The sequence below is a fragment of the Rhododendron vialii genome, chromosome 7a, assembly GCF_030253575.1.
Source record: "Rhododendron vialii isolate Sample 1 chromosome 7a, ASM3025357v1".
Classification (NCBI taxonomy): domain Eukaryota; kingdom Viridiplantae; phylum Streptophyta; class Magnoliopsida; order Ericales; family Ericaceae; genus Rhododendron; species Rhododendron vialii.
The window spans coordinates 12,852,901-12,918,813 of NC_080563.1; the positions used below are offsets into that span (position 1 = coordinate 12,852,901).

The window sequence follows — 65,913 nt, forward strand, 5'->3', positions numbered from 1 at the left end:
ATGTACCTGATGAGTTGTACAAGGCCCGATATAGCTTATTCGGTCAGCAGACTAAGCAGATACACGAGTAATCCAGGTCGTAATCACTAGAAGGCAATAGTCAGGGTTCTGCACTATTTAAGGTATACTCGTGATTTGGGGTTGCACTTCACCAGATATCCAGCAGTACTGGAAGGGTATTGTGATGCAAACTGGATATCCGATATGAAGGACTCAAAATCCACAAGTGGATACGTCTTTATACTTGGTGGTGCAGCTGTTTCTTGGAAATCCTCCAAACAGACGTGTATAGCACGTTCAACGATGGAATCAGAGTTTATTGCTCTAGATAAAGCATCTGAGGAGGCCGAGTGGCTCCGTCAGTTTTTGGAGGATATTCCAAGATGGCCGAAACCTGTGCCAGCAATCAGTATCCATTGCGACAGTCAATCTGCAATTGGTAGGGCACAGAGTAATATGTATAATGGTAAGTCTAGACATATTCGACGTAGACATAATACCATTAGACAACTACTCTCAAGTGGGGTTGTCGCTATTGATTATGTGAGGTCAAAGGACAATATTGCAGATCCGCTAACCAAAGGGTTAAACCGAGAGTTAGTTGAGCAAGCATCGAAAGGGATGGGGCTAAAGCCACTACGCTCATAGTTACCGCGGGGGTAGCCAACCTAGCTGACTGGAGATCCCAAGATCTAGGTTCAATGAGACTATCTTTCGCGAGTAGCTGAGAACGATCACTGAGGAGACTCGGTCTCCTGCCCATTCCTATGGTGTAAAATAGTGATACCTGTAATTGGAAAGAGGTTAAGCATTGCTTTTAATGACTCCTATGCGCTGGATTGCCAGGCGGGGTATAGCAGGATACCCTTTATAGGAAGGTCACCTATGTTAGTATGAAGTGGGGCCGCTTCTTTGAGAATTGTGGCAAAATTCTCGAGAAAATACTCGCAGAACCAGGTAGGGGGTGTCATGGCCAAAATGAACCCAACAGTGAGAACTGAACTACGTCAGGAGAAGTCCTGTGTGACGTCTATTGTCTCGGTTTACATCGACGGCGGAACAGTTCAAAGCGGGACCGCACACTGGTTTGCCAGTAAATCCGATAGGCTATCACAAGGGAAGGTTCCAGGCCAAAAGCCACCTATCCTATGCAGGAATTATCTGTTGTCGCTCTCTCGGATCAACTTTGTACTCTGCACCAGATGCCTGCCAATTCCATTCATGGGGGGGATTGTTGGAAATTTACGGAATTTCGGTTGAATGAAACCGGGATTTTGGAGGGTCTTCCGAGGCAACCAGTCCCGGGTTCGTTGTATCTGGACGCACCACCACAATCAATAGACGTATTGATGTGTGTGGCCGTAACTCCCGCAGCATTACTCCTCCCCATGATGGCCATGATGCTGTTTTATTCTTGTAACCTCCAAGCAATTGATGGCAGCATAATGGCTGAATTCATTTCAGCAATTGATGGCTGTATTCACCCCTTCTGCCTCCTCCACTCTATATAAAGGAGGCTCACGTTTGGAGGAATGATAAGAAAATTCCAGCACTTCCAATAGTTCCAGAATATTGTTCTTTGAGAGAGAGTGACAGGCGGTAGTTAGTTCGCCAAGGCGGTCGACGGCGGTGTTCCGACGGCTTGCGGTTTAGCCGAGCCAACCCTGGGAGGAAGACGCCGAACAAGAACCTACAACACCGACGGTAGGCGGCGAATCTTTCTTAAGGAGACTGTGGTATCACACAGGACTCGGTTTGATTTTCATTCAATCTGTTTGTATCTCGTTTCATAATCTGTCTATTGTTATGTATTCTGTAATTTCGAATTATCTATGGAATTGTTCTCTGGAATTTTTCTGTTATTGCCGTATTTTTCCCAACAAATCACAACTCCGAGTAAGATGGAACATAGTTCCGACCTAAAACATTGGAGGTGAACCACCCTATTGCACTGGAGCACAAACCCGACAAGAGCCTCTCTCATACTATGGTTAAGATGAAAAAATGGTAAAAGGACATAATAAGAGAACTAAACAAAGATTAAACTTAGTGCCTCTAACCGAGGAAAGATACCAGATCCAAGGTCATGGAGCATGCCAGAGATGAAAAACTAGAGATATAAAGGAATCACCGCAGTGAGACCTCCTGCGATATGAATGGAACCGACAGTGCCAATAAGGTTTAGGAGTCGAAAGAATTGTCCAGTACTGGATATCTGCATGTGCTCTGTCGATTTCCGGAGATAGATTAAATACAGTACACAGGTTGCAACCTACACTAATACTATCATGTAAGGGATAAAGTGGGGAAAAACCTACTCAAGCTCAAGTTGTGTCATGCTTGTTAACAGATTATGCAAGTTCAGCAGGATAAAGAAGCTAATCTTTGAAACCAAGGCAACACCGATGCTGATAACTGATCAAGTAACTAAGAATTCCAATCAAGTACCACACATAAATTAATGCAGAATGTGATTCCTCTGATTCTTATTTCCATCCAGACTAGTGCAGATTCAAAATTAAAATCGCTGCAACTCTCCGAAATTGATAATAATAAGTTTGCGGGGACGAATTTCACATGCAACCTTGCTTTTCCAATCACATGGAGACAACACATTTTTCTCTTTGCAACGGCCTCTGCTGGCAGTAGTCACCTTGGAAGTTGGAACCGACTAACCAAGGTCTAATTCAACAAACAGCCAAGGAAACTTTTCGTATTAGAAACCAGAAATTAAATTGCTCTGATGCACCAACATTGAGCATTTTGTTACAAATTCCTCACAATTAATAATGGTTCTTAATAAGACTTGCCACCATAAAAGGAACACAAAAAACAAAGTCAATGGGGTGTTTGATATCCCCTTCCCATTGCCTGCAATCTCATCAGTAGCCGAAAAAATGGCTTTGGCGATGTGGGTTTCGTCAGTGGGGACAGTCTTGCCATGGTACTCCAAATGGAGCTCTGGTTGAGCATGTGGGTGGTGTTGGAGCCTCATAATGAGGGGAACTCTGGTGCAAATGCCTTGGCCGCGGGGAAGACTTATTCCGGCAAGCGATTCCAAAACGCTCGATTTTCCAGCTGATTGGTCACCGACTCGGAAAGTGGATGCCTTCTTGTGCCACTTTTAGATGGCAGAGCTTATCGACTGCGTCGAGCAGAGGGCGGAGCCGCTTGTTCAACGAAAACATCAACGGAGGGTGGACTGGAACGAGAGCAGTTGATTCTTCTTCAGCAACTGATGCAAGTGGCTGTGCATCGAAAGCCACTGGGGCTTTTGCGTTGCCTTCTTTCTGCTGCAACCCTGTCTTGCTATGCTTATTTTTTGAACCCATAAGCGTAACTAAAGCCACATAATTTGCGTGCCTGTGCCGTGCACATGAGAGAGCGCAGGAGGATCTTAGAAACACATCCCAAATCACCACAATTCGCGAGAGCAATGACTAAGAGTGCGAGCGTAGTGTGAGGATTAAGAGTGAGAGCGCATGACATTTTGAAAGATTATGCGACTAAGCTGCAACCATCATACTATCATTTACCATTGTTTACCATAAACAAACATGAATAAAAAAGATAGAAAATAGTAGGTGACTCAGAATTAAAGCATGTCCATAAACCTCTAGTCTCAGACTTCAACTAATCGACATGTAGAAGTCTTATGCACCCAAGCAATCTAGGAAAGTCCTTGCAGTAAAATTGAGATGTCATAAAATAAATTTTTAAAGACTACTAGTAATACTTTGATGATCATATCTGGTGACCACATTGTGAATACCAGACATTCTAATCAAAAAAGTCATCAGCCCATCGCTGGTCCGAGATTGTAGTCGTGCTAATTAAACCTCTTGAACTTTGAACTTTTGCAAAGGCTGGCTATGTTTCACCGGCTCTTTTGTGGTTTTTGTGTGGTTGTAGTCCTTATTGTCACGCCTAGGGAAGGCCATTACGGCTGGTCAACTCCTTTTCCACCCTTTAAAGTAGTAAAAAAAAAAACACAGAGTCTAAGGATGGTTCCCTGCAAGGCTGCAACACACAGAGGGCACATCTCTGTGCCAGATTATTTTTTGGAGCTAATCTTTGAACCCAAGGCAACAACAAGCAGAACCGTTCTACTCACACGTACTACTTTTACACATACATTGCACAGATTTTTTGTGGGGCCCATTATGGGGCCCATTTTTTGTTTAAGCAACTTCATAAAAAATCAGCTCAATCGGATACATGTAAGTGCTTGAACCAATCTTACAATTTTTCATTCTCCGGAATTCTAAATGAAAAGTTGTAAGATTGGTTCAAGCATTTACATGTATCCAACTGAGCTGATTTTTTACGAGATTTCTTAAAAAAAAATTAAAATTAATGAACGGCTCGGATCATTTTGTGGGATCTCATAATGGGCCCCACAAAAAATCTGTGCAAATGTATGTGTAGAAATAGTCTGTGTCGGAAGTGTTTTCCCAACAAGAAGGCCGATAACTGATCCTTCTTTTCTTTTTGTTTGGATAATAAGGCCGATAACTGATCAAGTAACCAAGTATTTTAAAATAATTGGCAACCAATCAACCACACGTAAATAAATTAATCGAGAATGCAATTCCTCTGATTCTTATTTCCATCCAGACTTGTGCAGATTCAAAATTAGTTTCTCTGCAACTCTCCAAAATTGATAATAAGTTTAATTTGCTGGGACGAATTTCACATGCAATCTTGCTTTTCCAATCACATGGAAACAACATTTTGGGGTTAGTCTTCGAGACTAACAACATTTTCTTAAAAGTATTTCTCACGACTTCACTTTCACTTACGTACTACAATGGTACTTCTCTAGATTTTTGAATGAGAATTGAGGCCCCTATATGATAAATGATATTTTAGAGTATGTTAGAAGTTGGAACATATGAAAAAGAAAGGAAAGAAAAATTAAATAAAAAAAAAATCCCACCACTAGTTTGGTTGAGAAAGAAATTGGAAGGAAAATAAGAAAAGTAAGTTTTGAGCTGGATGACAATAGTTAGGGTTTTGTTTTGAGCTATATTGGTTGGGTTTGTCCTATTATTTAGGCTTTCAGGCTCTTTAGGTGTTTGGTCTTTCATTTAATTATCTAGTTTTTAGGCCGAATGGTGTGGATTTCGTCTCAATGGATTTTCTGTGTTTGGTTTCTTGTCAAACTTGGGGATTGGGTCTCGGATGCGCATAGGATTACTCTTAGTGTTGTAGATTGTTTTGATCTCGGGCTAGAGGTTTGATGCCATCGTTCTTTATTCTTATTAATCTTTGTAATATTTTCAGAGATTAATAAAAAAAAATTCCTTGACCAGCTTACTTTCTTTTCCGTTTCTTTCCACAATTTCCAACCGAATCCTTGACTTTGATTGGTTGGGGTTTTGAGTGATCTTTTCTGGGTAATGAGTAGAGATAGATAAATAGAAAAATGAGAGTAACAATTTGAAAGAACTTATGGGAGACCGTGCGCAAAGAGAAAGGATTGGGTCTCTAGACCCAAACGGAACACAGTCTTAAGGATTACACCATATAAATAACAGCAATGCTACAGACACATCCAAGTTTATATCGGTTCTTACATCCTCTCTCACAAGTGTTGGTGGGACCCACAACATTATTTGGAGGGTGCCGCCATCATTCGTGAGAGAGGATGTGTTCCTAGCTTCTTCTTTTTTTTAAATAAATAAACATGAAGGGCCTACATGTAACTTTCCGAAACCCAAACGCGGCGAACCGTACAGCGGAATTCTTCGTTGCTAAGGAGTTGGACCACAGTTTTCTTCTTTGAGAAGGAGTTGATTATGACATCATCCCATCAACCCATTTCACAACAAAGTTAAAGTAGAGAAAATGGGGAAGACCTCTTAAAAAGGAATTCAGACCTTGTTTGTTTTAGGATTGAAGAGTGTCGGGGACAAAAAAAATACTCCTTAAAGTATACATGAACGGTTCAGATGCACTAGCTCTTCATGTACACTTTAAGGGTATTTTTTTTTTTCATTTTCTTTGCACCTAGCATTTCTCTTTAGGATTCGGTCCATGAAAATTGACTTAGACCGTTTTCTCCAGTTGGCTCATTTCTTGGGTATATTTTGATGATCTAAATTGTTTGTAAGTTTGGAGTTTGTCGAAAACATTAATCACATCGAAATTCAAGTTGATTAGATATTGTTTAATATGATTTCGAAGCACTTTTTTGTTTTTTAGAATATAACAGGATTACAACTGAATTGGAACCATTTAACATACTTATCTCAAGACAAATGCATTCCAAAATTATATCAACCGGTATTTAATCAACGTGATTAATGTTGTTGACGAGTTTCGAAACGTTAATAGTTTGGATCATCGGCCTTGTTCGTTTTGAGATTTTGTGAGAGGTTTTTAGAGTAGTAAGTGGAGATAGATAAATAAAAAAAAGTGTATTGAATATCATGTCCAGAGTATTTGAGTACCCCGAAGGAACAAGGTCCAAAATGGACTTGGAAAGGGCCTACAAACAAGCTAAAAAAGCTTCCCTCCCCTTGTTTGGTTGAGAAAGATATTGGGAGGAAAAATAACTAGTAAATTTTGAGAATAACTTTCCTCTACTTTTTCCTCACTTTTGTACCCTTAACCATTTTTTCTTTCATTTTCACTTCTTTTCGCAAATTCCAAACGTTAGACTTTATTTGGTTTGAATTCTGAGTGATTGGATAACGAGCAAAGAGGAATAGATGGAGAAATAAAAGTAATAATTGGAAAAAAAATACTTAAGAATTACACCATATAAATAAGAGCAATGATATCCAAATTTACATAATTTCTTAGATCCTCTCTCACAGGTGGGACCCATAACATTATTTGGATGGTCCCACCATCACTTTGTGAAAGAAAATGCAAAATTGGTTTGTGTTCGTAGCATTTTTGTATAAATAAATAAACATGAAGGGCCTACGTACAACTTTCCAAAACCCAAAAAGCCGCAAACCGAGCAGTGGATTCCTTGGTCGCTAAGGAATCCTTGGTCGCTAAAGAGTTGGTGGAAAGTTTTCTTCTTTGTTAAGGTGTTGGTTAGGACATCATCATGATGACACCATCCCATCCTCTAGAGAAAGGAGTTCAGTTTCTCCGGCTGCAGTCCACGAAAATGAACTAGACCGTCCACTCCAGTTGGCTCGTTTCTTGGGTGTATTTTGATGATTCAAATTGTCTGTAATTTTATAGTTTGTTGAGAAGTACATTAATCACATCAAAATTTAAGTTGATTAGATATGGTTTAATATGATTTCCACACACCTTTTTTTTTTTTAGAATATAACAAGATTACAATTGAATTGGGATCATTTAACGCATATATCTCAAGACAAATTATATTTTGAAATTAAATCAACAGGTATTAATTAACGTGGCTTTTGGTGTGATTGATGTTATGTTGGAGTTTTAAAACGTCATTAGTGTGGATCATCAAATGGACTCAAAAGGGCCTATAAACAAGCTAACTAGACGGCTTTAGTCCAATATTTTCATGAACCGGAGAGGATCATCTTTCCCTATCCAAACAAGTGTCATGGAAAAAAGTTTTGCGCGTACAAATTACTCATTGGATTTGTCTTAGGTCTCATAAAGATGAACGGTTTCGACCATTCCGGAGTATAGAACTCTGTCTGCCGTATCCTTTTTGTTTTTGTTTTGTACCCGTATCCTTTCGGAAAAGAAAAGGAGAGCTGCTACTCCTCCCCCCTGACACACCCCCCTCCCCGGCCCCACCTCCCTTTCCCGAAATTACCCCCCCTCTCTCTCTCTCTCTTCCTTTTCTTCCTTCCTTTCTTTCTTTCCTTCCTTCTTTCCAGTTTCTTCTTTCTTTCTTTTTTTTTCCTTTTCTTTCCAGTTTAATTTTTTTTTTCATTTTATTTCATTTTCTTTCTTTTTAGTTTGAATTTTTTTTCTCTTTAATAATAAATTGAGTCTAATTCTAGGCTTTGTAAAGTAATTGAGAAAAAAAAGTGTTTCAATTGATCATGTTTATACGACTGTTTTATTTTTCTTTTTTTTTCCTTTATAGATTAAAAAATATAGTTACAAAAATAAGTGTTTCAATTTTCAATCCATTTGAATCAGTGCAAAGATGTTATTTTTCTGATCATTTCATCCTAAATGGTCGTAATAAATTTTTGGCTCCAAGGCCTTTCAATAAACACCCTAACCCTAAGAGAGTCCTAAAACTAAATAATGAGTCTTAGGGTGCTCGTTGAAAAGCCGTAAAGCAAAAAATTCATTAAAATTACAATTAGTGTTCGGGAACTAATTACGAAATGTATTTTGCAAAAAACGACATACTAATCCAAATACAAATGTTATATTTAGGATTACTTTTTTTTAACTATAGTACAATTTAATAAATTTGTTAACCATTATTTAGCATAAATCCTCTTAACTGATTCAGTAGTATGTTGCTTCAAATCACGTCTCTACTCCATAAGATTGCAAATGGCTGGTTTCTATTTTTTTTATAACTAAAACGGAAACGTTTAAGGGGCTTCATAAGGGCTACTGTGCCAATGAGGGCAGCAGAGCCCCCGGGTCCCCCTACTTTTTAATTTAATTTTTTATTTACTTATACCTCATTTATTTAATTTCTATAAATACACCCTTTGTATATTTAAAAATATAATTGAAGAATTAATTAAGTGCTTTAATTTTCAATTCAGTTAAATCAGAGCAATGATCGTTTTTTTTATTATTTTATTTTAAATGGTCATAATGAATTTTTTGGTTTAAAGCCTTTCAACAAATACCCTAAGACTCATTATTTAGTTTCAAAACTCTCTTAGGGTGTCCATTGAAAGGCCTTGGAGTCAAAAATTTATTAGAACCATTTAGGATGAAATGATCAGAAAAATAACAACTTTGCACCGCTTCAAACGGATTGAAAATTGAAACACTTATTTTAGTAACTATATTTTTTAATCTATAAAGGACAAAAAAATAAAAATAAAACAGTCGGATAAACATGATCAATTGAAACAATTTTTTTTCTCTCAATTACTTTACAAAGCCTAGAATTAAACTTGAACCTATTATTAAAGAGAGAGAAAAATTCAAACTGAAAAGAAAGAAAAGGAAATAAAATGAAAAAAAAATGAAATTGAAAAAAAAACCGAAACTGAAAAGAAAAGAAAAAAAAAGAAGAAGAAACAAACGGTAAAAAAAGAAAGAAAGAAAAGAGAGAGAGAGAGAGAGAGAGAGGCGGGGGTATAATGTGAAAAGGGAGGTGGGGCCGGGGGGATTAGCAATTTACAAAGAAAAGGTAAGAGCATGACTTGCGTACGTAAAGTAAAAGAAGTGTTCGTTTGGCCTAGGTTAGGTTGTGTGAAAACCGAGGTGGCACTTTCTAACAGGAGAAAGTGGATTCCTTTTGCTAGTATTTCAAAAAAATTTGATCGATACCACACAGGTTATAGTCCTATTGGACTACTTTTAATTGACCAACGGTTGCTCGTTTCCTTTTGTCCAACAGTTGTTCTTGTTTCCCCATGTATTTCAATACTACTAGTACATGAGTAGTTTAGTACAAAAGTGGTGTTGACAGTATCAAGTTCTTTGCACCTAAAAATAAAAACCAGTCCGACTACCCTGATCGCTCTGTTTTATCATTCGCTCAATTTTATTGTCTGTCTCGGTGTTTAAGGGTTGGGATATGTTTTTACACTTTAATCGGTAAAAAATATATCCTATCGGTAACAGTTTGATTTTAATCCAAACTGATTGTCTAAAATACTTTTGAACCACGATACGAGAACGGTCGAGCTGGACTTTTCGAAAAGAGAATAAATTCCCTCCGCCAGACGAGGAAATGTGGCCTTTTCCTCCAAACTAATAACTTCCTGCCACGTCATCGACAGTACAAACCCAATGGATTACGTGCTGTGCTTAACTTGGGTTACTTCTCCAAGCCAAAACTTAATCCCTAAAGGTTTCAAGAATTACCCACATGCCACAACACCCTATTATTGGAAAATTGATGCTCTGTGAGTTTCGGAGGAAATTTGTTTCTCACATGCAAAATTCAGTGTTCCGAATTTCAATCTGTTTAAACCGAAAAAAAATTTAATTTTCTGTTCATTTTATCTTAAATGATCATAATTAAATTTTGATTATAGGGCGCTCGTTAATTTAGCCCTAAGAAAGTCGTAGAACCAAATATTTCTTAGGGCTAACCAATGAAAGTCTTAAAGCCAAAAATTAATTATGACCATTTAGGTTAAAATGATTAGAGAAATAGGATTTTTGTACCGGTTCAAGCGGATTGAAAATTATAGCACATAATTTTTTAACCATATTTTTTAATATATAACTGTAGGTTAAAAAATTAATTGTTCCAAATTTCAATCCGTTTGAATGAGTGAGAAGATTTTATTTTTCTGATCATTTAATTCTTAATGGTCATAGTTAAATTTTGACTCTAGGACTCTCGTTGATTAGCCCTAAAAAAATCGTAGAACCAAATATCTTTTAGGGCTAACCAACGAGAGCCCTAAAGCCAAAAACTAATTCTGACCCTTTAAGATAAAATGATCAGAGAAATAAAATCTTTCCACCCATCCAAACGGATTGAAATTTGGAACACTTAATTTTTCAACCTACAGTTATATATTAAAAAATATAGTTAAAAAATTAAGTGCTCTAATTTTCAATTCGTTTGAACCGGTAAAAAAATCATATTTCTCTGATCATTTTATCCTAAAGGGTCATAATTAATTTTTGGCTTTAAGACTCTCGTTGGTTAGCCCTAAGAGATATTTAGTTCTATGATTTTTTTAGAGCTAATCAACGTGAGCTCTATAGTCAAAATTTAATTATGATCATTTAAAATAAAATAATTAAAAAATTAAAATCTTTTCACCAATTCAAATGGATTGAAATTTGGAACACTTAATTTTGCATGGGAGAAACAAATTTCCTCCGAAACTCACAGAGCAGCAATTTTCCAATAATAGGATGTGCATGTTGGTAATTCTTGAAACCTTTAAGGATTAAGTTTTGGCTCGGAGAAGTAACCCAAGTTAAGCACAGCACGTAATCCATTGAGTTTGTACTTTCGATGACGCGGCAGGAAGTTATTAGTTTGGAGGAAAAGGCCACATTTCCTCCTCTGGCGGAGGGAATTTATTCTCTTTGGGAAGAGAAATCAAAGCATCATAACGTGTAAAGATACACATAACAGTGGTTCTTTACAGGCAAGCAAGACAAGACGTTTGATGCAGTGCAGCCAAGAATCGGCCGGCACATACGTTTAATATATAGAAACAAAATTACGTACCAGTGTACTACTACTATCATCTTACCAAACATTAAACAGTCTTACTAATTTTCACCCATTAGACGGAAAATAATAGACCATTAATTTCAAATAAGTTTAGATATAAATACATCTTTCATGAATATTACTAATACACTTTTACAAATATCAATATATTTTTCTCGGATATCAATTCACTTAAAACCTATTATCATGGTAGTCTTGCTAACCAGCGGTATTTTCCAAAGTTACAAAGAAGAAACTATTGATGTGCGAGAAAATCTTTTTAACGGTGGAACCGTGAATAGTTATTTACAAAACCAATCACGACCGTACAAAAGCTTTTTAAAAGGTCCAGATGTAATAAAACTTTTTCAGGAAAGAGTTAAATTTTTTACCAAAAAAAATTCATTAACATCCAAACCGTTTAGAACAGTTTTGGACGATCGCAATTGTTACGGTAAAAAACATGTTCACAAGTTTTTCTCATTGATGTGCATGTGTGAGAGGAAATTTGATAGCAGGATTTTCAGATGTGCGAGGACAAATCAATCGTTTCAGCTCTTTTATTAGACGTGCCCCCACTCAGCTTTTATCGTTTCAGTTCCTTCCTAACACCATCGTCTTATTCCAACCAAACTCCATCCAAAACCGGACCAAATGAATCGGCATCACGAAAAGACAAAATTAACCCCAAAGTTAATCCTTTTTGTATTATACTACTAATATAAAAAATATTTGAAACCCATTTCATTGATTTCAACCCTTAGCACTGAAAAAGGTATTCGGTCTTTAGTTTAGGTGATTTTTTTTTTCTAAAATAATAATTATTAGACTCACTTCACAATTTTTGTTTTCGAGATTATAACCAAAAACTGCTCCCGTCGTTTTCTCGCTCCGCCGCTGATTAAGGGTGTGTTTGGAAAGAAATATTCAGTGTTATGGTCACTATATTTTCTGTCATTTTTTTTCTTTAATTTTTATTAGATTCATATAACAATTTTGGGATTAACCATTTATCTTGTTGAATAAAATTTAAAAGTAAGTTTGACCTGAAATCCCAAGAAGTTAACCTAAAGAAAAAAATAAACTCAAAAAAGATAGTTTGTCACTTTTCTTTAGTAGGATAGTTTGCCGCTGATTAAGGGTGTGTTTGGAAAGAAATATTTGGTGTTATGGTCACTATATTTTCAGTCATTTTTTTTTTAAATTTTTATTAGATTCATATCACAATTTTGGGATTAACCATTTATCTTGTTGAATAAAATTTAAAAGTAAGTATGACCTGAAAACAGAGTACAACTGTTCATAAATGAATTTTAGCTACCATTTTACCTATACTGATGCAGCTGTGTTTTTTGAGTTTTTTCTCTTCAAAATAGCTAAATAGGTATTTCACCTATGCTGGTATACTTGCCCTTAGGTAAATGTACCGAAGGACTATTCATGAGCTTTACCATTTCTTTATTATTCCCCCCCCGGCCCCGCTTTCGACAGATTGGAGCTGTACATCACAAAAGAAAAAAAGGAAATAAAAGTAATAATATTTTAATAAAGAATATGTCCTAAGGGCAAGGTAGGTACATTGAATGCAAATTTATAGTTCCAACCTTGGTAATGCGGCATGAGTGACATATGATTGTTGGATGGGTCAGGAGAACATAGTTGGAATATTTTTCCCTCGTCATGATGCTTTTTATTCTCTCGCCTTTTAATCATTGTAACATCTTTAAGGTTGATTACTAAAATCACCATCCTTTTGCTGTTCAGAAAATATATATCAATACACTTGTAATAAAAGAAGATATAATGGTAAGCAAAGGCACGCCGTGAAATACGAAATTACCCCTCGTAGGATTACCCTTGTAGTTTGAGTTGAAGGACATGATTGTCATTTCGCCTTATTTGGAAGATCTAAAAGACAGTAAGATGGCAAGCCAAGCCACACCGTGAAATTACCAATTTATCCTCATAGTTTGTCAATGGTGGAGTTAAGATATAAGGGTATTTTAGGCATTTCACTGTTAGGTCTTTTACTTGGTCAAGAATAAAATGAGGTACAAAAAAATCTTTCTTTTTCCTAATTTAAGGGATATTATTTTTTATGGGTACAAAAAGAAAACTTTCTTTTCCCTAATTTAAAGCAAGCCAAGCCACCATGTTAAAAGACAAAATTACCCTTATAGATTTTCATCGTTCAAATTTATTTTGGATGTCTTGAGTTGAGATTATTTTAGGTTGTCTTGAGTTGAGATTATTTTAGGTCCTAATTTGCTTAGTCAAGAAAAAAAGACTTTTTGAGGGTATTTTAGATATTTTGGGTCTTCTTTTACTTAGTTAAGAAGAAAAAGGCTTTTTGGGATATTTTAGGTCCTACTTTGCTTAGTTAAGAAGAAAAAGCTTTTTCAAGGGTTTTTTTAGGTATTTAAGGTCCTCTTTTGCTTAGTCATAAAGAAAAAGCTTTTCATGGATATTTTAGGTCCCTCTTTGCTTTGTTAAGAAGAAAAACATTAATACATCTTCCCAATCTAACCATTAGAAAGAAAGAAATCCTTATCTCTCTCTCTTTCTCATCGATCCCTCTGTAATTCAGACGAAGATAGACACATCAATTTCTCAATCGTAGATTCTTACTCACGAAAAAATACGCATGTGGTCAGATTCTCTTAGATATTCATAACCCTAGACTATGATTTCATTGGAACTTCTTCAAATTGTAAGTATTTTGAGTGGTCTCTTCTTTCTGGGGTTTTCTAATTGTTTTACTTTTACGGTTCTACCTTTTTCAACATCAATGCTTGATAGTTTGTTGTGTGCTTTCAGCAAATTGAGCTCTAATTTTGTACGATATTTGGAGAAATGCTTCCTTGCGGCAAGGTTTTACAGTTATTTTTCAAAACACACGGACGAAAAAGCCTCATTATTTGCACAATTTTAGAATCTAATCCATGACATTATCTTGATTATTGTTGCTATTGTTTGAGAAGGAATTTATATTTTAATCCAAATACCTATTTCTTTCATCTATGTTTATGCAATGTTTAATTTGTCCTGACGAAATCAGAAATACCGTTCCTTATAATCCTTTTTTTTTAACAAGGTTGAGCTATTTGTGACTCTCTTTAATTTTAGTGCATATGTTGGATTAAATTACTTGCATGATCTATGAAATTACAATAGCCTTAATTAGTTATTTGAGTCTAGAAAATTAAAAATATTTTGGTACTCCAAAATAGTGTTCTTTATGTTATTTTTTCCGTACAAGAACTCTCTTCTTCTTTTTTATAGTAAAAATGACATTTCATTCAACTACTTACTCTTATGACTTCTTTAATTTCATAACTAAGTCTTAATTTGAACTATCTTACATACATGAACAATTACACCAATGAGCACACAACACCGTGCAAAGCACGCGAAATTACACTAGTGTATATATATATGCACACACATACGGCCAAGGAATCAAAATGTGATGTGGACTTATTATTAATTAAGGGAATTGATTTTCACACTCCCCTTTTATTTAAATGCACTTTTTTTTTTGTAGTAATGTGAAATTACTTGATTACTCTTTTCATGTGTGAAGGAAAAGATGTATGAAGGGTAGTTTTTTTTTTTATTCTAAATGAATAAAGACAAAAAAAAAATGTAATTCACTTTAACAAAAGAGAAGTATGAAAATTAGTTTCCTTAATCAATTATAATTTATCCACTGACTAATTGTGCTGGCAATAGAGGGGACCGAAAAGAGAAAGTAAGAGCATGAATTAGGTTAAAGAATAAGTAGAGAAAGTGGGAAGACCTTCTTAAAGGAGTCATAATTCTCCCCAACATTTGTTAAGGAAAAAGAAAAGGTAAGAGTTGTTATAAAATTAAAAAGATAAAGAACAACGGACCACAAAGATATATAATGAGGATAGTTTCTTCAAAAACTATAGAAAAAAGGAGTTATTGAAGTATTTCTCACAACCTTACTTTAACTCGTTTACAATAGTATTCCTCTTGTAGTGGGGACCGAAAAGAAAAAGTAATTAAGAGCGAGCATGAATTAGGTTAGCATTGCAAAAAGTAGAGAAAGTATTTACACCCATTTTTGACACCCAGTCATAGACAAGCGCTGGAGGGCCATTTAATTAATTATTTAATTAAATTGGGCTTCAAAATAGGAATGAGTTGAATTAAAATTAATGGGCCAAACCAATGTTAACTAGACCCGATTAATTTTAGTTCAATTTGGTTACAACTTGATTAAGGTTGTGTTTGGAAAGAAATATTCAGTGTTATGGTCACTATATTTTCTATCATTTTTTTCTTTATTTTTTATTAGATTCATATCACAATTTTGGGATTAACTATTTATCTTGTTGAATAAAATTTAAAAGTAAGTATGACTTAAAATCCCAAGAAGTAAACCTAAAGAAAAAAATAAACTCAAAAAAGATAATTTGTCACTTTACTTGAGTAGTATGATATTTGAATTTTCATAACTTTGGTCCACATTTTTTTCAACTTTTCAATTACTCTCGTCGAGAAGACTTAATTTCAAAATTTAAGAAAAAAAAACTAAACAAAAAATCACTAACACTAAATATCAAGTAATGTACCCTCTATCTTCAGAAAAATTTAAATTTGTCCAATACACCCTAACTTGTTCGACGTATTCGGTGAAAGTGGTGCAAGAGTTAGTGGAGGCTCTGTTTTTTCCAAGGTACGGTGTCTCGAATCTCTGGCGAATTTTAGTAATTTGAATATTCTCATGCTTTGACGCTCATGCTTCAACTTTTGTTCGAGACTTTGAACCGTAGCACGCGCATTATGTGACTAAAGCGATAACTTATTATTCCGGGAGTACAAGTAAGTGGGTAAGCAATGCCAGATGATACAGCTATTAGCGAATATAGATGACGCGACTATTAGTCACAATAATTAGTTCAAGTTTCGTGGAGTATTATAATCTAAAATAATAATCAAAAAGCCTTTGTTTAGCCGTCGGTTTTGAAATGTATTTTTAAGATAAAAATACTTATAAGTTTGCATTTTTTTTTTTGTCAACATTTTAAAAATACTTATATATTTTCCAAAAAGTAAATATATATATATATATATATATATATATATATATATATATATATATATATATATATATCTTGATAAAAAAATCACTAAAAACGAAAACAAATAAGGATGACAAAAAAGTCTAAATTTTTGGAGAGAACATTTCTGAAATGAGAACCAGCTCTCAGCTTCCGGGCATAAACTCTATAAATACATCAGTTCTTCAAGGATAGTGCAGGCTTCCAAGCTTTATAAACTCCAGAAAATACTTCCCATAGTACACTTCCACCTACCATCTTTCCCCCCTTCTCTTCTCTCTCTAAATGGGTTCACGCGGTGAACATAGCATGGCAGCTGAACAACAGCTACAGAATGCCCATGTGGAGGACGAAGAAGGTAATCCAAGGGCCCTTGTTCTAGCACAGCCACTCTCAATAATGGCTGAAGATGGAGAAGAAACATCTCTTCCCATTTCAGCCCATCCGCCGCTGATGTTTTCCTTCAACGAGCGTATCCGCCCTCTGCTCGACGCGGTCGACAAGCTGCGCCACCTCAAAGTGGCCCAAGAAGGCATCCAGCTCCCAACCATAGTTGTGGTTGGCGACCAATCATCCGGAAAATCAAGTGTGCTGGAGTCCCTAGCCGGCATAAGTCTCCCCCGCGGCCAAGGCATTTGCACCAGGGTTCCCCTGATCATGAGGCTTCAACACCACCAAAATCCTCAACCGGAGCTCCACCTGGAGTACCATGGCAAAATAGTCCCAACCGGCGAAACCAACGTCGCGGAAGCCATTGTTTTGGCCACTGATGAGATTGCAGGCAACGGGAAGGGAATATCGCACACCCCATTGACTCTGGTGGTCAAAAAGAGAGGTGTTCCGGATCTTACTATGGTGGATCTCCCTGGGATCACTAGGGTGCCTGTTCATGGCCAACCTGAGGACATATATGAGCAGATCTCAGAGATTATAATGGAGTACATCAAACCAGAAGAGAGCATAATACTGAATGTTTTGTCTGCCACTGTTGATTTCCCTACATGTGAATCAATAAGGATGTCTCAGCGTGTCGACAAGTCCGGTGAGAGGACTCTTGCTGTGGTTACCAAAGCCGATAAAGCTCCTGAAGGTTTGCTTGAGAAGGTTACTGCTGATGATGTTAACATTGGGCTCGGTTACGTATGCGTGAGGAACCGGATTGGGGAAGAGTCCTATGAGGAAGCCCGCGAGGAAGAAGCCCATCTGTTTCAAAGTCATCCTTTGCTGTCCAAAATTGACAAGTCCATAGTTGGGGTTCCAGTTCTTGCTCAGAAGCTGGTGCATATACAGGCTATAATTATCTCCAAATGTTTGCCGGAGATTGTGCGGAAGATAAACGACAAGCTGAATTCCTGCGTGTCGGAGTTGAACAAAATGCCACAGCATCTATCTTCAGTTGGTGAAGCAATGACCGTTTTTATGAGGATCATTGGGTTTTCGAAAGAGTCTCTGAGGAAAATCCTCCTCAGAGGCGAGTTTGATGAATACCCAGAAGACAGAAGAATGCATTGCACTGCTCGGTTGGTTGAAATGCTGAACCAATACGCCGGTGAGCTTCAAAAGAGTGCAGAAAATAAGTTGACGGAGAACTTTCTTATGGATGAGATGAGGGTCCTAGATGAAGCTAAAGGAATTGGGCTACCCAACTTCCTCCCTCGCACTGCCTTCCTTGTAATTCTCCAGAAAAAGGTCAAGGAGATATCCAAAACACCTGTTGATTTCATGGCGAAAGTGTGGGACTACATCGAAACGGTGCTCATTACTGTTTTCATGAACCATTGCGAAAATTACCCTCAACTCCAATCGGCTATGAGGAGGGCGACCCATAATCTTGTAGCAAAGATAAAAGATGAATCTTTTGATAGAGTGATGGAGATTGTAGAGATGGAGAAGCTTGCGGATTATACTTGTAGTCCGGAGTACATGTCAGACTGGGGTAAGCTAATGGCTCAACAGAATTTGTTCATGGAGGTCATGAATGATTACTCCAAACCAACAAGGATAATGATTGAAGGTTTCGGGGAGATAGAGGTTGGGCATCTTCGGGGTCATTCAGATGTTAGAGAGCAGGCATTTGACATGAAAATGAGGATCACTGCATATTGGAAGGTTGTCCTGAAAAGGTTGGTCGATAGCATGGCTCTGCACTTGCTGCTACGCGTTCGGAACTTGGTTGACCAAGACATGGAAGCAGAGATTGTGAATGAGCTTATGGGATCTCCAATGGGTGGTCCAGGTGCAATACAAAGGATGCTTGAAGAATCTCCATCTGCTGCAAAAAAGCGTGAGAGGCTGAACAAGAGTATCAAGTTGCTTAAGGAATCTAAGGAGGTTGTGGCTCAGATCATCGATAGGATCACTGTCGATTAAAGCTAAAACTCCCTTTCTTACTCTTCTTTCTTGACTGTGTTTGGGTTGTGTCGTTTGGTTTATGACGTCGGTCAGTTTGTGTTACTTTTTTTTTTCTTGTTGGCTTTTCACGCTTATGTTTGTCGTTATGTCTGTCATTTTGTGTCGTTTGCACTAGGTGTTCGGTGTTCGGTGTTCCTGTTTCCCAAGCTGTCTACGATCTATAAAAAAGACTTATCATGAATATTACTATGAACGCCTTTTGTGTATTATATCAATTGCTGCAGCTTAGTATGCCTAGTTTGTTTTGTTTCATCTCTGTTGAGCATCATTTCGGAAGAGATTCATTTGCATTCACTCCAACTTTCCAATTTGAAAATCTCTGGATGCATGTGCCGATTTACGGAGATAGATGAAAATACAGTACATGGGTTGCAACCTACACTAATACTATCATGTAAGGGATAAAGGGGGGGAAAACTTACTCAAGCTCAAGTTGTGTCATGCTTGTTAACTGATGATGCAAGTTCAGCTCTCAGATAAAGAAGCTAATCTTTGAACCCAAGGCAACACCAAGGCCGATAACTGATCCTTCTTTTCATTTTGTTTGGATAACAAGGCCGATAACTGATCAAGTAACTAAGATTTAAAAACAATTGGCAACCAGTCAACCAAACGTAAATAACTTAATGGAGAATGCAATTCCTCTGATTCTTATTTCCATCCAGACTTGTGTAGATTCAAAATTATGGCTGATGGCCTATCACCATCTAAAAAAAAAAAGGAACAAGACTACCATTAATCTAAATTATGGCATTAGAAGGAAGTCCAAGGATAGAATTCCTCGCACACAAACCCTGCATAGTTGTGGAAGTAGTTCGAAGTTCCAAAAGAAATGAAAAATAGGGAAAGGAAGGAATGCAAGAAAGAAAGGAGGAGGGAATCTTTCGAGGTCTGCTACAGTCATCTGAAGTTTCTTCTGATTCCAAAGTAACAGGTTGCCATTGTGCGATGAGCAAAGAATGCTGACAACAATGCCTTGGTTGAGCCTAATGCTACCTCTTCAAAATGTGTAATTGTTCCCGTGTATTCTTCAATGGTCTCTAAGTGGAATACTAACTATCAAAATATCAGAAAACATTGTCAAAAGGGGTTTGCTTGAATGCAAGTTAACCCCATAATTTTAGCAGCGTTCTTTAAAATTAATAGTCAGATCAAGTAAGTAGCTGCAGTTACGAAGGTGTGGACATTGTCCCCAATATGCGTTATGTGGAGGGAAAGGAATAGGACTTTTGATTGATGGCCAAATGGCTAATCAGAGACCCAAGTTGGCTTTACTTTGAGCTTTAGCATTTTGGATCACGGGGGGATTCCGTCACTCCTTTTTGTTTGCTGAATTCTCAGGATTGTCACACTTTGGTGAAGACTTAATTCTATTCTTTTGTGCATTCCTCCTTTTTATGTAATTGGGTGACGCCCCATTGGTGTCCATTTAATGAAACTCTATCTACTAGACTACTACTAATAGATAATAATAATTCCGGACCAAAGGTAGATGATATCTCTCAGATGAAATATAATACTATAGGGAAACAAGCTTCTTGATGCATCATGAATATATAACCACAATGAATATAAATAACCTTTCTGATTCTCCTCCCGTTCATTTTGGTTACGGAAAGAGAAAGTCGTTTATGAGATCGCTTCACACCTCGCGGTGCTTACACCTATTGCCTATCGAAGTTCTGTTCAAAAACCTCGTGTGCCTGCAGGAACCAAATACTATTTGAGACACATACCAAAGGGAGGCAATCCTCCAAGAACATGGCCAATTTGTTCACAAGTGATCGAGATTCTGAAAGAGATTGGAGAGCAGTCAACCATCCGAAAATTAGGGTCTCGGAAGCATCAGATGTTCTAACCGTAGTGGAACTTGGTCCAACTATATTTCCTTTTCCGATATATCAAAAAACTTGTCAAACTAAAATTAAGCGAGGGAGTCGGAGTATGTGCACACCAAACATGGTATTAATGGGCCCATATATAGGATTGATAATCCCATCGTGATGTTCCTAGCTAGACGGGCTATTATGGCCATCTTGGGCCGTCTATCCGCTTGGGTTTCACCATAAGTGATCTGTGTTTTGTATACTTGTATTTGTAGAGGAAACCCACATACAAAATCACCTTCTGCCAATGCTTGGTCACAGTTTCTGCATAAGAATGGTATCGATACAAGAATCTTCCAGGCATTAAGCTTAATTTCTGGGGAGTTTTATGCTTCTCTTCTTGGAGGCATGTACAACGTACTGATCACAAATTATCAAGTGAGGGATCCCTCACTTTGTTAAAATGCGGGACTTTCATTTTTCGATCAAATTTTGAAAATTCGAACCGTTCAATATGTGCAGAACGTGATTTTAAGGGTCCCCGCGAGAAATCAGCGAAAAAAATCCGAACCGGATGAAGCCCTTCCCGGTCATTTTTTTTGCTGATTTCTCACGGGGACCCTTAAAATCACATTCTGATCACTTTGAGCGGCTCGGATCATCGAAATCCAATCGGGAAGGGGAGTCCCGCATTTTAAAAAAATGCGGGATCTCTCACCGGAACCCGACTGACGTACTGATATACCAATAGCCTACTTTGTTCCTAATGGCCATTTTGTTGTCTTCATTTAATATTTTTTCCCTTAACGAGAGGAATAAAAAAGTTCAAAATTATGACCGAAACCCAAAAAATTTCAGGTAAAAACCAAAGCCGGTTTTTTTGGGATTGTTTTGAAAATAGTTTGATCAGTTTCGGTCATAATTTTTTACTTTTTCAATTTCTTTCGTTGAGACAAATAAAAAATTAATAAAAGTTTCTGGCAAAACTAATTATAATGATTTTTTTTTTAATAAAGACTTAAAAATAAAAAAAAACAGTCTTGTTTAGGAAATTCTGCCCCGTTTTCACTAACAAAAATAAGTAAAAACTTAAGGCATTTTACCATTTTGTTTCCACTAACAAAAAACTTTCAGCATTATACCATTCCGTTTCCACTAACGAAAAAGTTGTAATCAAACTATTTTTGCTACAGTAACTCTACTCATAAACCATCAACAACTTATTCACTATCGAAAACAATTTGATATTTCTCAACAACTTATTTACTACCGAAACACCAGGAAGGATTGTTATGGTACAAAATAAAATTTTCCATGAAAATGTCTACACATTTTCTTTTTTGAACATTTTCATAGATTGTTTTTATGTAATCTAACATTTTTGTTTTACCGAATGACAAAAAGTAACCGGCCAAAAAGCGCGTGAATTCCTAGGAGGAAAAAGATGTCACGAGTTCCTAGTTCCTACTTCCTACTGTACTTCCTAAGGGCAAGGTAGGTACGTGGGATCCAAATTCATATGTCTGAACTTTGCGTTATTATAAACTTAATTTAAATTTAAAATTTTTGTTCTTATTTAAATTTTTTTTGCGTTTATTAATTTTGCGTCAAATTTTTATAGGTTATTAATTCGTCTCGACGAGAGGAATCGAAAAAATTAAAAAAAATTCACTTTTACCCAATTATTTTGAGAAATAACCACTTTTTAACCCAAAAAATGACATTTTGCTCTAAAAAGTTGTTATTTCTCAAAATACTTGGGTAAAAGTGAAATCTTTTTACTTTTTCGATTCGTCTCATCGAGACTAGTTAATAGCCAACAAAAGTTTGGTGTAAAACTAACAAATGCGAAAAAAATTCAAATAAGGACAATTCTCAAATTTAAGTTAAGTTCATAAGAACGCAAACTTAAATTTGAAAATTTTATCCTTATTTGAATTTTTCTCGCATTTGTTAATTTTGCACCGAACTTTTGTGAGTTATTGATTCGTCTTGACCAGAGAAATTGAAAAAGTAAAAAAAAATTACTTTTACCCAAGTATTTTGAGAAATAATTTTTTTTGTTAAAAAGTGGTTATTCCTCAAAATACGTGGATAAAAGTAAAAAAAAATATTTTTCCGATTCCTCTCGTCGAAGCGAATCAATAACCCACAAAAGTTTGGTGTGAAACTAACAAATGTGAAAAAAAATTCAAATAAGTACAAAACTCGCAAGTTTAAGTTAAGTTCGAAAGAACACATAATTCCAACCTTGGTAATGCGGCTCGAGTGACATGATTGTCGGATTGGTTAGGAGTCAACATAGTTGGAATATTTTTCGCTCTTCGTGATGCTGTTTTATTCTCTTGCCCTTTCATCACTGTAACACCTTCATGGTTCATTACTAAAATCACCATCCTTTTGCTGTTCCAATACACACACGGAATGTTTCAAATGAGGATCTCTTCAAATGCAGACATCCCTTTTCCGATCGAATTTCGATGATCCAAGCCGCTCAATGTGTTTAAAACGTAATTTTAAGGGTTATCCATGAGAAATCGGCATAAAAAATGACCGGGATGCAAAATGTGATGTGGACTTATTATTAATTAAGTGAATTGATTTTCACACACCCTTTTATTTTAAATGATTTTTTTTTTGTAGTGATGTAAAATTACATGATTATCCTTTTCATATGTGAAGGAAAAGATGTATGAGTATGAAGGGTAGTTTTTTTTATTCTAAATGAATAAAAACAAAAAAAAATGAAATGCACTTTTACAAAAGGAAAGTATGAAAATCAATTTTCTTAACTAATTATAATCATCCACCCATTGTGCTGGCAATAGAGGGGACCGAAAAGAAAAAGTATGAGCATGTCAGCCTACTGGGCTGACGATAAGCACACTAACTAGAAGACAATGAAAATAAGTATTTATGTATACTTTTTACACTCTTTAATATACATTTACACACTTACTATTGTCAGTCTATTGAACTGATTTTAGAATTTTTCTAAAGAAAAAGTAGAGAAAGTGCCAAGACCTCTTTAAAGGAGCCGTAATTCTCCTGCCCAGACATTTGTTAAGGAAAAAGAAAAGGTAAGTTGTTATAAAATTAAAAAGATAAAGAACAACGGAACACAAAGATATATTATGAGGATAGTTTCTTCCAGAACTATAGAGAAAGGAGTTATTGAAGTATTTCTCACAACTTTACTTTAACTCGTTTACAATAGTATTCCTCTTGTTGTGGGGACTGAAAAGAAAAAGTAAGAGCATGAATTAGGTTAGCACTGCAAAAAGGAGAGAAAGTGTGGAAGACCGCTTTAAAAAAGGGAGTCTGATTTTGTTTTACCCTCACCAAATGAGAGTGAACATTTTCTGTCATTTTTATTGGTTCATTCAAACTTGCAGCTCCCAGCAAATAGATTTAATCATGGTTAGCATTTAAAGTCACAAAATAAGGAAAGGTTACGGAAAATCTACTTCCCATAAACTCGTTGAAGATAGGTACTACTATCTACAAGATGCTACATGCACAACGGTTGAATAAAACATCAAACACAACCTATCTTCATCTGTTCATTGTTGTAATAAATGGTCAAGATTCGTTCAAACTTTTCCTTGGAAGAGTTAAACTTTTCATTGAAAGAGTTTTTTTAAAATCTAGAGCGTCCAAACACATCTGAACGGTCAGAATTTATTACACAACACACACAACGATTGTGTGAGTATTTTGGTATCATTTCCGTACTATTTAATCAAGAATAATGTGAATGCACGCACTTTTTTCGGTGCTTTGTATTTGTGGAACGCAATGTTGAACTACAATAGTTGAACACAAAGATATATAATGAGGATAGTTTCTTTGAGAACTATTGAGAAAGGAGTTATTGAACTATTTATCACAACCTTACTTTTAACTCTTTTACAATAATATTCCTCTAATTTTCCTGATGAATAAAATGGAGAACTGAGGCTCCTGTTTAAAAATGAAAGTTTTAGGCCATTGTACAAAAACTTGAGAGGCTAGAGTGTGAAGTGCAAGTAACGGGCAATTCACCGCTTGAATTCCTGACTGAGTTTTCTTTTTTTCCAGTTCGGTTTAGTTCGAGTCATTTGTAGGCTCTTTCCGGGTCCAAAATAATTATTGAAACCGTTAACTTTTCAGAGCTCATCAAAAAATGTTCACTATGTCAGAACTCACGTCAATCAAACACCATTTTATATGATTTTGAAATGCATTTAGCTTCATATAATTGTGTTACATATGTTGCAATCCAGTGTTTTGCACTTTCTTTTTTATACAAACTTAATTCATTTTCGAAATCATATAATAGTATCCGATCGACGTGATTTTCGACATGCTCAATGTTCTTGACAAATTTTAAAAGTGAGCGATTTAGATTATAACGGCCCAAAAATGGACCAGATTGGGGGAAGGAAACTAGAGTGGATCTCAGTCCTTGAATTCCACCGCCCCTCACACTTTCTTTTTATTGCAAAGGTTCAATCCAATAACATCCTTCATTGCTCCAATGACATCATTATCTTGATGTCATCTTGAGAATCATTCAATAAATAAAGTAAAAGTAGAAGAAAATGCGGAAGACCTATTAAAATGCGTGACTGGTCCATGAAAATAAATTGGACAGTTAGGTAATTTGTAGGTCTACCCAAGTTTATTTTGAAGATTCAAATCATTCATAATTTAGAGCTTGTCAAAAACATTAGTCACATCAAAACTCAAGTTAATTGAATTCAATTGGCTTCAGAATACATAACAAGATTACAACACCTAGACAAAACTCATTTAATCCAGTTATCTCAAGACAAATGCATTCCAAAATTTCATCAATCGATACTGAATCAACTTGATTTTTGTTATAATCGATATCATCGATGAGCTCCAAACGCATGAAGGATTCAGATTACCCAAACGGACCCAAAAAAAAAACTACAAATGGACTAATTGAATGGTCTGGTCTATTTTTACGTCCGCCCAAACAATTGTAATGAAGGAAAAAGAAGCCAGAGCATGAATACCGGTAGTAAAAGAAGTTAGAGCAAATGTGGAAGACTTCGGAGTCCACTTTCTCCTGTTTGGTGTCACCTTGATTTTGGAGAAGGGGACTTAAGAAGGGGGACTGGATTTTGGACTGGAACTAATAAATTGTTGAATTGCTGTAATATTATTTGAACAGTGAAACCAGAAAGGCTGGAAACACTTTGTATTAGTTATTATATTCCATAACATTAATAATTAAGTGTTTGCACTTTGTATTTTTAGTTAGCAGTAACATCATTTATTCATTTTATTTTTATGAAAGAAAATCTCTTGATAAAATCGGGACTGAATCCTGACTCACGATTCAAATTGGACTTGAAATGTGAGACTTTTGGATTAGAATTGGATTGCATTTTCTAAAAATCGTGAGATACGAATTATGATTGGATTCATAGAAAGCCGATCCAATCCAAACCGTAAACAGCCCTAATAATATGTAAAATGTATATTGATATTCGAATATTGTCCGTGCCTACTATCTACTAGGGAGAGGTTGACAAGACCGTTTTAACATCAACAAAAGTAAAAGGGAATTGATTTTGTCATTTTTTTTTTGTTAATGTCACTCTTTTTCTCTCACAAAATAAATCATCTAATGAAGACATAAAGATGGGTGACATTAACAAAAACGAAAGTGAGACTTTTGGATAGCAGTGACATCATTTATTCATTTTATTTTTATGAAAGAAAATCTCTTGATAAAATCGGGACTGAATCCTGACTCACGATTCAAATTGGACTTGAAATGTGAGACTTTTGGATTAGAATTGGATTGCATTTTCTAAAAATCGTGAGATACGAATTATGATTGGATTCATAGAAAGCCGATCCAATCCAAACCGTAAACAGCCCTAATAATATGTAAAATGTATATTGATATTCGAATATTGTCCGTGCCTACTATCTACTAGGGAGAGGTTGACAAGACCGTTTTAACATCAACAAAAGTAAAAGGGAATTGATTTTGTCATTTTTTTTTTGTTAATGTCACTCTTTTTCTCTCATAAAATAAATCATCTAATCAAGACATAAAGATGGATGACATTAACAAAAACGAAAGTGACAAAATACTCCCCAAGTAAAACAATCAGGAAGATGCTAGAGTGTCCCCCCTCCTGTATGGGGGACACGGTATCACCCAATTTATCAGACGTCCGGTTCATCACAATCGTTAATTAAAATATTACATAATACTTGGTACTTAGAGAACCGGTCACTCTAAACCAAAAAAAAAAAACTTAACACATGCCTTTTTAAGTAAGTTTTAACCATGGTTTATACCGTTTTTTTCCTCTAGGACTAGGACCTCTTCCTTCTTCTCCAATTGCTGTCCAGAATTGGGGGGGAAAAACACGAAGACAAGACCCTAGCCCCGCCATGTGAGCAGTCCGGCGACTCCCGTACGAATAGTCCGGCAACTCCGGAAAGATGTGTTGATCTCTCACGACTCTCCCTTTGGTCTGTTTTTGTTTTTCTGGGAAAAATTAGGGTTTTGCGTATTGATTTTGTTTTTCGATACATCACGTAAGGATCTGGTTTTTTGTTTTACTCCATTTGATTTTCACCGAATAATAAGATTTCGTTCTTGTTTTACCCTTCTATTTGATGTGTTCAAGTCTTTGTGTTCAGAGTCGTAGAACAGAGAGAAGGCTTTAAGTTTAAGCTACCAATTGTCTATTCATATCCTGTGCATCTTTTTCTTTTCCTGATAATGGGAACAAATTTGTTGGAACTGTAGCTCATGTGTTAAACATAAGAGGTACCGATGAGTTTCAGGCAGGAATAGACGTGTTGGATGTCGTCGAGAGAAGTCGGAAAAAGAGTACTAGTGAATGCAGTAGGGCTACGGGGTTTTCTTGTAGGGTAGCGCTACAGGAGAAAGTTGTAGGGCTACCGGATTGTGTTACGGTTAGGGTTGTAATAGGGCAAGTATAAAGGCTCTCTGTTGTAACACTCTAAAGATAGACTGTGATCATCAATAACAAAAGGTTGCTCTCTCACTCCCGTGGACATGTCCGGTTTTAGGGAACTATATATACTTCTGTGTCGATTTCTTTATTGCTTTTATACACGTGAATCGTGTGCGTGTGTGTTGCGATCCTAATAAAATTGCATCATGTACCAAAAAAAAAGATTAAGAGAATCGAAGAAAATGCTGTTTTGTGTTTGGGTTTTTCCAAAGTTTGCATGAGAACGAGTCCTTATACCACCACATTCATTCACACATCTACACTCACAATAGGAGTGGAGCCCGCACACAATACACATCTAGTATGTGTGGACCCTATCCTTATTGTGAGTTGGGTATATAAATGGGTATGTGAATGAATGTGGTATTAGAATTATTGATCTACTAATGATTTGGGATCTGAATTGCTGGTTTTAATCTGAACCATTGGATCATTTCATTAAATGTGTTGGTCATGTTTTGGAGCAAAGGTGTGGCAGATGAGAGGAGAGAGTTATGTGGGGAGGATCTGAGTTGGAAGTTTCTCTGCTGCTACCGTGCACTTGCTTTCATCCATGTCCCTTTACTCTTCCACTTACACGTGTCCAAAAAATCTTAACTTTGACTCTCTCTCTCATATCTCTTCTCTATAAATCCATGGCGCCACCGACTGAGTTTTCCGCCGATCTGTCCACTATTGGGAAACTAATTGAAGAAATGTCCATCTTCGGAAACGTTTTGTAAAATTAATTCATCGCGTAGTATATATCAAAATTTGTGATGTCAATCGCGCACATGTAAAATGTGTTTTACGAAGCTTGCGTAGCAACAAAATCCATGCAAACAAGTAACGCATTCTGGAAATGCGATTTCTAAAAAAAAAAGGGGCATCACGCAACTTGAAGATACTTTCGTATTTTTAGGTAAAACCATCCGGAAAAACCCCTAGCCCCTTGTTTTTTGGTCAATCGAAAAATAACTCCTAGCCCCTTCAAGCGTCTGTTTAGCTATCTTTTCGAAATGAGACCGGTGGATTTGGATTAAAAAATATGAAGCGATATTTTTTATTTTTATTCAAAAAAAATACAGTTGTTAGTTTTGCGTCTAATTTTTGTAAGTAATTGGTTCGTCTTGATAAAAGGAACTGAAAAAGTAAAAAAGTTATATCAAAACTCATAATTTTTTTTAAAAAGACAAAAATAAATGAAAAAGACAGTTTTTTTTATACTTATTTTTTGTATTTTTCAAAAAAGTTATGGGCTCCGATAAAAACTTAAACTTTTTAGATTCCTCTCGTCGAGACGAACCGATCGATAAGAGCTATTTTAGAATTTGTAGGGTGTTTCAAAATTTGTAGGGCCTTTATGAATGCCGAAAAAGCATTTACGAATATCGGATTAAGCTAATTTTTTTACAAGAATCTATAAAAAAAAATTTAAGAATAACTTACAGTTCGAATCATCTCAATTTGATAGGCCAAAAAAATGATGAAACTGACTAAAATACAAATCAAAACATAGTGAATGGTCTATATCGTTATCATTGTATTGTAGTCGTAGGACTGCAATACATTTCACTAAAGCACTAGACTTGAGTTTAGAAACTATAAGGTTGAACGTGTAGAATTGAAAGGTACTTAGTGAGTAATTTATTTTGATGACTGATCCACACCGTTAAGATTGAACATCTTATCAATTCTAGAATTGACGCCAAAATTGGTGATAATCAGATATCAAACAACCACAGGATTGCAACACATTTGGTGGATCTAGAGCATTAAAGTCTTATACTACATCACTCAAGAACCGTTTGAGCTATTTTTTATAAATCCAAACCATCAATCTTTTACGTAGGAGGGATTAAGTCAATTATTGTTTAGATTGAAGTAAATTGCTCATCGGTACATACTTCATCGGGCGTAAGTTGTCACTCTAATAGTGAATTTTGGTACCTATAAAAAACCTTAATAAAGTTTATATAGCCCAAAATTTACTAGAATAATTATACCAATGCTAATAACGAAATCATCGGTCTCGATTATTAAAATAATTTATGTACTAGCCTCCGTTTCATTTTAATACTACGTACTATTCAAGATAATGGCAAAAATTGCGTAACATTGAAAATTTGCATAGCAACCAAGAAGTAGACGAGTGGACGTCTTGCTTTTCCACTCGGACGGCGGCAATTTCAAATTTTGGAAATCATTCTACATGCCCAGTTGCACCAACATGAAGTTTACATTATAAACTTTATCGGTACAATTTTATTTTTCAGAAAGTCTGTTTGCACAGCGAAAGCTGCACAGCAGCCGTGCACATACCAGTTTTGCGTCTGTCTTGGGTCTCGCGAAGATGATTGGAGCCGCTGGCTAAATTTTGAAGCAAAGTTAGATGATTCGTAAACACTCTTCCCGATATCGGATTGAGGTGATTTTTTACAGGGACCATAAACGAAATATTTTGAACAAAATGAGCGGCTCCGATCATCTTTGCGAGACCCGAGACAGACGCAAAACTGGTTTGTGCACGGCTGCTGTGCAGCCTTTGCTGTGCAAGTAGCAGCGTTGTTTATTTTTTTGGTCGATCTGGACAGATAGGGTTTCACGTTGGAAACCACTTTATCATGAGTGCAAAAATTGGTGATAATCAAACGTTAGAAACCACTTGATCGGTACCATTCTGATGTTTCCAAATGTATTTAAGACCCCGTTCCAGAAACCTTCTTAAAAAATAAGCAGCTTATTTCACATTTTCAAACTCAAAAATAATGTAAATGAAAAATAAATTTTTAATTTTTTTTGCATCGTATAAAAGATCTCAATGAGATCTTTCAAACAAGATCCATAGTGTATATTTTTAGATTTCAATAAACTCCTCATTTTTGAGCTTGAAATTGTCTTCTTAAAAAATAAGGGTTTTTTTCCGTTTCCGGAACGGAGCCTAAGTCTTATATATAGTACACCACTATAGTACCTCATGGGTTAATTTTTGGCCATCAGAATCGTCTATTTTTTAATAATAGCAACAAATATCATATTACCAAGGATAAAGTCTATCGAGTTTTGGGATCGGACGTAAAATAACATTTTTTTCATGATTTCTTCATCTAGATGATCTACATGAAGGGCTTCCTAAAACCCGATGGGCCAAATAATTGATGAGACTTACTACAACATAAGGCAAAGCAAAAGCGAACGGTCCAGATCGTTGTCATTGTGTTGCGTTCGTTGGAGTGCAGTGCATTTCACTAAAGCACTACATTAAGTTTAGGAAACCATAAATGTTGAACGTTTAGAATTCAAAGATACTTAGGAGTAATTTATTCTGATCACCGATCTAAACCGTTAGGATTAAACATCTTATCAATCTAGAATTGACGCCAAATTTGGAGATAATCAGTTACCAAACAACCACAAGATTTCAACACATTCGGTGGATCTGGAGCATTAAAGTACTATACTACAACACTCAAGAACCGTTTTAGTTTTTTTTTTTTTAAATCCAAACCGTCTATCTTTTTACGTTGGAGGGTTTTAGGTAATTCTTATTTAGATTGAAGTAAATCGCTCATCGTTACAGACTTCATCGGACGTAAGTTATCACTATAATAGTGAATTTCAGTACCTATATACAAATTCTTAATACTTTTTATTGAACCCAAATATGAAGAGAACAAATAAACCGATCCTAAAAACCAAATCATCGGTCTCGATTATTGAAATAACTTATGTACTGAGCTCCGTTAAATTATACTGTTCAAGATAATTGCAAATATTTCATAAAATTGATTTTTTTTTCCACACCTAACTACGGTTAAACCCATAGGAAAAAATATCAAGTCATGCCAGGTTATGTACTATTATGCCTTTGTTATGCTTTTATGGTGTAATGTTATATCTTGTTTGCTTTTTGGCTTTTTTATTGGCACTAGAATCGAGGTTTAAAAATGTTATGCCCCTTTTTTTTTGTTATGCCTCAATCGTTTTGGGTTATGCTTCGCAATGCCTTTTATTATGGTCACTAAATTACGACACACATTTTATACCCTTTAGTGCATTTTATGCTTATTCCTTTTTTTGCTATACCACTGTTATACCCGTTAATGGAGATGTCATACTCATGTTTATGTCCACTAGATTTATGATACGGCTTTTTTTCGTATAGTTATGGAAAACTGATTTTGGCACACAAATTTTTTATTATGGCACTCCAAAATTTATTTTTTAGTATGTTTTGCTAGGTATAATTTTTACACTAAAAAATAAATTTTCAAGTGGCATAATAAATAAATAAAAATGGAGTACCAAAAATCATTTTCCTTAGTTATTCTCTTTAGTACAAAAATATGTGTGGAATCGTTACCGGGAATCATATATGTCCTTGTGCGGAAGTGGAATTCGTACGAATAAGGGGAAACCGTCCAATAAAGTGGTCCCCTCCGTCCTCGTACATCTGCTTTTTCATTTTTTCTTTTGGTGGCCCCCTCCGTCCTCGTACATCTGCTTTAAATGTTATTCCATTCTTCCTCCTTCCTAACTAGAAGTACGTCGTAACTTCTTTTGGTGGTCCCCTCCGTCCTCGTACATCTGCTTTTTCATTTGTTCTTTTGGTGGAATGTTCTTTCATTCTTCCTCCTTCCAACTAAGTAACGTCTTTGTCTACTAGTAGTCATTTTTTCCGTATCTTTTATTTTTCACGATTTTTGTTTAGTTTTTCGTCGTAATTTTTGAAAAATATTTATTTATTTCGATGAAAGAAATTCGAAAAGTATAGAAATATGAGTTAATGTTGAAAAAAGTTTATATAATAAGATGACACTTTAAACAAAAGAGACAGTTATTTGGTAGTAGTGTTTTACTTTTTACTTTTTCACTTTTGCTTTTGGTCATAATTAATTCAAAAGATATGATGCGAATGTAACAAAAATTAAAAAATAAAAACATAAAACTCAAAAGGCTAAAATGCCCTAACTTGGACAGCAACCGTTGGTTAAACAAACTGTACCGAACCGTTTGGTGTGGTTTTTAGCCGAAATTTTAACTGTGGTTTTGGTTATTAAATTTAAAAGGCAGTCCATTTCGTTTCAATTTCGATTTTAGCCAATAACCGAACCGTACTATAACCACAACTGAACTGCAATATAATTAGAAAACTACACTTATACGTTATTTTATTTTGTTGTCTTTGAATATTTGTTGTATTAGCTTGTTGCCTTTTGGATATTTTGTTGTTGGACAATGATTTTTAGTGTCTTTGAACCATTGGTGTAATAGTGTATTAGTTTGTTGACTTCCACAGAGATTTCATTGTTGAATATTTTGTATCTTTAACTCTATTAAAAATTTTGACCTCCAATTGGGTGAAAAAGCATACTGAACCGAAAGCTGTGGTTTCGATTATGGTTTAGATTAAAAAAAAAAAACGTCCATTGTGGACATGGTTTTTGTTTTAAAGTATTTGTTTCGGTTTAGGTTTAGGTTTTGCCAATAATTGTATAGAACCGCACCGTTGCCATTTCTAAAGATGGTAGTGTAGGACTATAATGAATCAGCGTTATGAAAACACAAAATTAACCCCATTGTTGGAATAGGGAAGAGTTACATTTTATGGGGAATCAATCCAGCACCACACTCATTTTTATACTTTTTTTTTCCTATGGAGAACGAATGATGTGGGACTGAAGAGCCTGTAGTGACCTTCTCGTAGTGCTCAATATTGTGTAGCATCCAAGCCGTCTATCTCGACAATTAATGGTTCAAATATATTTTGTTAATTCTTACCGGGTAAGAGTTAATTTTGATTGGTAAGAATGCTTCAACAAATCTAAATCAATAATTGCGAAACGAACGATCGATGTGATGTAACAATTTAATTCAAATCTAGTAGTAAAAAGACTTGGAAAAAGTCATGCCTGAGGGCCCTTTAAATTCTTGCGTACCTAGACTTGGCATCCTTCAGTCCACTTCCAGTCTTCCACCAAGCATATCTATCTCTCTCTCTCTCTCTCTCTCTCTCTCTCTCTCAATGGGCTCGCATGGTAAACAACAGCAGCAGATAACCCATGAGGTGGACGAAGAAGGCCATCCAATAGCCATTTTTCATGCACAGCCACTCTCAGTAGTGGCTGAAGAAGGAGAAGAAACACATGTTTCCATTTCAGTCCCCCCGCCCCTGATGTTTGCCTTCAACGAGCGCATCCGACCTCTGCTCGACGCGGTCGACGAGCTGCGCCACCTCAAAGTGGCCCAAGAAGGCATCCAGCTCCCAACCATAGTTGTGGTTGGCGACCAATCATCCGGAAAATCAAGTGTGTTGGAGTCCCTAGCCGGCATAAGTCTCCCCCGTGGCCAAGGCATTTGCACCAGGGTTCCCCTGATCATGAGGCTTCAACACCACCAAAATCCTCAACCGGAGCTCCACCTGGAGTACCAAGGCAAAACGGTCCCAACTGACGAAACCCAGATCGCGGAAGCCATTGTTTTGGCCACTAATGAGATTGCAGGCAACGGGAAGGGAATATCGCACACCCCATTGACTCTGGTGGTCAAAAAGAGAGGTGTTCCGGATCTTACTATGGTGGATCTCCCTGGGATCACTAGGGTGCCTGTTCATGGCCAACCGGAGGATATATATGAGCAGATATCTGGGATTATTATGGAGTATATAACACCAGAAGAGAGTATAATACTAAATGTTCTATCTGCTACTGTTGATTTCCCTACTTGTGAATCAATAAGGATGTCTCAGCGTGTCGACAAGAACGGTGAGAGGACTCTAGCTGTGGTTACTAAAGCTGACAAAGCACCCGAAGGTTTGCTTGAGAAGGTTACTGCTGATGATGTGAACATTGGGCTTGGTTATGTTTGCGTGAGGAACCGTATCGGCGACGAGTCCTATGAGGAAGCCCGCATGGAAGAAGCGTCTCTGTTCCAAAACCATCCTTTGCTATCCAGGATGGATGAGTCCATGGTTGGGATACCAGTTCTTGCTAAGAAGCTGGTGCAGATACAGGGTAAAATTATCTCGAAATGTTTGCCGGATATTGTGCGAAAGATAAATGACAAGCTGAATTCCAGTGTATCAGAGTTGAGCAAAATGCCACAGAATGTATCTTCAGATGCTGAAGCAATGACGGTGTTTGTGAGGATCTTTTGTTTATCCAGAGACTGTCTGAGAAAAATACTCTTGAGAGGGGAGTTTGATGAATACCCAGAAGACAAAACAATGCATTGCACTGCTCGGTTGTTTGAAATGCTGAACCAGTTCGCCGTTGAGCTTCAAAAGAGTGCAGAAAATAATAAGTCGACTGAGAACTTTCTTGTGTATGAGATGAGGGTCCTAGATGAAGCCAAAAGAATTGAGCTCCCCAACTTCCTCCCTCACACTGCCTTTCTTGTAATCCTCCAGGAAAAGGTCGAGCAGATATCCAATACGCCAATTGATTTCATGGAGAAAGTGTGGAACGACATTGAAAGAGTGGTTACAACTGTTTTTACGAAACATTGCGAAAATTACCCTCAACTCCTATCGGCTATGAGAAGGGCGATCCATAGTCTTGTGGCAAAGATGAAAGCTAAGTCTTTTGATAGAGTAATGGAGTTTGTAGAGATGGAGAAGCTCACAGATTATACGTGTAGTCCAGAGTACATGTCAGAATGGGGTAAGCTTATGGCTCAACAGAATAATTGCATAGAGCGCATAAATAGTACTCGTCCCTACTACTCAGAGATAACGATTGAAGGTTTCGGGAATATACAGATTGGGCATCTTCGCGGTCTTTCAAATGTTAGAGAGCAGGCGTTTGACTTGAAAATGAGGATCACTGCATATTGGAAGGTTGTTCTGAAAAGGTTAGTCGATAACTTGGCTCTGCACTTGCAGCTACATGTTCGGAACTTGGTTGATCGCCACATGGAACCAGAGATTGTCAACGAGCTAATGGGATCTCAAGGGGACGGTCCACGTGCAATTCAAAGGATGCTTGAAGAGACTCCATCAGCTGTGAAAAAGCGCGAGAGGCTGAACAAGAGTATCAAGTTGCTTAAGGACTCCAAGGAAGTCGTGGCTCGGATCATGGATAGGATCGCTTTCGATAATTAAAGCTCAAACTCTCTTTCTTAGTGTCTTGTTTCTCGACGCTGTTTGGTTTATGTTGTTTGGTTACTGGTCAGTCAGTTTGTTTGTGTTGCTTTTGTTTTTCTCTTTGGCTAGTCGTGCTTATGTCTGTCGTTTTGTGTGGTTCGCACTAGGTGATCCTGCTTCCTAAGCTGTCTATGATCTATAAGAAAGACTTGTCATGAATATTACTATGAAGGCCTTTTGGGTATTATTATTATATATTTGTTTGGCTGGGATTTTTGCTTACTTCAAAAATATGATTGGATGCTAACGTTCTAGAAAAGGCTTGTAATTATTCTTTTCAGAATTAACTTATAAAAGCCAAACTTAATCAGGCGATTGTAGTGTCGGTTCAATTACCTCAACGAAAAGGTTTTTTCTATCTAGAAGTATTCAAACAGCACAACGATTCATTAGAAATTCGACAAACTAAAGAATAAACAAAATACCTTGATTAATTCAAAACAACTTGCCTTCCAATTAATTCTCCAACTTCTCAAACAAACGAAATAAATTACAATGTGATTACTACTGCTACAAAATATTCTTAACGACTTCGAACTAAGTCTAAGTTCCTAAATTACTGCCTACTGGACAAACCAAGCATAACATAGCTTTTGTTTGATGATTTGTGTGGGGTTTTTTCCTTCCTTCATTTCTTCTATTTATAGGCAAACTCTTGAGTCTTCTCCACAGCTTTTATTTTCCCGTCTAGCTGCTTTCGAACTCACCTCAACTTTGAATTCAAACTTTCCCTCCATGATTTTTGCTTACAATTATCCGCCTAGCGCAAAATGTCACTTTTTGCCCTAAAAAATGGTTATTTATCAAAATATTTGGGTAAAAGTGAATTTTTTTTACTTTTTTTTGATTCGTCTCGTCGAGACGAATCAATAGCTGACAAAAATTTGGTGTAAAACTAACAAATACGAAAAAAATGTCACTTTTTTCGCATTTGTTAGTTTGTACCAAACTTTTGTGAGTTATTGATTTTTCTCGACTAGAGGAATCAAAAAAGTAAAAAAAAAATACTTTTACCTAAGTATTTTGAGAAATAACCATTTTTTAGCAAAAAAAAAAAGTGAATTTTTTTGTTATTGTCATTATTTGAATTTTTTTCGCATTTGTTAGTTTGTACCAAACTTTTGTGAGTTATTGATTCGTCTCGACCAGAGGAATCAAAAAAGTAAAAAAAAAATACTTTTACCTAAGTATTTTGAGAAATAACCATTTTTTAGCAAAAAAAAAGTGAATTTTTTTGTTAAAAAGTGGTTATTTCTCAAAATACTTGGTAAAAGTAAAAATAAATAAATAAATTCCTACTCCTCTCGTCGAAGTGAATCAATAACCCACAACAGTTTGGTGCGAAACTGACAAATGTGAAAAAAATTCAAATAAGGACAAAACTCGCAAGTTTATGTTAAGTTTAAGAGAACACATAATTCCAACCCTGGGAAGAAAAATGTGATGTGGACTTATTATTAATTAAGGGAATTGATTTTCATGCTCCCCTTTTTTAATTGTAATCATCTATCCATTGTGTTGGCAGTAGAGGGGACCGAAAAGAAAAAGTAAGAGCATGTCAGCCCACTGGGCTGAAGAAAAGCACAATAGAAGACAAGGAAAATAAGTATTTATGTATACTTTTTACACCATTTAATACACATTCACACACTAATTATTGTCAGTCTATTAGGCTGATTTTAAAATTTTCCTAAAGAAAAACAGAGAAAGTGGGAAGACCTCTTTAAAGGAGTCGTAATTCTCCTGCCCAAACATTTGTTAAGGGAAAAGAAAAGGTAAGAGTTGTTGTAAAATTAAAAAGATAAAGAACAACGGAACACAAAGATATATAATGAGATAGTTTCTTCCAGAACTATCGAGAAAGGAGTTATGGAAGTATTTCTCACAACCTTATTTTAACTCGTTTACATAGTATTCCTCTTGTAGTGGGGACCGAAAATAAAAAGTAAGAGTATGAATTAAGTTAGCACTGCAAAAAGTAGAGAAAGTGTGAAAGACCGCTTTAAAAAAGGGAGTCTGATTTTGTTCATTCTCATCAAATGAGGGTGAACATTACCGTCATTTTTATTGGTTCATTCAAACTTGTAGCTCCCAGCAGATTTAATCATGGTTAGCATTTAGAATCACAAAATAAGGAAAGGTTACAGAAAATCTACTCACCATAAACTCGTTGAAGATAGGTACTATTTAATCAAGAATAATGTGGATGCACACACTTTTTTTAGTGCTTTGTGTTTGTGGAACGTAATGTTGAATTACAATAGAACACAAAGATATATAATCAGGATAGTTTCTTCGAGAACTATAGAGAAATGAGTTATTGAAATATTTTTCACAATCTTACTTTAACTCATTTACAATAAATATTCTTCTAATTTTCCTGATGAATAAAATGGAGAACTGAGGCCCCTGTTTAAAAATGAAAGTTTTAGGCCCTTGTACAAAAACTTGAGAGGCTACAGTGTGAAGTGCAAGTAACGGGCAATTCACCGCTTGAACTCCGGACTGAGATTTGGTCCAGTTTCTCTTTTTTTTCAGTTCAGTTTAGTATTGAGTCATTTCACTCATTTGTAGGCTCTTTCTCTAGCTCCACAACAATTATCGGAACCGTTAACTTTTCAAAGCTCGTCGAAAATGTTCACTATGTTAGAAATCACGTCAATCAGGTGCCATTTCATATGATTTTGAAACGCATTTAGCTTCATATAATTGTGTTACATATGCTTGCAATCCAGTGTTTTGCACTTCTTTTTTATAAAAACTTAATGCATTTTCGAAATCATATAATAGTATCCGATCGACGTGATTTTTGACATGCTCAATGTTCTTGACAAGTTTTAAAAAGTGAGCGATTTAGATCATAACGGCCCAAAAATTGACCGGATTGGAGGGAAGGAAACTGGAGTGGATCGGAGTCCTTGAATTCCACCGCCCCTCACACTTTCTTTTCATTGCTAAGGTTCAAATCCAATGACATCCTTCATTGCTCCAATGACATCATTATCATGATGTCATCACGAGAATCATTCAATAAATAAAGTAAGGCAAATGCTACAAGGTGCCCTTGCGACATAAGTTTGAGTCACAAGTTTGGGGTCTTTTAAATGCTTTAATTACATTTTCTTATACTCATTCCAACATCTACTAATAATTACATTGAGAATATAAAACACTCTATTAAAAGAAATCAAACAATATTTTGAATGGCAAAAATGACCACATGACTCTTCTTATTCTTCCATGTTTAAGGTGAGAAAAACAATTATTGTTTTGGGGGAAAATCTAATCAGTTGACCATATGACTCTTCCCCTGGAAACTTTGCGCCAGTTTCTTTTCCATAAGAAACAATTCTCAAAAGTGTAGGTTCAGGTGGAGCATTATACATTCCTCTGAGTCTCTGACCACCTGTTTCAAAAGGGCAAAAAAAAATAGGGTGCTGATTTTGTCACTCTCTTTTTTGTTAACGCTATTTCCCTGTAAGTGTATTTTTAGTGTAAAAATACACTTACAGAGGAGTGACGTTAACAAAAAATAAAGTGACAAAATCATTTTCCAAAAAATAATACATACTCTGTGTTCGCTTGTTAATTCTCCTTTTTGAGGACAAATTATAAAGGTGAACTTTTTGTTATTTTCATTTTCATATCTTTGTTCTGAGTTATTTGGAAAGAATCGGGTAAAAGTGTCGAAGACAAGGTTCTGAATACCGTACCGGCTAGAGTACCGATTTTCTCACTAGTATGGTACGTATCGGTACCTGTGAGATACCGGGTACCGTTTCAGATTGATCGCTATTAGTTTTATTTTCCTACCTAAAAGAATTTATAGTATAATATACACTTTTTAAAACCAAAAAAAAAAATATTCCGGTATTTGTCCGATACCGTCTGGTATTAACCGGTATTGGCCGGTACTTGAAGAAAAAAATTAATTTAAAAGTAGTTCGGTATTGACCGGTATCTCCAGTACCGTCCGGTACCAACCGGTATTTGAACCGGAACGGAATTAGAGATGTAGGGTACCGGATATGGACGATACCGTTACGTACCGATCCGTACCGGCCGGTACGGTACGGGATTCATAACCTTGGTCGAAGAGATGAACAATTTAGTGAAAAGTACAGAATTCGGACAATGTTTTCTCAGTGAAGAGGAGGCTTTCGTTTTTTACAAAACCACTTCGAGCGACATAGGATTGAATCCTATATTTTGTGTGGAGTATTAGAAATTGGAGTTTTGGTCCTTCTTTTTTTTTTGTTATCTCACCTGAGTTTTGTACGGTTGTTATACAACTTTAATTTTTATTTTTGTTGTACGGTTGAATCCGGCGGCATTTGCCATCAAGCATTGATCGGACGGATTCTTGTGCGGTTATTTGCATTTGCCATTCCAGTGCCATTTGTACGTAGTTTATTTATTTGCATTTGCCATTTTTAAAAGGAAATTAAATGAGGATGGTATTGTCATTAAAAAAAGGTATTACAAACATTTATGGGTAGTTAAGAAAATAGTGGCGATAAATAATGATTTGTGAGTACCTATGAACACAATTCATGGGTTTAGGTATATTTATTGCACCTAAAGTATTGCTCTAGGGGCAACTATTTGCGGGACTGATAAAGTAAAAGTAGGAAAAAATGCGAAAGACCTCTTAAAAGGCGTGTCTGGTCCATGAAAATAAATTGGACCGTCCATTTAGGTAATTCGTGGGTCCATCCAAGTCTATTTTGATGATTTAAATCGTTCATAATTTAGAGCTTGTCAAAAATATTAGTCACATCAAAACTCAAGTTAATCAGATTCTATTGGTTTCAGAACACATAACAAGATTACAACACCTACACAAAACTCATTTAATCCGATTATTTCAAGATAAATGCATTCCAAAATTTCATCAATCCATACTCAATCAACTTGATTTTTGTTATAATCGATATCATTGATGAGCTCCAAACACATGAAGTATTCAGATTACCCAAACGGGCTCGAAAAGAAACTACAAATGGACTAACTGAATGGTCTGGTCTATTTTTACGGTCTGCCCAAATAATTGTAAGGGAAAAAAAAGAAGCAAGAGCATGAATACCGGTAGTAAAAGAAAGGCCTCGTTTGATAATTGTGTTAGATATGGTGGGATTAATAAGGAGATGGGATTAGAGTGAGATTCGTAAGGAGATAGAATTAGAGAGTGAGATTCGTAAGAAAATGGGATTAAGAATATCACATTTGTTTCACACACATAGGATATAATTGGAATAATGAAGTTTCAACATTGCCCTTGTGGATATCAATGAAGAATTGATCGATGAAGAAAATATGGGCAAAAAGGTCATTTTGCAGCCAAAGCTTTGGAAATGATTAGTAATACCAGGTAGGAGGTGGTATTGTTAATCCCATGAATTGGGAAGATTGATAATCCCATGTCCATCCTAATATCATCCCCTTTTGTGCAACCAAATAATGAGTTAGAGGTCCCACAGAATTAGCAATCATATCCCAACTTCTAACTCACTTATCAAACATGAGAAAATGTGGAAGACTTCGGAGTCCACTTTCTCCTGTTTTATGTTACCTTGATTTTGGAGAAGGGGACTTGAGAGGGGGTACTGGATTTTGAACTGGAATTAAATTGTTGAATTGTTGTAATGTTATTTGAACTGTGAAATCAGAAAGGTTACAAACACTTACGGAGTATTAGTTATTACATTCCATAACATTAATAATTAAGTATTGCACTTTGCATTTTTAGTTAGCAGTAGCATCATTTATTCATTTTATTTTTATGAAAGAAAATTCCTGGATAAAATCGTGACTGAACCCTGACTCATGATTCGGATTGGAATTGAACTGTGAAACTTTTGGATTAGGATTGAATTGCATATTCTAAAAATTGTGATACAAATTATAATTGGATTTATAGAAATCCGATCCAAACCGTAGACAGCCCTAATAATATGTAAAATGTATATTGATATTCGAATATCGGTCTTGTTATTGTCAGCCCACTGGCTGACGATAAATACGCTAGAAGACAAAAAAAACATGTATTTCTGTGCACTTTTTACACCCTTTAATATACATTCACACACTTACTATTGTCAGTCCATTGAGCTGATTTTAGAATTTTCCTTCGAATATTACCCGTGCCTACTATCTACTAGGGAGAGGTTGACAAGACCGTTTTATCATAAAAAAAGTAAAAGGGAATTGATTTTTTTTTTTGTTAATGTCACCCACATTCTTTCACAAAACAAATCATCTAGGCCCTATTTGATAACTTGATTCGGCCATGGGATTAGACTAATAGTCTCTTTGGACTATTAATTCCTTATTTGGTAACACAAATAACTCCGGATTGTGAATCCCATGGGATAAGGAAGCCGGACTTTAGGGGTATTAGTAATACCCATTGGGATTTGGTATTTATAGTCCAATTTCAATCCCTTCTCATTACCAGTTTCTTCTATCAATCTAATCTCATCTCAAACAAACATGATATTAATAATCTCATCATCTAATTCCATCTCAAACAAACATACTCATTATTAATCCTTTTTTATTATCAATTTCGATTTTAATTCCATCTCCTTACAAATCTCATTCATCTATCACTGTTATCAAACGGACCGCAATCAAGACACAAAGAAAAATGACATTAAAAACAAAAAAAAAGGCAAAATCACACCCCAAATAAAACAATTATATATGTCGTTGTGCGGAAGTGGAACCGTCCAACCAATAAAGTGGTTGGTTCCCTCCGTCCTCGTACATCTGCTTTTTTATTTTTTCTTTTGGTGGTCCCCTCCGTCCTCGTACATCTGCTTTTTCATTTGTTCCCTTTTTCTTTTGGTGGAACGTTCTTCCATTATTCCTCCTTCCTAACTTTTTTGTCTACTAGTAGTATTTTTTTCCGTATCTTTTAAATTTTTTTTTTTTTTAACTTCTCGTTGTAATTTTTGAAAAACATTCATTTATTTTGATGAGATAAATTAAAAAGGTATAAAAATATGAGTTTGTGTTGAAAAAACTCCATATAAAATGACACTTTAGAAAAAAGAGACAATTATTTGATGGTAATGTTTTACTTTTTACTTTTTCACTTTTGTTTTTGGTCATAATTAATTCAAAAGATAGGATGCGAATGTAACAAAAATCAAAAAATAAAAACACAAAACTCAAAAGGCAAAATGCCCTGTCTCGGCCAGCAACCGTTGGTTAAAGAAATTGGACCAAACCGTTTGGTGTGGTTTTTGGCCGAAATTTTAACCATGGTTTTGGTTATTGAATTTAAAAAGCGGTCAATTTCGTTTCAATTTCGATATTAGCCTATAACCGAACCGTAATATAACCACAACTGCACTGCAATATAATTAGAAAACTACCCTTATACGTTATGTTATTTTGTTGTCTTTGAACATTTGTTGTATTAGCTTGTTGCCTTTTGGATATTTTGTTGTTGGACAATGATTTTTAGTGTTTTCGAACCATTGGTGTAATAGTGTATTAGTTTGTTGACTTCCACAGATATTTCACTATTGAATATTTTGTATCTTTAAAACTCTATTAAAAATTTTGACCTCCGATTCGGTGAAAAAACATACTGAACCGAAAGCTGTGGTTTCGATTATGGTTTTGATAAAAAAATAAAAAAATAAAATAAAAACCGTCCATTGTGGACATGGTTTTGGTTTTAAAGTAATTGTTTCGGTTTAGGTTTTGCCAATAACTTTATCGAACTGCACCGTTGCCATTTTTAGATATGGCAGGGTAGGACTATCATGAATCAATGTTGTGAAAACACAAAATTAACCCCATTGTTGGAACCGGAAAGAGTTACACTTTAGGGGGAATCGATCCACAACTACTCATTTTTTATACTTTTTTTTTTCATATGAAGAACGAATGATGTGGGATTGGAGAGCCTGTAGTGACCTTCTCGTAGTGCTCAATATAGTGTAGTATTCAAATCGTTTATTTCGACAATTAATGTTTCTAATTATTTTGATAACTCTTACCGAGTTAAAGTTAATTTTGACTAGTAAGAATACGTCAGCAAATCTAAATTATCGATCGTGAAACGAACGGTCAAATGTTGCAGTTCAGGCTCCCCGATCCACCGATGTGATGTAACAATTTAATTCAAATCTAGTAAAAAGACTTGGAAAAAGTCACGCCAAAGGGCCCTTTAAATTATTGTGTACTAGACTTGGCATCCCTCAGTCCACTTCCAGTCTTCCACCAAGCGTCTTTCTCTCTCTCTCTTCTCCTTCTCTCTCTCTCAATGGGCTCGCATGGTAAACAACAGCAGCAGATAACCCATGAGGTGGACGAAGAAGGCCATCCAATAGCCAATTTTCATGCACAGCCACTCTCAGTAGTGGCTGAAGAAGGAGAAGAAACACATGTTCCCATTTCACCCCACCCGCCCCTGATGTTTGCCTTCAACGAGCGCATCCGACCTCTGCTCGACGCGGTCGACGAGCTGCGCCACCTCAAAGTGGCCCAAGAGGGCATCCAGCTCCCAACCATAGTGGTGGTTGGTGATCAATCATCCGGAAAATCAAGTGTGCTGGAGTCCCTAGCCGGCATAAGTCTCCCCCGCGGCCAAGGCATTTGCACCAGGGTTCCCCTGATCATGAGGCTTCAACAGCACCAAAATCCTCAACCGGAGCTCCACCTGGAGTACCAAGGCAAAACGGTCCCAACGGACGAAACCCAGATCGCGGAAGCCATTGTTTTGGCCACTGATGAGATTGCAGGCCGTGGGAAGGGAATATCACACACCCCATTAACTCTGGTTGTAAAGAAGAGAGGTGTTCCGGATCTTACTATGGTGGATCTCCCTGGGATCACTAGGGTGCCTGTTCATGGCCAACCGGAGGATATATATGAGCAGATATCTGGGATTATTATGGAGTATATAACACCAGAAGAGAGTATAATACTAAATGTTTTATCTGCTTCTGTTGATTTCCCTACTTGTGAATCAATTAGGATGTCTCAGCGTGTCGACAAGAACGGTGAGAGGACTCTAGCTGTGGTTACTAAAGCTGATAAAGCACCTGAAGGTTTGCTTGAGAAGGTTACTGCTGATGATGTGAACATTGGGCTCGGTTATGTTTGCGTGAGGAATCGGATTGGGGACGAGTCCTATGAGCAAGCCCGCATGGAAGAAGCCTCTCTGTTTCAAAATCATCCTCTGTTATCAAGGATTGATGAGTCCATGGTTGGGATACCAGTTCTTGCTCAGAAGCTGGTACAGATACAGGGTACAATTATCTCAAAATGTTTGCCGGATATTGTGCGAAAGATAAATGACAAGCTGAATTCCAATGTATCAGAGTTGAGCAAAATGCCACAGAATGTATCTTCAGTTGCTGAAGCAATGACGGTGTTTATGAGGATCATTGGTTCATCCAAAGACTGTTTGAGAAAAATACTCTTGAGAGGAGAGTTTGATGAATACCCAGAAGACAAAACAATGCATTGCACCGCTCGGTTGTTTGAAATGCTGAACCAGTTCGCCGATGAGCTTCAAAAGAGTGCAGAAAATAAGTCCACTGAGAACTTTCTTGTGGATGAGATGAGGATCCTAGATGAAGCCAAAAGAATTGAGCTCCCCAACTTCCTCCCTCGCACTGCCTTTCTTGTAATCCTCCAGAAAAAGGTCGAGCAGATATCCAATGCGCCAATTGATTTCATGGAGAAAGTGTGGAACTACATTGAAACTGTGGTTACAACTGTTTTTACAAAACATTGCGAAAATTACCCTCAACTCCAATCGGCTACGAGAAGGGCGATCCATAGTCTGCTGGCAAAGATGAAAGCTAAGTCTTTTGATAGAGTAATGGAGTTTGTAGAGATGGAGAAGCAAACAGATTATACGTGTAGTCCGGATTACATGTCAGACTGGGGTAAACTTATGGCTCAACAGAATAATTGCATAGAGCGCATAAATAGTCCCTACTACTCAGAGATAACGATTGAAGGTTTCGGGAATATACAGATTGGGCATCTTCGCGGTCTTTCAAATGTTAGAGAGCAGGCGTTTGACATGAAAATGAGGATCACTGCATATTGGAAGGTTGTTCTGAAAAGGTTAGTCGATAGCTTGGCTCTGCACTTGCAGCTACATGTTCGGAACTTGGTTGATCGCCACATGGAACCAGAGATTGTCAACGAGCTAATGGGATCTCAAGGGGGCGGTCCAGGTGCAATTCAAAGGATGCTTGAAGAGTCTCCATCAGCTGCAAAAAAGCGCGAGAGGCTGAACAAGAGTATCAAGTTGCTTAAGGACTCCAAGGAAGTCGTGGCTCGGATCATGGATAGGATCGCTTTCGATAATTAAAGCTCAAACTCTCTTTCTTAGCGTCTTGTTTCTCGACGCTGTTTGGTTTATGTTGTTGGTCACTGGTCAGTCAGTTTGTTTGTGTTGCTTTTGTTTTTCTCCTTGGCTAGTCGTGTTTATGTCTGTCGTTTTGTGTCGTTGGCACTAGGTGATCCTGCTTCCTAAGCTGTCTATGATCTATAAGAAAGACTTGTCATGAATTTTACTATGAAGGCCTTTTGGGTATTATTATTATATATGTTGCTGCAGCTTGGTATGCTTAGTTTGATTTGTTTTCATTTTTGTTGAGCATCATTTCAGATGAGATTCATTTGGAATTCTGTCCAACTTTCCAATGGAAATTTCGATAAAGCACTAAGAGCCCTTTGGATTGTGAAAAAGGAAGAGAAAAGAAATTATTGTGGTTTCTTACCTGTTCTTTCTTTCTCACGATTTTTTTCATCTCTTTTAATTATCTAAATACAGTAACTGAAATGATTCCCCCTTTCATGCCATCCAAAAGGGGTATAACACTTTTAATTGAAGGATGGCTGATCTTGAGGAATACAAACCAATTCTTGAACTTCTAGTGCACATATAGTTATGGGAGTTTTGAGTCGTGGGTTCCCTTGAAAAAGTGGACATTTTAACAACGTTGGCCTTGTATTTCAAGCTCCGGGATTCGCTCCTCTTGGCGCAAGTCCATTTGGGTTTTTATTGCTTTAAATGGTCCTGCTAGTGACCGGTGTGAATGACCTAGACATTTGTTGAGATGCGCACCAAAAAGATTATTATTAATTTTGGAACATCTCATGTATGAAGAGGTAAGGCCGTATTCGGTTCTTGGATTTGTGCACGGATTTGTGAATATAAATTTGGGCGTAATGCATTGCATTGGAGGTACAGATGAATATTAGTCCCATAATGTTTTTATTGTTTAAATATGTTCATATCTCTCTTCAAGGGAGTCAAGAATTACTTGCAAAAACAGAAGCAGCCGCATTATCTCCTGGTGTCAAGCTACTTCAGCACAGAAAGTGATGGCTTCAAATCGTGGTCCAGAATCATTTCAGGCCTTACCCATAATAGTCCCAACTCCGAAATGGCCTTGGTTGGTGCTTCAGAAATGCTCAACTCTGGTATCAAACCCAATGGCTACGTTCTGGTGCACCTGATCCGATCATCCACGAAAACTGGTTTCCATTCTTACGGAGTTCAACTTCACGGCTACGCCCTGCGAGCTGGGTTTGTACCCAATGTATTCATCTCCACTTCCCTCGTCAATTTTTATGTGAAATTTGATTCATTGGGTGATGCCCACAAAGTGTTTGATGAAATTCCTCAACCAAGTGAAGTTTCTTGGAATTCGTTGATCTCTGGCTACGTGCATTCTGGGCAGTTTCGGAGTGCATTGGATTTGTTTCTTCAATTGGACAGGTCTGAGATTTGTGCAGATTCGTTCTCTTTTTCGGCCGCTTTATCGGTGTGTGGCCAACTAAGCTTGCTGCAGTTGGGGAAATTGATTCACTCCAAAGTTGTGAAAGTTGGTGTGGAATGTAGCGTCATCATCGCAAATTGCTTAATTGACATGTATGGGAAATGTGGGTCTGTTCAAGAAGCGATTTGGGTGTTCGACGAAATTGATGACAAGGACATCATTTCTTGGAATTCAGCGATTGCAGCAAGTGCTAGGAACCGAAAACTTGAACAAGCAGTCAGATTTTTGCATCAGATGCCAATTCCTGATACGATCTCATACAATGAAGTGATTAACGGCTTCGCACAGTTTGGAAACATCGACGCTGCCATTCACATACTATCACGTATGCCGAACTCCAATTCATCTTCTTGGAATGCAATAATAACAGGATATGTCAACCGCAACCAAGCACGAGAAGCCCTGGCTTTCTTCAGTAGTATGCATTCGAATGACATAGAAATGGATCAATTCACATTTTCGATCATATTAAGTGGCATTGCTAGCCTCTCTAGTCTTACATGGGGTGTTTTGATCCATTGTTGCACGATAAAGTGTGGTTTGGATGCATCCATTGTTGTTGGGAGTGCTCTAATTGATATGTACTTCAAATGTGGACAGGTAGAAGATGCCGAACAATTTTTTGAATCATTACCCAGAAAAAATTTGGTAACGTGGAACGCATTGGTATCAGGGTTTGCTCACAATGGTGATTCGGCCAAGGTGATTGAGCTCTATGAGCAGTTGAAAATGGTAAAAGATCTTAAACCAGATGGAATCACTTTCCTCAATGTCTTATCTGCGTGTTGGCATAATCGAACTCCATATGAGGTTGCAAACCATTACTTTGAATCGATGATCAAGAATTATGGGATTGACGCGACACCTGAGCACTGTGCTTCGATGATTAGGCTAATGGGACAATGGGGAGAGGTGTGGAGGGGAGAGAGGATGATATGTGAACTAGGGTTTGGATCGTGTGGGTTGGTGTGGAGAGCTTTGCTTGGTGCTTGTGGAGCTTGTGGGGATCTGAAAGTTGCAGAGTTAGCTGCTGCTAAGGTGATTGAATTGGAAGGGGATAAGGAGTTTGTTTATGTTATGATGTCCAATATTTATGCAACTTATGGAGAATGGGGTGGTGTGAGTGTAGTTAGAGAGGTGATGAGGCAGAGAAATGTGAGAAAAGAAGTTGGTTGTAGCTGGATTGAATAGATAATTTGGTAGTAACAAGTTGAATTATGTTGCAATGGATTGATGATGTAATTGGCAAGCAAGGAATTTCTCTGTGCGACTTAAAGCTATTGAGAGCATATTTTTGTAATTGGCAAGCTATTTTTTTCCTATTGAGGGCATACTGATATTGTCTGATGGCTTTCACTTTCGACATTTCTAATCGTTATTACAAAATTAGTGGACGAAAAGTATGGCACAACTTCCAGATTGGAACATACCCCTCTTGCAAGAAGTGAGTTCGACAACCGTTGAAGATGTAAGTTTCTTTCTTTGGCTGACGTTCTGGAGTTATCAGACTTGCTAAAAGCTGATGGATAATCCTAGCAGACCATCTTTTCTTTGCTAGTCAGAAAGGGTAAAAGAGAGTGTGACCAACTATAATGACCACTCGTGAGCATGACTATCAGGACTCTAAACCCGCGGTGAACCCATTAGCTGTAGGTCTCCACCAACCTACCAAAGGCTGGTCACAGCTGGGCCAGCAGAGTTACAAGGCATTGTCTGCCCGCCTTGTATCTTCAACCTCTTGAACCCAAACCCTGTGGGGGTAGGTTGTTTACCACTAAGCTACAACCTCATTAGTAATTCTAGCAGACATTAACTAAAAATTCGACGCTCTAATTGCTTTGATCTCATATCGAACACTAAAATAGGACAAGGGATGCGGGATCATGAGAACATAAAATAACGCCACACCAAAAAAAAAAAAAAGCAACTACGAGTGTAGAACAATTGACAGCCGTTAAATCTCATGTAAAAATAATAGGCAAAGTTTTTCTTCAACACTAATTTCCACACGATCACTTCCATCTGAGTTTGTGCGGACCAAAATAGTTACCAGGTATGGAAAAACCTCAAAGCAATTCTCCTAAATTATAAGTTTGCCGGGATGAATTACAAAACCTTGCTTTTCCATATCCAATCACAAGGAGATTTTTTTTCCCCTCATAGCGCCAGTCTCTGCTAACTGTAGTCACCTCGGAACTGATTGACCAAGCTCTAATTCAACAAACAGCAAAAGGGAACATAGTATCAGAAACCAATAATGTAGAACACTCCAATAGATAAACATTAACCATCTTGTTGAAAGCTTAACAGCGTTAATAACAAGACTTGACACCAAAACAAAATCACAGAGGAAGATGAAGTAAAACCCCAACCCCATTTTAATGTAAAACGATTTTGTTTCGAATAGATTGTAACAAATGGCTACATTATCAATATCACGACATCAATGATCGATGAGTTCTGTGAGAGAAAAGATGACAGCGCCCACCTCCAGAAAAGGCACAATGTCTCACGTTCCATCACTTTCATCTGGAAAAGGAGCAGGCTAGTTACTAATGGTAGTCATCTTAAATATATGTGATCTCTCAATGCATTCAAATCAAAATAGATGTCAAGGAAATCTGGTTTTATAATACAATCATTCCATCTTCACCCCAGACCTTCATGTTCTGATTAAGATGGCCTATCAGCATCTAAATGAAGGGAAGAATTTTTAAAGTGACTTGCCACTAGAAAAAAGTGAACAAGGGTGAGAAAATGACACAAGATTACCATACAACATAAATTAAGGCTTTATAAGGAAGTTCAATGATAGAACACATAACCCCCGCATAGTGGTGGAAGAAGTTCGAAATTCCGGAAAAAGAAGAAAGTAACATGGGGAAGGGAGGCCTGGAAGAAAGAAAGTAGGAATCTTTCGAGGTCTGGATTTAAACATGACGAGTGTTCACACTTGCCACCATCAGATACATCTGCGACAGGAATCAGAAGTTTCTTCTGATTCAAAATTAACGAGGTGCCATCGTGCAACGAGCAAACAGTACGGACGACAAAGCCTTGGTTGAGCGTAATGCTACCTCTTCTGAATGTGATTTGTTTATGTGAATTTTAAAATGGTCTCTAAGTGGAACACTGAACACGTATCAAAATAATTTGGTTCGGTTGAATGCAAGTTAACCACGAAGTTAAGAAAATTTTAAAACCGTATGTCTGATTTAATAGTCAACTCATGTGATTAGCTGCAAAAGCGACGCACATATATGGATTAAAAGGCTTACTTAGGCGTGCATAGTGTCCCCCATATGCATGATGTGGACTATTTGGAGGGAAAGGAATATGACTTTTGATTGATGTCCAAATGGCTAATTAGAGACCTAAGTTGGCTTTACTTAGAGCATTAGCGTTTTGGATCACGGGGGAATTTTGTCTCTCCTTTAGGTTCGTAGACTTCTCAGTATTGTAACACTTTGGGAAGGACTTAATTCCATCCCTTTTGTACGTTCCTCCTTGTTATGTAATTGGGTGACACCCCCTTGGTGTCCATTTAATGATACTCTTTTTACTAGTAAAGAATAATAATTATTCTAGACCAAAGGTACACGATCTCACATGAAGTATAATATAGGCAAACAAGCTTCTCAATGCATCACGAATATAACCTTTCTAATTCCTCCAGTAGACTCCTCAAAATGCAGAAAGCCACACGTAAGGTATGTTTCCATTCAAAGTTAGCATCACAAATTGTTCTCATAAAAAAAGAAAAAGAGAAATGGTACGCAACAGGAAATTAAAACATGAATTTGTCCATGAAATGTACGTGGCAACCAAGTTAACTTTTATTTTCCCACGGTCAATGATGTCTGGATCAGCTTACGCACACCTCAATTAATTTCCTCTCTGGTCCTGTCAAAGCAGGCCATTCACGCCAGGAATAGAAATTCCCAAAAAATTACTTTCTTGCGTCCTAACCACCAGAATCGAATCCTAGTCAATTATGCGGGAAGCAAACCCACCAACCAAACGGACTAACCCTTGGGGCTCTGAAAGTCAACTCAGATGACAATATATAGCTTAGTTGCCCACTTACTATTAAGTCTTGTAAAAATTGAAAACAACCTTGTATTGTCAAAAAAAATTAACTCGTAAAAAATAAAAAGACATAAAAGCTTGTATGTCAAAAAAAAGTAAGTGGGCAACCAAGATTGGGGTCAGGCTTGGGTTGGGCAACCCAAACATCGGGACCGAACCTACCATGATCTATATATTGTCGTCCGAGTTAACTTCCATAGCCCCAAGGGTTAGTCCGTTTGGTTGGTAGGTTTGCTCTCCACACAATTGAGTTCGATTCTTGGGGTCAGGATGCAAGAGAGTAATTTTTGGTTCTAGTCCCGGCATGAATGTCCTGCCTTTGACCAGACCGGAAAGGAAATTAATTGAGATGTATGTAACCCAAACACCCCAAAAAGTCGAAAACAAAGAGTTAACTTACGTAGCCAATTTTTGGACCAAATGTTTGGCGCCGAACGGAGAAAGGAGGGAAAATTGAAGAAATAAAAGAAAAGGTAAAAGAAATGGAAAAGGAGCAAAGGCCCCACACGCATGGATGCCACGTACATTTCATGGACAAATTCATGTTTTCATTTCCTGTTGCCTACCATTTCTGAAAGAAAAATCAAGGGTCCAATCAAGCTCAAAAATGAAGAGCTAAACAGTACCATGATGCAATACCATGAATCAGAAATCAGACAAGTAAAGATTACAATTGCAAGACTCTGGTTAAATTTATTCCACAAAAGCAAAATGATCCATACGTTTCACATTGAAGGAGCTGTGGATAAATTTGGAAAATTTGGGAGGATCAATGCAATAACGATTGAGTGAAAAATGTTTAATGTTTCCCACTTTAAAGTTCTCCGCAATAATTATATATTTTTAAACTCTTAACAGAACAGTCATACTTGAGAACTGGCAGGTGTCGTAAATATCGCAGTATATCCCTTTTAAGCACTGGATACTCATGTGCCTGCAGGAACCAAATATTCCAGTCAGATACCCAAGGGACGCACTTCTCCAAGAACATTGCCAATTTGTCACAGGGGAGGTTCTTAAAGTGATTGGATAAAAGGAAGATCTAACAAAGAGAGCAGTCAACAAACCGAAATTAGTGTCCCAGAAGCATCAGATGTTCTAACCTTACGTGATCAGAAGAATCACATGTTTCTAAGTTCTTACTCCAAGCCCACCTACAGTGCCTCAAAAGCATTAGATGTTTTTAACGTTTTCAGATCTGGGGCATCATATGTTTGACTTCAACTTCAATTATCTTAGGGAAGGAAATTTTTAGGTTCAAACTTCAACGTACAGGGAGCAAAAACAAAACCAGAAATGGCTGTCAAACACATGAGCAGGCGTCAAATTGGATAAACCTTAGTGGAACTTGGTCAAAATATGACCCAGATCATGGTTGAACTCCTGGAAAACAATCAAATTGGACATGCAATAAATTGGTTAGGATAACCGGGCTCACAAGTTGACTAATGTCTTTCTGCCCTGTGTGTCTCTCCTCCACCACACACCACACATGACATCTGTTAGTACATATGCACCAATGGGCAATCCTAGAGGATATTTGATTTTTATGGTTATGGTTACAAAAATCTTAGTAGATTTAGTTTTTATTTTAGCATTTCGCTTGATCTTAAATCCTTGGGAATATTGTTAGAGACCGTCTTACCTTTTATCTTTTTGTTACCATTTGAAAGAGCCCATTTAACGGACACTACCGATGGCGTTTCAATTAATTTTTGGAATGAATTTAATTATATTTTAGAATTGGTGCGGATGCCATAAACTTCCTTGGGTACAGCCGTACAGGAATGCCTAGGGTTCCTCCTCAGGCTCGAGGAAACCAAGGGTTCCTTAGGCATGGGGATTACTAAGGTTTTCTTTCTTAATCTTCTTCTTCATCGTCATCCACATGCATATCTACAAACATCAAATGCATTTACATGCATATGATGTTTAAGTGTACATAACCGCTTAAAACATGTGACACCTTTAAGCCACTGGAACTAATATGCTTCAGCCAAAACCCAAAATAAGAAAAAGTTAATGAACAATGTGATAACATTATTGATCAGTGACCACAATAACATAGTTCACCCTCGAGTACAATATTATTTCTTCACCTAAAGGCTAAAGGACTTGAAAGAAGATGATTTCAGATCATTGACAACATTTATAGCACATCTTACCCGTGGTACACAAATATTGTGAGATTAGTTCTGAAAAGTACTGCATTCTTGCAGGATTTTCAACTAATTTTTCTATCTCAAGGGTGCAGGGTATAATAGATTCACCAAATATTTCTCCATTTTTTGAGGGACCATGAAACCAATCGGTTGGCTTGATTCTAATGACTAGTTATGCGACTTAATGTAACGTCTGTCAAACTTATCATCTTTTCCATTTAATGCTTCAAAATGCTTGGATGAGCAGAAGTGGCTATAAAATTATTGGCCCACTGAAAACCAGGTACATAGGTCCGTGGTTTCCTAACACCAACTTTAACTACGAGCTGCAGTCAAGTAGTTTTGGAATCACTCCAGAGTCCAGATACACTAGAAAATCCTAGGTAAATGTTGTGGTCGAGCATTCGAATTGTGCACAGAAGTAAATTAAATGTCAGATGCACAGACGAAAAAAAATCAAATTAAAGGATGTAAACTGAACACTCAAGGCACAATAATAAGCTTTCATGTAAATGGAGAAGCATCAAACTCACATTCAACTAACAAATATATATACTAGAGGCCGGGAGAGGTACGGCAGAGTGTACCCTGTGAAAGAGCTTTGGAACTCCTCGAAGTTATGCTCAGCCGCGATGTCATCCTGGCTGCAGCAACTGCACTGTGAAGAGGCAACAAAGATTGCACGCATCCAAGCTCTGATGGACATCTATTAACCACAGTAATCTACAAATCAGCAATTCTGCTCCAACCACCAGAATATCACAAGTCTAAAACATATTTTCAGTTTCAATTTCCTTCATGTGAACTTGAAATTATCGTGATTAAATTTGAGACAAAATAAGAGGCAGGAGGGTAGACTTTTCAATCGACTGGCCATGCCATATCATGGTAGAATTTACAAATATATAACTCTAAGGGTACCAGGTACGTACATAATTACAACCACATTTGGGGCAGACACGGCTATTCTGGGATAGGGAATACAAAACCATACCCGCCCCAAAACCATATCGAGGTTCTTTAAGTTCTGTCATACCAGCAAGACCACTACTATTGGGAAAATATTCGGTGAAAATATGCATCCATGTAGGTGGGGATGGTATCCATCCAGTGGTGGACACAGGAAGTTCACAACGAGGGGGCCAAATGCAACATTACAATAGTCTAAAGCAATCACTCGAGCATAAATCACGGTCATATTTATAATAGAGCACACCACATTGAAACGTAACGTTAGTTATGAGGGGCTTCTCAAAATTTGGTAACTAGGATCAATAGAGCAAACATGGTTTTTTTCTTATTCAATGCAACATAAAATCTTGATGTTTCATGTCAATGTGATCCAAATTCCATATGAGACAAAATCGAAGCAAGACAACAATAGTTTTTGATCCATTGTGTAAATCTGATCAAACTTTTCCTTTCAATCGAGGCACCAAAAAATGAGGCAATTCATATTTTGAATCCAACTGTGTGATATAGAGCCAGGGCGTTACATCATAGGTCCCTTGAATAAATTTGATCCAGCAACCAAAATTTAATTATTGTAGTCAATAGCCTTGCTACTAGAAATTGCGAATTTGTGGCCACTAAATATTTTGGTCCGAAGTCTCATTGACCAACTCAGCTGGTATGGCGGTACCATCACTAGTTTTTCCCCATTTCCAATATTGAAGCCACTTTATTTAGGGTCCTTTTACTCAATGTAATGCATATTTAGCAAGTGGTCTCAAACTCAATAGGATCCTAAAGCTAATCTGGCTTGAATAATGGAAAGGTCTGCAAATACATAGTCGTAAAGCTATAGAATCCTCCCCTTGTGTGGGTATTGACGGTCTTGCCAATGCTACAAATTACTAGATTGTCTAAGCCTTAAACGATGCTTTCAACGACCTTTTACTCTGAGCCATTGATTGCAGGTATCGAAGATGAATTCAATTCGGGGAAGACATTGGGAATGGGGATGAATATTTTGCAGTTGTCGCAAGGCCTTTATGTATATGGAGGTACACTATATATACCGCACACCCCCCCCCCCGCCCCATCCACTATGGACACTACGTTGAGGGGGCTCAAAGCATCATGTTGCCTATTATTCCTGTTTGAATGTATCACGGTCTCTGTACAAAATCAAAAGCATTTACCTTCTAAAAATGGGCAAATCTACCATAGTCCAGTAGCAACCTCTCAAGCATAAATTAGGGTCTTTTTTAATACAGTACGCCTCATTTCTTTTTAGGCTCTGTGATATGTCACATTTTTTCAAGCGACTAACCGCAATTCCGGCTCCTATCACCCATCAAGCAAACACAATCGTTTTCTCAATCGATGCAACATCTAATTTAGAACAACGTAAATTTTATCCAAATTCTATCGGAGGAAATATAGACTTGTGGCAGCATTAGTTTGGATACCGTGAAGAATTTTTCCTTTTACTTGAGGCATCCAAGAATTGAGGTGTTCAAGCATCCAACTCAATGCTAATCAGCAACGAGTGGAGAGGGGGACCACGCTCGGATAATAGATTAAGGTGACAATTAGTTAATTTCGGACAATCTGTAAGACTGTAACACGAGGCAATATATATTTTCAAACCACCAAGCTTATATAGACTCGAGGCATCATATCATCATTAGTCTCTCAAATTGAATCTATAGCCATCAAAATTTTTGTGGCAACCACTAGTCCTTTTCTAGAAACACATATTATTAGGTAGCCATTTGTCTAAACTAGAAACTACATATTTTGGTTAGAAGTATCATTGCTTGAAACGGTTGGAATTAAAATATCCAAATAATTCAATCCCTACAAAATCTCAAAATCAATAATAGCAATCTCTATAAAAGACCAAAGGTAGTTGCTTGCAAGAATAAATGCATAATTAGTGTCCTTTCAAAGAATAGCAAGACAGAACCCTCCCAAAAGGAAAACGACATGTCTGTCAAGTAAATATCTTTCCGGAATCTTTTTGACACGACACATTTTTCATTGACGGAGTTATCAAAGTTCTGATGACGAATCAAATACAAACAGCCATTTTTCTATTTGAAGCTTCGTATAATGTCAGATCCATCATGTAAATTGGATCCAAATACAATCTCAGGCAACATAGAATCAAGGCAACATCAGTTTTGGAAGGTTTTTTTTAGATTGAGGCATTGTAATACCACGGCAATACATATTTTGAATCCAACACTATAGAGTCAAGGCATCATATCATATATTCATATGTCCTCAAATGAAGCGTCTCCAACAACCAGAAATCTCACTAGTCAGTAGCCTTGTTAGTAGGAATCACAATTTTGTGACCAGTAGCCTACTACTTGGAACTACTCCCTCCGTCCCAAAATAAATGTCCGTTCTGCAAAACGAGAACTTAAAAATAATACAAATTTTCCAAGAAAAAATCAAACCTTTTTTCAACAATATTTACTAGATATCCAAGAGTTCTTTCAAGTTATGAAAAAAGTTAGGAATTTTTTCCTGTAGAAAATGTACTTTTTTTTAAGTTCTCGTTTTGCGGACCGAACATTTGGGACGGAGGTAGTACATAATTTGGAGCCTCATTAACACACTTAAAACCATCACTACTTTTTTCCCTACATCAATATAGAAGCCAACACCTTCACTAAAGAGTCTTTTAGTTCTTTTTCCGCAATTTTGGCCATTGGCCTCAAACCTACCACGAGCCACACTTATTATTCCCGATGTGGCAATTAATCTATATGCTACTTGGAGCAATCTCTTAATAATTACTTTAACATACGTAAAACAACAGTAACTTGAAGTATCCACGTATCATGAAACTTCTTTTTCACGGTTTCACCAATTACAATGCCGAGTCATGAAACTCCTTTTTCACCAATTATAATCATAAATTATAAAAACCATCAGTATGAAAAGAAAAAAAATCCAAATCATTTGACATCTACCAAATGTGCAGCTCTCAAAACAAGAACGTGTAAATAGTCTAAGGCAATCACTCGAGCATAAACAACAATCATTGTTATGACAGAGCAAGCCACATTTTCTTTAATGGTCTTTTTGAAACACGTGTTATGAGGGGCTTCTAAAAAATTTGGTACCTAGGATCAACAAAGCAAACATGGTCCTTTTCTTATTCAATGAAACATAAAATCTTGTGATCCAAATTATATCTGAGACAAAATAGAAGCGAGACAACAATAGTTTTCTATCCAATGTGTAAATTTGATCCAAAATCGAGGCACCAAAAAATCGAGGCAATACATATTTTGAATCCAACCGAAGGATATAGGGCCATGGTATTATATAATAGGTCCCTTAATAATGTCCAGCAACCAAAATTTATGCTAAATATAGGGCCATGGCATTATACAATAGCCTCAGTACTAGGAATCGTGAATTTTTTTCCTCTAAAAATTTTGGTCCGTGGTGCCATAACCAACTCAGACAGTACGGAGGTCTCATCACTAGTTTTCCCCATTTCCAATATCAAAGACCATTTTATTTAGGGTCCTTTTATTAATTGTAATGCATATTTAGCCAATGGTCTCAAACTCAATAGGATCCTAAAGCTAATCTGGCCTGAATAATGGAAAGGTCGGCAAAGGCATAGTCCTAAAGCTAAAGAATCCTCCCCTCATGTAGGTATTGGCAGTCGTTCCAATGCTCTTACCTGGTCTCCAATGAAAATGAACACGGGGAGAATAAGAACGAGTCACCAACAGCAAAGTCGTATAAAGTTCTTCTAATGGTAATATTCACGACTCACTAACTCGTAAATGACCCATATTTCTATTGTAAGACTCTTCCGTTCTCACCATTACTCTTCTTGTATACAGTGCACGCGCACATCCAACTGATTAGGAACGCAAAGGAATTGTCTCAATAAATAATGCTCATTCAATCTTGCATGCTGCATCAGTAAAATCTCCAACAATATACAACAAGTCGATGATCACGCGTCCATATACATATCTAAACACTAACATAAATATGCGTGATATGGCTATCTATTCTAATATATAGAGGGAGAACCCATCTTTGGTGTCCTCTTCTTCTTCTTTTTTATAAGATTGAGTATGCTTTAATATTCCGATAATGCCCCTCTGCCAAATCATTAATGCATCACTTGTAACTTGACATTTGCGCCTCGGGGCAAAAGATTAAACGATAAAAACCACCTTATCATAACCACTACCCACTATGCAAAACAATCCTAAAAGTGTACGTACACAGTGTGTCCCAACCTTCTAGTCGCAGTCCCACGGGGTGCAATAAAGGGACCCGGGCCTGCACACCTCCAAATACTAATTTGTAGGTAGGTTAGGAAAAATTCTATAGGATTAGCCCTTGCAAGTCCTTTGAGGTGAAAAAAAACCTTAAAAAATCTATATATTTGGAGTAAAAATTCTCAAAATTTCAAGTTATCAATCATTTTTTAGGTTGCATGTATAAAATTAAACAGTGACTGTGATATACACATAATATCGTCCCTTCCTCGGACCTCACGAGTAACAATATATACGTATAAAATATATTTTTATTGTAACCCCATAGACACAAATCCTGCGTCTGCCATTGCTTCTAGTACAGAGAGAGAGAGAGAGAGAGAGAGAGAGAGAGAGAGAGAGAGAGAGAGAGAGAGAGAGAGAGAGAGAGAGAGAGAGAGATTGACAACGGAAGGGCGTAACCTGGACAAGGAGAGACGGCGAAGTGGTGAGGAAGTGGATCTAGCCGGGAGGGGAAACTTGGAGGAAGCAGATCCGTCGACGGAAGCCGAATTGGTTCGGAAATTGGATTTAATGGCGGATTTGAGGGACGAAACCGATGCTCTGTTGATGAATCTGTTGCACCTTGAAGCCATCTGATCAGAAGGAGAGCCGAGAGAAAGAATCTTCCGAGTGAAAGCGAAGAACGAATTTGGCGTTGTCTGGTCTTGCAGATTTTTCACTGTAACAGCGAACTGGATAGGGGTTTAGGGTTTAGTTCTTCCATTTTGTTGTTCTTTAGGGTTTTAACAGTTTGCCCCCTAGCTGTTTCAAAGACCAATTGGCCCTTGCAAAAGATTAATTGGAACAAATTTATTCGTTAAACCTGATCCAAATATAAAGGGAGTAATATAAGTGCAATAATCTGAGATTTTTCATTTTAAGGTTTTGATAATCTTCATATTTATATCGGAAAGTCTGCGGACACAACAAAATTGTGCACAAAATGTGTTTTGGAGCTTCTTACGGATTCCACATAAATTATCCGAGCCATTCATTATGATTAAAACATTTTTCAAGGCCTTCCGTGAAAAATCAGCTCAATCTATGCACTATTTGTGTATAGATTAGATCAAGTATTTATAGGAATCGGATTAAGTTGATTTTTCGTGAGGGCCCTTGAAAAAATATTCTAAACATAATGAACGGCTCGAATTATTTTTATGGGACTCATAATGAGCCTCACAACACAATCTATGCACTATTTGTGTATAGTTTTGTTGTGTCAGTAGCAAGGTTCTATTTATATGCAAGAATCGAACCGCATCGATAGCTTGGAAGGCTAGGAGTTATAGTCGACATCAATTTATCATTTTGAACATTCAGATTAGCTTGATCCAAAAATCATGCAATACAAATTACGTCTTGGGAGTGGGGAATTTGTAAAAAGAAATTAAATTGTGATGATTACTAAATCAATTAGTTTTCTTAATTCTTTGTTGGAGCATAGGACTACAGGAGTTGAACGGTTTGGATATTAAAATAGAGCTTGAGTCTAAGACAAATGCAAGTCCGTGAATGATATACTTAAAAATAAGTTCGTGCAGGCTCTCAAAATTATACGTTGTTTAACTATTATTATTTGTCAAGACAACTAAATCTTCCTACATGAATAAAAAATATTCAAAATAAATAAAATGTCAACTTCTACGAAATCTTGAAAGTGGACTTGTTTTGAGAAATTGGTTAAACTAGAAGGAAATAAGTCAACCTAAATAACATATGGGTCAAATGAAAATGTACTAGTATCAACATAACGGTTTAACTTGGAGATACGTTTCCAAGGCGACGGGTACCAAAAGCTTTTCTAATAAAGGATATAAATTGAAGGAAAAAATCTTATTTACGGAGGAGATGCAAACACTTATTTACAGCACTCAATCGAGCCCGTAGTGTTTTTTAACGGTCGGGATGTTAATGAAACTTTTTTGAGAAAGACTTAAACTTTTTTTTACTAAAATTCGGACCGTCTAGAACACTTTTGAAAGGTTATGATTGGTTGGTGCTGCAAACAAGATGTTTACAGCACCTCCGTAACCGAGTATTTTTCAAATTGAAGTTCAAAAGTATTTCCACGGAGCGGGAGGGAAATGTCTCATTTTGGAAAAATCATAATCAACCAAAGAACAATTACATGAAAATTCTAGACCCACGTTACTTCTCTTAATTAAGAAGAGATTAATAGTAGCTCTACTTGGAAGAAAAAGAACATAGGCTTGTTAACATTTGATGCACCCACTTTAGAAATAGCTTGAATCATCACAAATATACACCAATTCTAAATTAAGCCTTTGCACCTCTAGCAAATACCAACTTTCATCTTGTAATTTAGTACATGAACCAAAATTCGGATTTTGCGAATGACTAAAGCTATCAACTTTCAGAGTAGCGACGCGGATTTGAGACATGATAATTGGCCCATCCCTCAAACTGAGAGAGCGAGACAGAAGAGAGAACATGAACAATAACACAAATATAAAAACAAGATAATTAGTATATCCACAAAAATGAGAAAACGACGAGAGAAACGAGAGAACATGAACAATATTTATTGAGATTGAAAAACCAAAGATATATTTTCTGTGTGTGAGTATATCTTTAATATGTACATGCTAGAAATACAATCAAAAAATCATACCCAAATAAATAAATAAATAAATAAAATAAAGGGTTTTCTCAAATCCACATGACTAATCCCAAAACCACCACGATCCAATAAATGGCCCGCCCATGCCAGCTTCTTCCAAACCCGACGGCCCAACAAGAAGACGATGACGTATCGGACTCCAACAAAGAACTGAACTTGAAATCCGGATTCGACCCGTACAACGCCTGGACCCCTTCCACGTCGTCCACCTTCAGATCCACCTTCCTCGTCCTCGGACTCAAACTCGGGTACATAACCGCTTCCTTGACCGGCGAGTGGGCCAGCCCGAGCACGTGCCCGATCTCGTGGGTCGCCACGGACTCCAGATCCACAGCCGTCCGCGACTTCTCCGACCCGAAATCGACGGCCCACGTCTCCGCCCCGTCCAGGTGGAGCCTCCCGTTCCGGGGCGAGAAGGCGTGGCCCAGTATTCCCAGGACCCCGTCGAACGGATCCCCGTCGCCGTGGTCGCCGCGGTAGAACCCGATCCTGACGTCCGCCGTGGAGTAGTCCTGCGCCGGCTTGAAGGTTACCGGAATCACCGACGACCACCGCGAGAAGGCGCGCTCGAAAGCGGATGCTACGTCCGATTTGGGTAAGTTCCTGTTGGCCAGAAATATCCTTGCATTGGTTAGAATGGTTTGTTTGGACAAAAATGAATTACTATTAGATTTTCTGATAGGAAATTGATTTTAGCATTTCAAAAATTGATGGAGGGGCTTCAAAACAATATCATTTTGTGTATCGGGCTTCAAAATAATGTCATTTTGTGTATCAACACTGTTCATTCTTGGAATCTCTTCATTAATTTTTGAAGTGCCAAAATCACAATCATTTTTGATATTAGTAATCTTTTCATTTTCGTCAAAATTTTTAAATTAATCATATGTCACGATAAGAGAAATAAAAAGATAAGATTATGAAAATATGAATTGAAGTTGAAAAGGTTCGGTATAATTATGCTAAAACACTAAAGAACGTGAAAATTTGTCTTTTAAAAAGTTTCGGAGATTTTCTATTATTATCTGTTACTACTTTCTAGATCCCTTCGTTTGTCAAGATGATTGATTAATCAGAATAGTTGCCGCAAATCTTTAATAAACAAGATGATGGAATAATAACGAGAATAACACCAAATAATTTTGTTTATACACACCCTAACTCGTTCTAAAGAGCAAAAAAAAAAAAAAGTTCATTTTTTGAACATACCAAAGTCTGTGGGATCTTTTTTATTTTATTTCGAAGAGTTCTTGTTATGAATTCTGTGAAATCCATCAAAAGATTAGAAAATTTAAACATTAGTGGGTCAAATCACATTTATTTTGGGAAATGAAATTCTAAATGAATCGTGGACCTCGTGGTATATATATATTTTAATAAAACAATGTAATCATATTTCACAACCTAACGTCCGGTAAATTCGATTTTTTTTAAAGATAATATTTGCAGTCCACGAAAGACAAGATAAATGTTTGAATCAACTTGGGCGGGCGCAGGTTTTGTCAATGCCTTGTTCGGTTGCCAACTCCAAAAAAATTCGGTAAACAAGTTGAGAACAAAATCTTATTCAGCAGAAGTTAACAAACAAGCCAAATTAGTACTAGTACCCAATTGAGTGCCCCGGCGCAAAAGCGTAAGTCAATGTGATCGGAGCCGACCCGACGGGGTTCCACCTTGGCTTGCCGTAGAAATACATATAGTGCCGGGTCACGTGCATGGTACGTGACACATCCGAGACGCCGCACCGGGGCGACATGATCTGCGAAACGGTGTCGGGGTCGAGTCTTCCGGTGACGGCAAGGCCGAGTTTTTTCTGGTAAGCTTCGACGGCCGACTCGAGTCCTGCATCGAACGAATCCGTTAGGTTCGACGCGGGCACGGGTTCGAGGTACCCGAAGCGTTGAAAGTACTTCTTCAGCTCCGACATGCCGCTGACGTGGCTGCCCCTCCCGGCATCGACGAACCTCGCGAAGCCGCGCCACGGGTCGTTTTCGGTGAACGGGTCGGACAGGCTTCGGGCGGGAACGGAAGGAGGGAGGGAAAAGAAGAGAGAGAAGAAGAGGAGGAGGAGGAGAGAGAGGGAAAATTGGTTATTATAACTGAAAAAAGGTAACATGGTTGTGTGTTAGTTATTTTGGGATGGGAGGTTTTTGGGTTAGAGAAGTGATTGACCAAGATTTTAATTGGGACTAAAGAAAGTTTTGTGGAGTACAAACAAGACATATATATATATATATAGGTGGATTACAAAGGTGGGTGAGATTATAAAAGTATCATTTTGTAACATGGTTGAAGAAATGGAGGGGGAAGTTAGGGAGATTCTTTCTTGTGTGGCTTTTCAATTTCAGATTCTGCCTTTTGGATGATGGTGTAATGGTGGGTGAACCACATGCTCTATTTAAATTTGCTTTAATTTGCCTAATCTTTAGTTAGTAGAACTTTTTTATTGTGTTTTATTTCATTTTCTAGTGGTTGGAAAAAAGAACGAACGCATGCAATAACTCATTTGAAAAACTTGAGATTAGAGGTTACTAACCTTCGTCTCATGTAGCATTAATATTATTAATATATTGGCTGAGAAGACTCCATATTTGAATATTTTACCTGCACATTTTGATACGTAATACATGATGTGACATTTGTGGTATTTTAAAAAGTACGTAACTGTCCTGAGGGCGGGCATCGTGTTGTATTCGTATCGTATCATCTCGTGTTCCGTGTTAGGATTCTCTTAATGCTAATCCGACCTATTAGCTATTTGTGTTATCGTGTCGTTTTATATTCATGTTCCATGTCAGAAATAGCCGACTTTAATCCGCTAACTTCGTGTCAGATTCTCGAGTCGGGTCGGAAATTTCCACCCCTGGTCATAAGAGAGATTGAGATCAGGATCGGGTCTGTTCCGGAACTAAAAAAAGCTCTTATTTTATAAGAAAGCAATTTCAAGCTCAAATATTATAAGCTTATTGAAATCTAAAAATATGCAATATAGATTTTTTTTGGGATCGAGATCTTTTATACGATGCAAAAAAAAATTAAAAAATTATTTTTCATTTACTTTATTTTGTGAGTTTGAAAATGTAAAATAAGCTGTTTATTTTTTAAAAAGGTTTCTGAAACGGAGGGTTGTCTCTAGATCGGATCATTAGAGTGAAAAGGGAAGTTAAAACATTTTATACATTAGGTGATTTTAGTTGGGTTTGCTTTGTTTGTTGACCAAATTATGTGATTTTAACTCAATATGTCACTTTCTAATAGAGTCGTGGTCATGCATAACTGTAAGTACAGCTGCTGGTAGTCAGTGGTGATTTGCAACTATTTAATCACGGTAATGATGTAGTATTTTTATTGATAATTAAGGGTGTCCGAACTAGTTTATGTACACCTGAATTAATTTTTGGAGACCCACTCCCTCCATCCATTAGCAAGGAGTCAAATTAAAGCCGGGGCAAAGTCTCGTACGGACTAGCCCCCATAAGAGTCAATAGCAACGTGAGATTTCGAACTTGAGACCATAGGAGGAAACACATTCTTAAATCTCAAGCCTTGACAGACAACAGTTAGGTCATTGTGCGTGGGGTGATTGTTTCCTTCACTACAATTTGTTTTTTTTTTTTTTGTCCGACTCTTTCTTTTTTAGGTGTTTTGAAAACTTCAAAGTCTTAGACTCTTCGTTTGATTTTAATCTACGCATATATTATCCATATGGGTAAGTAGCAACCCTTAAAGTTAGTGAGAGAGTGTGTTTTTGCTTGTGAGGAGCAGGTTATTTTTTTTGGTAATAAGATGTTCGGGTGGGCGCACCTCCACTAATTCCACGACTCAAAAGTTAATAAGGTGAACTTTAAGTGGTTCGATCCGAGTATTTTTGTTTATTTTTTATTTTTGCTCACGGTGAGACTCAAACAGATGACTTTGTGGGAGTAAACCCTTGCTATTATGCTCTTCCGTATTATCGTTGTCCTAAATGTTATGCCTTCTTTTTTTCCCTTTCTCAAATTATTAACTCTCTCTCTCTCTCTCTCTCTCTCTCTCTCTCTCTCTCTCTCTCTCTCTCTCTCTCCAAAAAGCTCATGGTAAGTATCACCTAGCCTAGAATATACTCACTTGAATAATTCTGCAAACGCTTGAAATGACAAAGGGATCAGCAGGAAATTAACAAAAGTTAGCTTCTCTAAAAGG

General features: G+C 37.0%; 6 protein-coding genes across 18 annotated transcripts; 4 read left to right on the forward strand and 2 right to left on the reverse strand.

The window, feature by feature from the left end:
* The first annotated feature begins 16,567 nt into the window (after positions 1 to 16,567).
* LOC131334853 (dynamin-related protein 4C-like) lies at positions 16,568 to 35,932 on the forward strand. 2 transcript variants are annotated; one of them, XR_009202302.1, is made up of 2 exons: positions 16,568 to 18,817; positions 35,785 to 35,932. XR_009202302.1 is itself a non-coding variant. In XM_058370146.1 (1 exon), the coding sequence occupies exon 1, from the start codon at positions 16,663 to 16,665 to the stop codon at positions 18,745 to 18,747; it is 2,085 nt and encodes a 694-aa protein (XP_058226129.1). In that variant the 5' UTR covers positions 16,568 to 16,662; the 3' UTR covers positions 18,748 to 18,998. The 2 variants fall into 2 exon arrangements, 1 of the variants encoding a protein (XP_058226129.1); XM_058370146.1 differs by lacking the exon at positions 35,785 to 35,932 and having other exon boundaries at positions 16,568 to 18,998.
* LOC131334854 (dynamin-related protein 4C-like) lies at positions 33,576 to 35,765 on the forward strand. Its single transcript, XM_058370147.1, has one exon. It carries the CDS (start codon positions 33,639 to 33,641, stop codon positions 35,712 to 35,714), a length of 2,076 nt encoding a protein of 691 aa, XP_058226130.1. The 5' UTR covers positions 33,576 to 33,638; the 3' UTR covers positions 35,715 to 35,765.
* Positions 35,933 to 43,965: 8,033 nt separating the features above from the next.
* On the forward strand, positions 43,966 to 46,340 carry LOC131334855 (dynamin-related protein 4C-like). The gene has a single exon (XM_058370148.1). It carries the CDS (start codon positions 44,038 to 44,040, stop codon positions 46,102 to 46,104), a length of 2,067 nt encoding a protein of 688 aa, XP_058226131.1. The 5' UTR covers positions 43,966 to 44,037; the 3' UTR covers positions 46,105 to 46,340.
* A 446-nt stretch (positions 46,341 to 46,786) lies between these two features.
* On the forward strand, positions 46,787 to 48,921 carry LOC131333143 (putative pentatricopeptide repeat-containing protein At5g47460). Its single transcript, XM_058367498.1, has one exon. The coding sequence runs from the start codon at positions 47,027 to 47,029 to the stop codon at positions 48,770 to 48,772; it is 1,746 nt and encodes a 581-aa protein (XP_058223481.1). The 5' UTR covers positions 46,787 to 47,026; the 3' UTR covers positions 48,773 to 48,921.
* A 591-nt stretch (positions 48,922 to 49,512) lies between these two features.
* On the reverse strand, positions 49,513 to 59,862 carry LOC131333144 (protein NONRESPONDING TO OXYLIPINS 2, mitochondrial-like). 12 transcript variants are annotated; one of them, XR_009201734.1, is made up of 6 exons: positions 59,508 to 59,862; positions 54,420 to 54,538; positions 52,774 to 52,824; positions 52,540 to 52,604; positions 50,070 to 50,110; positions 49,513 to 49,792 (listed from the first exon to the last, which is right to left on the reverse strand). XR_009201734.1 is itself a non-coding variant. In XM_058367502.1 (4 exons), exons 1-3 carry the CDS (start codon positions 59,678 to 59,680, stop codon positions 50,091 to 50,093), a joined length of 312 nt encoding a protein of 103 aa, XP_058223485.1. In that variant the 5' UTR covers positions 59,681 to 59,862; the 3' UTR covers positions 49,513 to 49,792; positions 50,070 to 50,090. The 12 variants fall into 12 exon arrangements, 3 of the variants coding, with proteins under 3 accessions (XP_058223485.1, XP_058223482.1, XP_058223483.1); XR_009201731.1 differs by having other exon boundaries at positions 54,366 to 54,538; XR_009201735.1 differs by lacking the exon at positions 50,070 to 50,110.
* A 1,756-nt stretch (positions 59,863 to 61,618) lies between these two features.
* Positions 61,619 to 64,152, reverse strand: LOC131334394 (metalloendoproteinase 1-MMP-like). Its single transcript, XM_058369379.1, has 2 exons — positions 63,339 to 64,152; positions 61,619 to 62,334 (listed from the first exon to the last, which is right to left on the reverse strand). Exons 1-2 carry the CDS (start codon positions 63,845 to 63,847, stop codon positions 61,761 to 61,763), a joined length of 1,083 nt encoding a protein of 360 aa, XP_058225362.1. The 5' UTR covers positions 63,848 to 64,152; the 3' UTR covers positions 61,619 to 61,760.
* Positions 64,153 to 65,913: the final 1,761 nt, after the last annotated feature.

What these genes read in the sequence shown, in the direction of transcription:
- LOC131334854 (XM_058370147.1), top strand. Translation starts at nt 33,639, where the DNA reads ATGGGCTCGCATGGTAAACAACAGCAGCAGATAACCCATGAGGTGGAC.
- LOC131334394 (XM_058369379.1), bottom strand. Translation starts at nt 63,847, where the DNA reads ATGTTACCTTTTTTCAGTTATAATAACCAATTTTCCCTCTCTCTCCTC. An exon ending in GCGCCGGGGCACTCAATTGG is followed by an intron (nt 62,335 to 63,338) that starts GTACTAGTACTA and finishes TCTGGCCAACAG; the next exon opens with GAACTTACCCAAATCGGACG.
- LOC131334853 (XM_058370146.1), top strand. Translation starts at nt 16,663, where the DNA reads ATGGGTTCACGCGGTGAACATAGCATGGCAGCTGAACAACAGCTACAG.
- LOC131333143 (XM_058367498.1), top strand. Translation starts at nt 47,027, where the DNA reads ATGTTCATATCTCTCTTCAAGGGAGTCAAGAATTACTTGCAAAAACAG.
- LOC131333144 (XM_058367499.1), bottom strand. Translation starts at nt 59,680, where the DNA reads ATGGCTTCAAGGTGCAACAGATTCATCAACAGAGCATCGGTTTCGTCC. An exon ending in CGCCGTCTCTCCTTGTCCAG is followed by an intron (nt 54,539 to 59,507) that starts GTTACGCCCTTC and finishes TGTGGTTAATAG; the next exon opens with ATGTCCATCAGAGCTTGGAT.
- LOC131334855 (XM_058370148.1), top strand. Translation starts at nt 44,038, where the DNA reads ATGGGCTCGCATGGTAAACAACAGCAGCAGATAACCCATGAGGTGGAC.